Here is a 72,089-nt window from a genome sequence, read left to right as displayed (position 1 = left end):
TAAATAAAATATAAATATAAACTTACAAAAGCGGATCGTATATATTGATGATTAAATATATACGATTTTTCTGTATTATAATATATAAGAGTAGTGCTCGCCGTAAACTGCACAAATCGCGGCTTACGACGGCCGAAGCGCATAACAACTTTATATGATATATATGAAAATATATTTTCCGTAAACATTATTATAATTATTATTATTATTAATTTTTCCAATCGTTATTAAATATATAATATATGTGTATAATAATTGTTATTATTTACGCGTACGGTATAACGATAAAATGATGTCGATGATAATAATAATCAATAATGATAATGAAGAAGATGATGATGACGATGATGATGATGATGATGATAATATACCGAGGACCATCGATCGGCACCTATAACTACCCCGCACATATATGTTATTCATACAAGACGACGGCGAGAAGGCTTTACGACAAAACAGCAAATCGTGTGCGGACGACATCATCGCGGCAAGTGTACGAGAAGTTACCGCGGCAAGTATACGACAAGTCACCGCAGCGAGTACACGACAAGCCATCGCGGCAAGTAAAGGACGGACGAGCCATCAATCGACTCTTCTATCGCACTGTGATATAAATCGATAATTCTTTAGATTTGTTTTATTTTCTGTCTTAATTATCTCCCCCGGACAAGTATGACTTCGCAGCCATGTACACACACACACACACACACATAAACACTCACATATGCGTTCCAGGTATTGTTATAGCTATATATATAATATGTATTTCTGTTTTATTTATTAATACGCGAGCGCACACTGAGTGATGCTACTTGAATATACACCCGAAACCCGAACCGCGGTCAGAGTTGATGATTATTCCGAAACCTTAATGATATAACGTTTTTCTCGATTTTCCAAAAGTCTATCGCGCAATATCCTAGGCATCCTCCAACCGCGCGAGATACTATGGCCACGACGCCCCAACCGCACTGATTAATAACCGATCTCAACGCGTGTATACTTATAAAATTAATGATTAACGATAAACACGAAACTAAAATTTAAAAATAAAAACCTTTAAACTATATTTTGGTGCTGTTTCATAGATAAATTGGGTTTATTTCGTCGTTTTTTCTACGTTCCTCGCAGACTGCAGTGCAAAGTTTTCCAGCACAAAACACTTGTTCGTCGCGTATACTTCTATTATATTATAATATACACGTGAGCATAATAAATATACTTATATGGCATAGGGTCTCCCAAAGGTAGGTATGTAATGGGGTAGCTTGTGTACTTGTAAAATATTTTTTCGGTCCATCTGCAGCCGGCGCGTCTCGCACCACGACAATGTACCTGCACACCACACGCACATTATACGAAATATAAATAAAATATTATATTATAATATTATTATTATATACGTCTAGCTATACGATATATATACCTATAATAATATACAAAAACCGGTTCGTTTCGAACGATTCATAATTTTTGTCCATATTTTTTTTCTCCCGCGCGTCTTCTCGCTCTCTCGCTCACTTCTTTTTATTCGTGATTTATGTGACGGATGAAAAAAAAACCAAAAAAGGTAATAATAAAATTACCCCGAAAATATTGTAATAATATATATATACCTAACCCGACCGTCAGAGTATATAATATAATATATATATGTGTACATGAATACGTGTACATCATACCCGCCGACATATATTTCGTGTATATATGTGTGCAAGTGCGTATACGACGCTTTTTTCCTATACTTATTCTTCTTTTCTTGTTCATATTTTTACGATCACCCTCTAAATATATTATCGGTCCAAGTATATATATAAAGAGATTATAAAAATAGCATATTATCGGAATAAATCAACCAGCCGCCGCCACCATACCGTCTATCATACCTACCTTTATAAACAATAATAATAAATTTAAACTCTGAAAATAAATTTCTATTACATTACACATAATATATATAAAAAATAAAACGTGTGTGTATGTATATGTGCTGTAGCAAGGTATAATACAATAATGTATAATAGAGTGTTACAATAATAATTATAATATGATATTATACGTGTATACGCAGACACAAATTTGAGCGAAACGACCAAATATATTTGTATATGTTAGGTACACAGTGTTTCACCAATATGTATAATATAATGATACCTATTACAAACTATATATATATTATATTATACACTATATTTATACGGATGTGTTTCCGCCGCGCTTTTGTATTTTGTAACGAATTTATCGAAAAAATATTATTATTACTATTATTATAAGTATATATATACCTATATACGTACGCGCATAATGTAATAATGTATATTATTGTGTCGTAGGTGTGTGTATATGCTGTTTATCTCATTTTTTGATTATAATTTATTATTATTATTTTTTTTTTTGTTATTTTTAACGATTTATTTTTAGTTTTAATAATCGCATATTTCTAAAATATAATATATATATATATACATTATATATATATATTTATAATACACCCTAAAGTGTTTATATATTTCAAATTTGTTATACCTAGTAAAAAAACTTTTTTTCTTTTAAAAAACACTCAATTAGTCTTTAATTTGAACATAATATGATTGATTTATAATATATATTTATATATGTATTATATTAATATTATTATTATAATTATTTTTATTATTTATTTTTAAAAAGAAAAGCAAAGAAAAGACGGGAAAATAATATTCGTAATATAAAATACACGCATACATGTATACATTTAGCCGATAACAAAAAAAGTAAATTAAGGTACAAGATCTTTTTTGTAAATACGAAAATAGATGTGTAAATAAAACTGTGTAGTTAGATGAATATATTATCATTCACGAAATATATAGAGAAAATAATAAAATACACTTTTGGAACGTGTAATTTTTGTTTGTTCGTATATATAATATTATGTTTTTAATAAAAAATAAATTTAAAAAAAAAACAATTGTGGAATTAAGTCAAAAAAACATTATCTGTTGATGTTTTTTTTATTTATTAAATTTATATGTGTTGTATAAAAAAAAATGGGATATAAAAACGATTTGAAATAAAAATTTGAAAACAGAAAAACCAAAAGAATTTTTTATCAAAAGTTTTGCTTATATATTTTATATATTTATATGTGTATTGCATTCATACCTAAGACTATATAACATGTATATATAATAATACACTCATCGATGTCATTCGATCGAAGCACGTTCGTTCCCTTTATGGTCTTAAAAAAATAATTGTAGCTTATATTTATGGTTATTTGGTTAAATACGATACGTCACATATATATATATATATATACATCGGTACGTATTACGTACGAGTTGTGCATAGATACGCGAAGTAAGTACGATAATAATACAGTAAATTATATACATTGTAATACGATGTAAACGACTTGCTAGTAGCGCGGACCAACAATGACGATGCACGATCATTGTTGATCAATTGATCGTGATAATACTGTATTATTGGTCTCGAATTCGGTCGGAAGGTTTTGTCCAAACTATTGCAACTGAAGTAGAAGCAACAGCAGAAATGATGTTGATGTCCCATTGATGTACTTTAGGGTTGTCGCATACCTAAGCCCTCTTCCGCTTTTACCAATTGGTTTTTTTTTTTTATTTTAATACAATTATTATGTTATATTTTTATTTAAATTCACCGTTATCGTCCTATGTATATATTTAAAGTGAATATTATAAGATTCAACGGATATAAATGAGTTTTTTCCTTATAAAAATTCGTTCACACGATAATTTGTCTATTTTTGTTAATAATAAGGATTGAGCACTAAAGTAACAACACCATATTATTATACTTACTATACTTCTTTTAATACTTAATAATAATAAAACTATATGGTTTTATAAAACGGTTAACTATATATGTAATGATTCTACAATATAGTCTCTAGATGTTAACCTCCTCCTCCCGCCAATTTACAAGCTATTGCATATTAGTGTCATCCGCAATGACCGTTTGTAACTCCTACCATTTTTATCAAACAACCACATCCTTAGTCTGCTCATATATGCACTTTTATTATTTATTAGTATAATACTCTAACCTGAGTATCTGACCTATTATACGCGTATTGCAGGGGGATCGTAACGCATATTATGTATGTATAGTGTTATAAAGGTGGCGATTGTGTATATAAGACTTACAGATTGTGATGTATAACACGGATAACTCGATTTCGCGACCACCCAAACAAAACTATCATTGCGCCCATGCAAACAACACATATTTTTCAGGAGAGTATATAGAGAGAGAGATGACAATACAATATATTGGTTATTATTTTGACCTTGTAGACTATCGCGGCATAGGATAATCATATTACGAATATCTCGTCGACATTAAAGATGCAGAATATATGAATTTACGGATTTTACCAACGCCTATCGAGTACACGCATAATCATTCTCAATCGATGTATGCATTTTGTCATTTCGGTGACGCGTGTGATGCGGTTTGCGAGCAGCACCTATAACCGCAATGCCGTATTATTATTATAAAAGTCGTGCGGTATAGGCGCACTCGTGATAGATCCCCCTACACGCGATGCAGCTGTCGCTCCTACCGATTTATCACTGTGCACACACCAATCGATCGATCGATACACATATTATATTATAGGTAAACGTTTTAACGCCGAGATTTTGGTCCGTTTTAGAGTTTTTTTTTTTTTTTTTTTTTTGATCGATAGTCGTATGGCGGCGTTTATATTATAATAGGTACGATTTAGCCTCGCCCACACATCATTGTTATATATATATATATTATATCGCAGTGATCGCACGCACTCGTAAAACCATAATATATATATACGTACGTATTATATAGTGTGCCATTTACGATCGTCGTATGCAGCGCACGATGACACGTCTCGTCATTAAGGGTACGTTTTCGCCGCACGTCTCCATCACTGCTGTAACATAAATAAATATAACGATTGTGGTCTTGACGCGTAAGCCGAAGATTCCGATCGATCCCGTCGCCGTATTTTATGATAATATTATTATATATTGCTATACATCACGCGTGGGACGGACGCGTCGCACTTATACAGCTGATCTGTGTATAAAGGTACCTATCGCAACGACGGGCCGTTTTACAAAAGTGTATACCTATTATAATATATATATATATATATATATTCTATGTACCATGTGCGTCTGGGCCGCAAAGAAATGCTGCGCACGAAACCTATATAAACTGCATAGGATCTATGTTTAGGTATCCGACCCTTTTGCCGCTCGCGACGTGGGTCTGAAACCCGTCACCCGCTTAGTCCGACGACTCGACGTGATGATCGACTATGGCAGGGGCGGAATGGCTCTGTCATTCTTACCGGCCGAACGAGTAGAACGTTTCTGATTTTCAGGCCACTCATATACTTTTTCAACTTTACCGCCACCACATGTTAAATTATCATTGATGATTACAGATAATAGATAATTTCAAATGTTTGATTGAAATGATAAGTTTTGAAATATTGTACATTTCACAATCCCAATTCATAAATCTGCTATTATCTACTAAACGTACAGACCATCATACTATTTTATATACAAAGCTTACTGCTTATCGTATATATGCGCTGCAAATTAATAAAATAATATTATATTACTTGTTACTATATAATGTATTATGACGTTTGTTGTTTTAAACAAATTTATTTTTAAACGTTCGTATTGTGAATATTATTATTGAATAGCTTAAAAATTCCATCAACCTGCATATAGATCAGAATTTAAAAAAAAAATATCAAACAGATATATATATATATATATATTAAATAAATTATTTGCTGTTTTCCTAAATACAGAGTTATAGAATAAACATCATTAGTTAGCAGAACATCGAAAAAATGTATAACAAATAAAACTATTGAAATTTAAACAACAAAACAAATTACATTACTTTACTAGTACTCAGTTAAGTAATTTATGACAACATTATTATATCATATTATTCTTTATTAATACGGCCTTTGATATGAGCCATTGATTAGATTCAGAAGTATAATTTTTAATCATGAAAAAAAATTACAAATGCATAAGTGTATTAGTAATAAGCTCTTACAAAATAAGTATAATATTATTTTCGTATAAAAGTTCTAAATCCGAATGAAATCAACATTAGTTTTTAATATAATATCCGAACTAAAACTAAAATTTTGATATACGCTTTATGGAGGAGAAGGTATATTTTTGACTTTTTGTGTTGGCATCAATCAATATAGCCGGCGGCTTATTATACTATAGTTCATTAGACAAAGTTTTTAGTGCAATAATCAGCAACTTATTGTGCTTTCGAACGAATTAATTCGCGCGCCGGCAACTACTATTCTCGGTTTATACTATTCCATGTACATTGCATTATATTAAATTATTTATAGTTTCAAGTTTTCAACTAACTTATCGTCGTACGAAATAACAACGTTTCTGGAACCGCCGCACTCCACGCCATCAGATCGACGGCACACCGCGCAGGGTACCTCGATTGTTATCTATGGATTTATGCATTACAATATACTCACTGCAGCGACGCACTTCGGACGGACGTGTGTCGAGATCGACGTTTTTATTTTCTTTCCACGGCCCGTTAATGTATACCCATATAACCCGCGTTATTATTACTATTATTATTGTCGTGCGTCTCTCCGCCCGAGGATTTATTATTTTTCTTTCAAAAATGTGTCGGATTATATTATACACACACACACACACACACACACCATGACATGACCGAGGTCCTTCGGGCGAGGTATTATATAATACACATAAAGTATACCTTTATATTATATATATCGTGACCAAGGGTCGTCATCGCGTCGTTCCATGCAAGTATATACATATATTTAAGCGTTGGTGGAAATTGTAGGTCTTGTAATATATATATATATATACTTGACAGGTTACAATAAATACGGTCGATCGTTCTTATAACACAGAAACGGTCTTTTCACGGGCGAGTAAAGTGTACATATTGTAATAATGAATATTATATTCCTTTATCCTGTCCTCATAACCAGTGCTGTACACACACAAAAAGGATTTTCGACCACTGACGATATGCAGCTGACGCATTATTATACAGATTGTCGGCTATCTGTGTACCGTTATCGTGGAAAAATTTCACACGTCCGCTTAGGTACACCACAATAATGATATTATACACTATATATTATGATCATAATGCATTTATAATGGGTTCGCGTCTTTTGGAGTGCCGAATCGGACCTAAAATAACAAGTGTGTTGTCAACCTGGCAACAAGTAATATGTATAATATAGTCATGTCTACCAGTTCAGTAATTCCTTTATAGTGAGTTGACGTGATGGTGGACTACAATTACGACTTGAATTCAAATCAACTGGACGAATAATAATATATTATAATATTATGATGACATACCTATACGTATATATTACGATACACCGCGATATTGATTTGCATTTCAAAACATTGCGACACTCAATTTCGATCTACACCATCAATTCTCAACCGTTTCGTATCCCAAAACCATAAAGAAATTTGTTATTAATAATATAACTGGACAAGTGATTATCGCAAAAACGTTCATTTAGGTACTTAATGTTTTATAAATGTTTAATATAAATAATGGTTTTGCATTTTTAATTGTAGCCACATATCAAAATTGCGTGTCGCTGGTTTATTTACGCTATATATTCGATACATCATACGACGGATCAATGAATGGTTGTATGATTCATACTTCACATCGATATTGTATATCGTTTATGACCATCAAAATTAATATCAATTATGAACACACTTGAAAGTTTTAAATATTATGATTATTTTTATGATTGTCGTATAATGAATAAAATTTTTAAATACTCATCATAAATATGAATATAAAAAAAAAAAAAACATTCAAATTTCAAATAATTATCGCTGTAGTTTATATCTGCGTAGCAGTTATTGTTATAGAACTGATAGTTTTACACAACATTTATATTATATACATCTAACACGGAAATGATGACAAATACCTGCATAATACAGTATAATTAATAACATGCGTACAGTTGTGATCTACAGATATATAATCAAATTATCGTATTAGGACGATCATTTTCTATGCTCATGATTATACAGAGTGGACTACCGCGCGTTTACCCAACAAGTTCAATGCGACGTGTAATAGGTAAATACTTCGCGTACATATGTGCATGTGGGAATAGTGCACATTTCCTTGATCGTCCAAAATACATAAAATAATATATATATATATAATGTTTAATATTCATCAAGTCGACACAAGCTCGCTTGTAAAGTTATTGTATAAATATTTATACATCATAATTAAAATTTATTTTGTAGTGTGTATTATGTCATCAAACTAAAAATAAAATAATCGGTCTATCCGTCGTTGTCGTTATGTACAATTTATATTTATTAGGTACGTATGTGATGGTATGTTATAACCACGCGCAAAAGAGTTGTGATGGATTACAGTGAAAATGGATGTCACGACGATAGGCTTGTTAAAATGTGAACATCACCCAATGGTGGTGAGATCATAAGTCTGTTTTCGGCTGAGAGTGGACCCGACGAGGGACTGAATGAAAAAAAAAACCGTTCGTAAACAGTATATTATATATATTATTATTATTACAGTACGTGTGCAAGCGCGACACTCACTCATAGCGCCGGGACGAGAAAGCCGACTGAGCTGCAGCTGCAGCGATGTCCGCTCGACGATGATATATATCAGTCGAAAAAAACGATGTTTACTCTGCCGGGCGTTAAACGAAAACAATAATAATATAATGCTAGAAAAATACGGTGAAAAAAAATATACACGCGGACATATAATATCAGCTACGGTATTTTATACGGGTTTTTAATGGGCTAATAACATGGTGGTTATAACGTACACACACACTCGCGTGCGACGTGATCTATAATATAATAAGTAGGTATTAAAAAACATAACGGCGGAAAGAACACATAAACTAATTCGGTGTCTTGTTTTTCATTTCATTCGCTGTTCGACAGTAATCGCACTGGTATATTACGATTTACGACACGCATTATTATATTGTATTATATTATAAATTATAATACATATTATATACGTACTGAAGCTTAGTTCGTTAAGCGCACCGAAGATAACTAAATAACTTTTTAAAGTGGAAATAATCCGAATTTGTTTAGAAGTGTGATAAGATGACCAGAAACGACAAAATTTAAGAGCGGAAATATAATATAGTGGAGGCCAACTGGAAAGAAACCGAGAGGACGGCCAAAAAAATGGTATACGAATTGACGACCGATGACCGATGAATGGAAGACTATTGTAGCGTCGGCGGTGTTTAAGACTTCAAAAAAATTGTATTACCATGAAAAAAAATATTTAAAGTTCGTGGACCGAGTGCGTCGTCAATTCTTTGCGGTAGCGATTAAATATTTTAGTTTTACAAAAGGTTATACATATTATGCAAATAAGGTTCAGTGGCGCGTACTGAACTGATTAGAGTATAACTATATAAAAACTCTAATCGCATCCATTTACTTATTACCTATTAATTAGTTATTATGCACTGAATTGATGCAAATAAAACACCGTGCACACTATGCAGTAATAACTTTTTATTCTTAAATTAATGAGAGTAACTGGTGTATTATATCACATGTGAAGGATAATCTGTAATCATAATCATAAATTTACTCACAAATTTGATATATTATACGCGTGTTACAGTTGCATAGTAATAATATAATTTTACCTTTTCAATTGATGCCTCTATAATAACTATACAGTCACCACACGCCACTTACTTAGGTTATGGTCAATTTAGGTACCCATACGCACAGCGCTCTGATGCTACGTTAAAAAAATTATATTTAATTTTTTCATACTTATCTACATATATATATATATATATATAGTATATACAATATACACGCGGTCTCGAGCGGCGGGGCGATTACTATCTACAGTCGTCGTGGAGGTACCTGCATCTGTGTGTCTTGTGAGTGTCTGCACTGTGTCTGTGTGGGTACTACACCTGTCCCCCCGAGGACGTTTACGAGATAATAATAATTTTGAGACATGTGCACCGATATGTGCAGCATGTACTCGGGGAGTGCGCGAGATTCGATTTTTTCTACTCAAATGATTATAATATAAATAGTGAAAAGCCACGTGCAATATACGTATATTACACAACACCACGATTGTAGTAGAGTGCACTAATATGGAATATACAAATAATATACACATATGTGTAAATAATTGGTATAATATTATTGATGAGTCGTGTTTTTAGAAATATTAACTATGTGCATAATTAAAATGTACATCTCGTTGCATTACACGTATAATTACATTAATATAATTTAAAAACACAAAACGGTGTTTTGGACTTCCTCATCGCTAAACCTATAAATGTAACTTCGTCTTCTGCTTTGGCACCTGACCTAACCTAACCGATTCAGCAATGTGATGACTCGATATCGACTCATAATATATTTTAAGCGAATAATAATAAATAATAGATAGAAAAAAAATCGGGGACAAAATATACCGTTATCACTATAATATGGATATATCATTGATATAAAAAGAGATAGAAAGATACACTAAGAGTTTAGGGTGTAAGTACATCACATAATAGTAGTATTCATAGGTCTTGAAACTCACTATGCTTATAAACCGTTTCTCGCGTATCGAATTATTAATATTGTTTTTAATGTATTCCAAAAATGTTGTTTATTTATTCAGTCGTAAATAAATATATACATGTATAAATACACACGGCGGGCGCCAGTGTGAAGGTCGTTTGAATAAATCAACGGAATTACACATACGTCCAAATATTATTATTATTATTATTATTATTATTATTATAATTTTCATTACCATAATATATCGTTGACCTAATTAGTTGGAAAAAAAAATGGAAACAAATAATACGTACGATAATAGAAATAATAATAATTTAATATATGTATATTTATACGACGGGGAGAGCGCACAAGTCACCGCGAGACGACCGCCGCGGTAGCATATAAAATACAATATTACAATACCGCAGTACTGCAACCCCGCACGGAATCAATTGTTTAATACGCTTATTCACACATCATAGTATTATTAACATAAACACATACTCACGCGTGCGCATCGGACAAAGTATAATGCTCTAACGATTCCTGCCTAAACAACATATTAATATAATAAAGTGCGTTATTCAATATATATATATATATATCATGATTTTCAGGAAAGTTATAAAAAGACGCACTTAGAAACTTTTTAGTTATCAAAAGTATCTGTAAATACTAAAAAGCGTAAGTTTCTTCTATTATATATATAGATATCCAAATAAGAATAGTTATCGGAAAACATAATTTACCTGATTTGTGATTACCGAAGAGCTTGGGTCATTAGTTATTTTTGAAGCACCGGTATATATTATTCGGATATACTCCTCTAAGCATTGATGTATAATATTGAATGGCTTACATTGTGCAATGTTCAGTGAGTTAAATATTTTTGTTTGGTGACAAGGACCAGGGAAGAAAATAAAACCAAGTTTTGTTTTATGCTTGTATAAATGGAAACCTAAATTTTCACTAATTGCTTTAAAGTTCTCAAATATGGTGTGTTAGTAAAATAATAAGTTGTCGGATGAAAAGTTGTATAGGATATTTTTAGTGATGTGGTTTGGAAAATTTATAATTTTGCTTGTATACCTATATTTTAGTATTTTAATTAATGCGTTGGATACCTGAGCTTGAGCCCTTCCTCCATATCCTCATCCTGAAAACTCCTATGACCAACCTTATAAATTGGTTGTGGATGGAACCTAGAGTATGAGTATATTTAATCATTATATTATATATGTGGTACATGAATCGTTATTAAAAAAGTAACACCGCCTTGCATATACGATTATTAAAACAATTTTTTTTACCGACGGTAGAAACAGGTTAAACAATTTATGCAAACGTCCATTGTTTTATATCATAATTAACAAGTGCACAGAAATGGCACCGACACACTATTACACTAACACATACAAAAACACACGTACCACATACGTAGGTATGTATATACACTATATATTATATTATATTCATTCACGGTATACACACACACATATATATTACTATCAGTTGTATATATATATATAGTGCATTACCGTGGATACTATTGTTTGGTAAGCTATACCTACTTATACATACATATATAAAACTTTGGCAAATGTTGTGTATATATTATTATGTATAGGTATAGATAATAGATACAACCTATGAGGTTATAGATATTTCCTACAAATATTACACAGATAAATATGGCGTGAACTGCGACCTTAAAATCTAAAAATTGAAATTAAAACTCATTCTTTATAAGTTCAGTTGATTATACAAACATTTTTCTTTTTTTTTTCTGCAAAAAAAATGTTTGTTTCATCAGAACTAGTTTTAACTCATGAGCATAATTATTTGTTTTCCTGATTGCTACATATAGAATAAAAATAACAAAACGACAGTACAATATGGTAATATTTAATGATAAAATAATAATAACATTATAAAAACACAAACGATGATTGTAATTTTCATAGAATATGAAATATCATTATTATACAATAGATACTTTTTTAATTTTAATTTTTAGGAAAAAGTGTAGACTAATATTATGTTTTTATTGCAGATAATGGGTAAATTTAACTGTGCTTATTATTTATTATTAAATGCGTTTCTATGTCGAAGCTCTTTTAATCGTTTATAGGTCATATATAGAGCATTACTTTCTGGAAACCGAACAGATATTTTATAAGTTTTAGGTTTTCTTAAATATTTCTCTAAACATACAATTAAACAATATTATGTATATCATATGATATTTTACTATCAAATATAAGCACAGCATAATAATGCTGTAGTAAACTGTTGTAAATAAAAAGATTTCAGCTATATACACCTGGATCAGAATGATGTCCATTTAAAGAAAATCACCAATAAAAATACACGAGTCTTTATCGGAATTATTGTGTAACTCTTCGGCAGGTATATACATAATATTATTACAATTTATTATATTAATAATGTTACAATGATTTCATATCATGAAACAAATATTTTTGGTTATCTTAAGTTCAAAATATATTGCAAATCGCCGAACACAACAGACTTGTTGTTGAATTAATTTTCTTTCGGTGGCTTGTCTGCGAATTTGTATTGCAGAGCACTTCGGTGGACGTTTTAAGGTGACGGTGCGCTGTAAACTGTACAGTGTACAGCAGGTCATCAACGGGAATTGTAAAGCTCTAAAAAAAGATAAAAATCAAATTAATGTTAAACATTATTACAACCGTACAGTGATAATAATAATCAATATGTGCTGGTAGGGTAGGGCTTCGGGTACTAATATACATTCGTCCTTATACTGATCATATCGGTTAAAAACGCGTACACGTCTAGTGATCGAAAATATGACACCGGTCGCCGATAACGAATTCGGATCACTTTATTTTTCCTGTGCAGTACGTCCGCAGAGCACGCCCATACGGTTTAGTACAATAATAACCGACATCAGTTAAAACGGTGAGCCGAATTGTTTCCACAAAACGCTATTGTCGCTGTCGTCGACCCTCCGCCGCCCCCCCCCATCGACAACCGTTTTGCCCGCGGCTTTTGAGCTTACTGATTTCGACAACTGCAATATACGACGACAAAGCGATCGTTTGTTTGGTTTGTTACCTGCGTCGATAATTCGTTACTGCTGCACAATCGCAGGCGATGTTTATTATATTGTATAGGAGGCATCTACCGCGGCTATGGAGGTGAAAACGGTGTAATAACAGTATTAAAATAATATGTAGGTATATTATTGTGTGTATAGTTAGGTACGTGGCGCGCCAGAGCAGTTTTAGTAATAGTATATTATAATAATTGAATGTGAATTACCGCGGACGTATAAAATACATCACGCGAACCGTCCATTGAAAAAAAAATACATTACCTACATTTGTTTTCTCTTTCTTCCTCGATCATCATCGTTTTCGAAACGATCCACTCCCACGCGCCCACGGTTTTCGAGAGGATGTTATAATGCATTCGCTTCGGCAATGACGCGATTGCGATGACGACAACGACGACGATGATGACGCCATATGTACGGCCTAAACGTTTGGCGGGCATGCACGACCGAACAGTGTACTATAAAAAAATCGCATAAAACGGAAATATAATATATTTTAATCGTCTTTCCGCCAAACGAACGTATTTGAGATCGGAGATAAACGATGACGATAAACATATTATATTATATAGAATCGGTCAAAATCGCAAACTGGTTTGTCCCCGGCGTACGCGCGTGAGGCGTTCGAAAAATGTTTTTATTGTTCTGGAATGAAGTATGAGAGTACGATTTGTTAAAAAAAATAATTATGCGCGTTATTTCCGCCGCCCGACGTATACCTGTTGTACATAATACAATAATAAAATATCATAATACCTATGTGTAATAATATGTGCAATTTTTTTTTTTTTGTGTGAAATGCGTGTGGAGTAACCATACAACGCGCACATTGATGATTTTATTATTGTACACTATTAATTGCTGTAGGAAATTGTTAGAACTTATTTTTTCGATTGTCTTCCGTTGGAAATATGTACAATGTCAGCTCCTCAATAGCCATCATCACTGTGTGATTATTATCAAAGGATAGCTAGGAAATCATTTGTATTAAAATTCAAAATATAATATACAGTTTATTGTTAAAGTGTTTGCATCGATTCGATGACAAGGTCTTGACAGTTGTGTATACATCTATACATAGTATATTGTTAATCGGAAACCTGCAATAGTTGATACATTACATTATTATGATGTATACGAATTGGAATAATATATTATATAGTAGTCCGACGGACCACTGGCTGAGCATCACACGACATCGCGTATGCATTATTATTACGTGCGCGCACACATGCATATAATAATATAGGGTTCTCCGAAAACGAAAAATATAAAACATCAACCCCCGACACCGCGACGGGGGTACACGCGCGCGTGTGTTATAGACACGGCGGCCGGCGGGACGATCACAAATAAAACACTTTTATCCGTATAAAATATTATTACGCCGCCGGTAGGTACGCATTTCAGACGAGCGCGAGTATATAAAATAATAAATATAACTTTTTTTTTCTCTTCACACGCACACGCGCTCACACATGTACACTCACGCCACTGTACGCACGTCGTCCGATCGCGGAACCTCTCCCGGTCGGTCCGCGACGGCAGCTGATTTTTCGAATCATTGTGTCGGGTATAGTGCGTGTACATATATAATAATATTATATTATATATACGTACACGGACCACTGCCAAACGCTCGCGTATATATCCCATTGTTACGGTCATGTCTCGACCATAACTCGGTCCACCCGAAAAATAAACGGACAAAAAAAAAAAAAAAACTAAAATACCAAAATCAAACACACACACACACTCACGATTGCGTATATGTAGCCGGTAAACCCGTATTATAGAGGTAGGCACCTATATGTATATATATATATAGATACACACGTATATTATACATTATAACCGCGACACTCGAGCGTCGTGGGCTGCAAGGACTGCCGCGGCGGCACACACAGAATGTGGAATTCGTGGATACCTGTTGCGCGTCATCATATCATATATATATATATTATATATTATGTACATAATATGAACAATAGCGCGCACGCTCACGCACAGCACACACACACACACACACACACACAGATACACATACACTCGCGGGTACCCACTATATTATAATATACGTGTCGTGAATATTCGCCATAGGTATAATAAGTCGCATTATATGTATATATAAAGCGTGGTATACAATATGTGCGTATGGTACCTGCATCGCGGTATATGAAACGGAACACCGGTAGCCCAGGCCAACGCACGGCGAAGAGATGTTATAGAGGTCATCGCCGTAGTCGTTGTCGTCGCTCGGCCGCGGTAAAAAAAATGTCCAAGATCCAATTGAGATCGGTTTAGTGTCTTGCGCGTGTACGCATCATCGTTACGCGCGTATAATACGCATAATATAATATATGATATATATAATAAGGTATGGGAGGTCCGTCCGAACCTTGTAAAAACGCCGTTGAAAATTTACACCTACCTCCATATCATGTATATTATATACCTATATACATACATATTATCGCCGTACACACGTATATAACGCGTGAACACAATAACGCAAGTCTGCCAGGACGGGCGGGGCGGTCGCGCGGCTACGCTCGAGTGTGTGTTCGCGTACCTATGTATATTATGTATATAATAAACATGATGTGTACACTCACGGTCCGAAATGTGTGCTGTGTAAACGTCCCCTCAGCATGAAATTATATACATATATATATATATATATATATATATGTTTATGTATGTGTGTACCAAGTGTTGAGCTAGTGTGTGCAATACCTATGTGGCTATGTGTGTTAAAAGCCCTCCTCGTTCGCCGCTGTCCGTACACGCCGGTCGTATATTATAATATGTGCGTGCGTGTGCTCCGTGTGTGGTTCGCGTCCAGACCTGCTGCAGTAGTGTCGTGTGTGTGGGTCATTCGAAACGATAATAGTAATAAATACGCGAACCCGGAAAACTCGACGACGGGAATATATTTTATTATATGTATACATATGTACGTCATGGGTCATAAGGGCAACGTATCACGAACATCCGACACTACGTCGCAGTGCCAGGTCCACAAGCGATTCAAGGAATGGGGGGAGGAGATTTCGTGTCTTCGAAAATTTAAAACTATTTCGTAACTAAAATACGTCATCGATGTCTAAAAAAATTCCACTTACCCCATCATCCCCTCCCATCGTATCCACCTTTAACACTAACAAGACTATTCGAATAAACCTATACGCTACTATTATTTCATAATCTATTCTTCCCATGTTAAAATTATTGTTTTTGTGAAACTTCATAATAGCACAACACTTAAGCATGTAAGTTTACTGTATCACCTGTTTTTTACGATTTTCTTCTGTACATTTTCACCGATACGCATAAAGTAAAAGGGTTTTCGGTCGACTCATCTCCACATAATATTATGAAAATAATGAGAAAACAGTAAACACTACAGTGAAAAAATAAATTAATATTTATATTACTGATGACCTCTGTGGTTAATCTCTTTTTCAGGAGGAATATCCGTAAAATAAATATATATATAACAGCAGACTAACCCCATCACCCGTTGACTAGATAATAAGATACGTTGGTATCGGTGATCTTTTGGATTCACAAAATTTGTAAACGTCAAGGTTTCGAAAACGATTTGTGTCTCTAAGATCATCATAGTCATAATATATTTTTTTTTTATTATAAAACCATATTAAACATGATTCATTATAAAATATAAAAAGTTCTACTACCTTTAATCAAAGCTTATGGAAATGGTAAAGAGTTACACATAATATGTTAATTTAGATTTAAATTTGAAATAATGATAGGTAATACGAAATATAAGGATCCAGTTATAAATATTTAAGTATTTAGAATGCGCGTCCGACGTTTTCGATATTGAATTGTCTCCGTGTTTGAACCCGTATTTTTATTATAATATATATATACGAATAGGTTTTTAAACTCGTCGCATTCGCCAATTTCTCAAAGAATGGGAAATAGAAAAAAGTTTCGTTCAAAAGTTTACATTTTCCGCCACGACAATACAAACTGTAGAGACGAATAATAATGCAATAATGTGTGTGTGCCGCGTGTTAGCGAGTGTCCGACGAAATTATTCAAATGCGCGAGTGTACCTAAACATATTATACCTAATGCAGTAAAAAAACTTCCCGGTACCATCTCGTTAGCGGCGGCAAACGACTTTATCGACGGATTCGATCACGAATGCGTAGGCACACCGTGATAGAGGTTCGCGTGTGGATCGATAAACGGCGCAGATACAGATCAGCGTCACACCGTTATGTACAGGTAGGTACAGCATTATAATATTATGTTATTTTATATAAAACTAGTTGCGTTTTACCCTACTTCGCCAAAATCAATTTATCTCTGTTTCGTTTCACTTTGGTTGAAATATATAATATATATAAACATTAAAATTAGTAATTACAAAGAATAAATGTATGCTTTTTATATATCTCGATTCTGGAATTATTTTCGGTGTAAATACAAACAACTAGAGTCTAACTTACGAATGTTTAAAATTCGAAATAAATCCAATATCGTGAAGATTGGGATTGTTCGTTTGTATGCTTTTGCATCAAAAATATTTCCAAAATATTAAGAAAGAAAATATATACTTAGAACATAATCGACAATTACCTGTATAAATGTATTTATGGTATTTGTATTTATAATTTATTATTTGATTCGAAATTATTTTTTTTTTTAATATATTAGTAAAAAATGTTTATATAATATTATAATATTTCATATATTTTAATGATTATATAATAGTAATATAAAAATATAATCCGCAGTCGATGGCAACCATTTTTATCTGTATGCCATTCTATATAGAAACCTATATGGGTTTGAATAATAATCCTAGTTTCGAGGGGTTTATTGATATAACTTTTATTGAAAACGGTCAAGTCGTTCAGAAGTTATACGATCACAGCAGACGCATAGAAGAATAATATACATAACAACGGTATATACTTCTTATAATATATTATTGAATTATATACGGCGGAAGTAAACCATACTATATAGGATATATACCATCATATACGCCAAGTTATGTCTGTTTCGCTATTATACCTCATAATATGTATATGGACGCTGAAACGACGCGATTTCGTGTATAGAATGAACTTTCGAGTCAATACGATTACAGTCGGCGGGGTCATCCACCACATATTATAATAATATCATATTATATTATACTGTGGAGGGTGTCCCGCGGGCTCGCAAGGTTCATTGAGCCCGTACGCACACACACACGCATATACTTAGACACTCTGTCGGTTTCTTTTTATTTTTTTCGTATATGTAAATATATATATATATATATATATGTATACAATACGAGTGTATGTGTGTCCTACACATAGTCTTTGGCTACGGTGTGTGTGTGTTCGAGTGTGTATGTGTATGTTCATTATTGAATAGCCGAGGCGGCGGCCTGCTTTTTTTTTATATATATTTTTTAAACCCGTCGTCGTCGTCTTCGTCTCCGTCGTCGTCTTAGCCGTCGTTGTCGTCGTCGTGTAACCCACCGCGGCGGACACTATGTGCTCGTGTATATGTATGTGTATATATATTTATATATGGGTACTTCTACCTATATAATAATATATAGGTACGGACGTCGGATGATGCTGTGGCGGTGGTAGCGGCTGTGAGGCGAGGTACGGTCGACGACTACCGCGACGCGGCGAGGGGCAGAGAGACGCACGCACGCACGCAAACAAACGAGCGGTAGATTCTCCTCCGTCGCCCGTTCTTGACTGGATTCTTTTACCTTTAGTGTATATGACACGTATTTTTTTTATTTTTATTATTATTATTATTTTAAACGATGAGACGGTTTGCATCCGTCCGCGCGCGCGCGCTCGCCCGAGAGCCGTTCGACAAAAATGTTTGTATGCGCTAGAAAGTAGCCATTAAAAAAAAAAAAAAAAAAAAAAAAACGGGGAACGGCTTTCTTGGTCCATTGTGATCTTAAATGTATATGTATGTGTGTGTATGTGTGTATAATAAGTATAATATATATTATTGTATATGTATATACCGTATCACTGCCGCCTTCTCACAAAACCCGCGAGCTTGCGTAACGTCCGCCGCTTAGCCGCTGCACGGATTTTTTTTTTGTCACCGAAATGTTATAATATCATTACAAGTTATATATTATTATTGTATATTTGTTTTCGTTTCGTTCGGTGGTTCCGATTTTCGATTGTTTTCACCGGGGGTGCACAATGCGTATATCATAGACACGTATATACGAACGGTGGTGCGCGGTGGCGTCCGTGGCGAGGGAGATGAGGAGGGTCTGTCGTCCGAAACTGCGAACAATGGGGGCTTAACACACGCGCGCACACGTGAGTAAACGACGAAAAAAAAAAAAATAATAAAACGCAATAATAACCGATGGACGGACGGACGTGTGTATTGATAACAATAGTATAGCGCGAAATCGGATTTTTTTCCCTCCCCGATTCGAGACGGACGGATCGCTGCTCTAAATTCGAGACCATGGGGTGACGGGAAAAAACCGCGGGCCTTCCGAAAAACAGTATAACAAAAAAAAAAAAAAAAAAAATAGAAAATACTACAAAAAAGAAAAAGGGGTCGCTGAGGGCTGCTGCTACTTCTGCTACTGCGGCGGCGGCAGAGAGATCCGACAAACGAGTTATATGCGTTCGCGAGATAAATGCTCGGCGATAATTTTCGCGGTTGTAGCGACGTCCGGGCGTTGTAAAATCATTACGACAATAATAATTTTACTCCGTAGCGGCGGCTCCCTCTGCGAGGCACACGCAGCAGTCTACAGCAGCAGCAATCGAGCCGCCAAGCCCGTGTGTTGTACAATTCCCCAAAGTCTTTATAATAAAAAAAAAACCCCCACCACTATCACCATCACCTATATAATATATATATGTATGCAAACGCCTTTACAGCCGCCGCCCGTAAGAGGTGCACACGTTCGGTTTAATTTATTTGAGGGTATGAGGAAAAATGAAAAAAAAAAAGAAATGGAAAATTATGTATAAGGGGAGAACCAAATTGCTATACGGTTAAAAGAAAACAGTTTTGTCGGCCTTTTCGTTATTTTATATAATACATAATGTACGTAGAGAGAGGGTGATTGAGAGAGAGAGAGAGAGAGAGAGAGAGAGAGAGTGAATGAGCTGCAGGTGGGTATAGGTACCAACGCGGTGGCGGAGTGGGCTTCCTTTTCTTTTAAATTATACTCGGCGGCAGAGAAATATATCGTCCACTTTATTATCGGAGCGAAAGCAAGTAGTTTTCAACCTTCGAGTTTTTCCACTCTTCCTCGGCAACGCAATTCGCGGACGACCCGATACGGTATTATTCGTCGTCGTTCATACAATATTGCATATTGTATAATATCCGGTCCGGCCAGTGCAATGAGACAATATAGTAGTAATATTGCATAGGTATATGTTATGCGATTGAACCACGTTTTTTTCGAGGTCGATCATAAGGGGAAAACGATTTGAAAAAAATTAAACTAATGTCGATCAATTATTGTATTATGATGTGTGTAATCGCATTTAATTATTTATTATTGATTAATTTTTTGATTGTTAAACGTTAAATTATTATTGATTTTACAAAAAGGCGCACTCAATTAAATTAAAAATGCCTCACTTGGTGAAAAATTCGTAGAAAATGATTTCATATTATTATATACGCGGCGTCTTATTATTGCAAATAACCTTGTGTGATGCTCTTCGAAGCGGCGCACGCCAACTTACGCGACCTACTGAACTAGTTGTGCTTTCCAAAAAATCGTGGGACGTTCGTACGTGTACCCGCCCGATAGCTTTAATATAATAATATCGGAATATCGGAAACCAGTTCTCACTTCGTGCGCAATTGCGTTAACACAAACTCGCGTTACACGCGTATATATTGTAGTAAAGTGAATTTTTTTTTTTTAATGAAATATACGCGATTGGGTATTGATCGAGTTTTGAGTTTGTTAACAAAAAAAAGAAGAAAAAAAACAAAACAAAACAATATCGAAACGAACGTGAAACACTGTTATTTAAATGGAATCGATATACCTCTTTATGTAAATTATGTACCTATACACAACAGCGTAGGATTTTGGATGTAAATAATAATGAGCGGGCGCGCATACACATCGGACTTGATATTATACCAATAGTAATATAATTATATTCTAATAATATGACGGGTGCCTATATACGGATACAATAAACGATTTGATTCGTATTTGCATATATTATAATATTGTTGTTGTTGTGTATGTATTGTATAGATATCGCGGGAAATGTTCCAACATGTCGCTAGGTATAAGAGGTACTTAGTGCACCTTGTAAAAACGATAACATATTATCTCGTGTGTTTTCGCGTTTAGACGAAAAAGAAATATTCAATAGTTAGTTTCGAAATAGAAACCTATAACCCTACGCGCGTCATATAATTTATTGTCAATCGTTATAATGCTTTCGTACGACCACGGTGGGATTTTCGAGGGCGATTCTACAAACACGATCTGTGAGCAGTTGTAGATAAATGTAATGCACCGTAAATTAAGTATTTTATATACGTATTTAATTTCGTCGTGGGTTGACCATGTGCTGTAAAACTTCCGTATCGTTTAAACCGAATACAAAAAAAAGGTAAAAAAAAAAATTAGTAAACAGTCGAGTAGAGAATAGTAGCTATAATAATATACGGAGCTTAAAAAGACGATTCTCGATAAAACAATAATCGTGATTGGCTATATAACTGAAGTCACCATAAATTAATACGTATTAATAAAGATGTATTTTTATTATCTATGTATTATATATGCTATAAAATTATTGTTTATATATTATTAAATTGTAGCTTATAATTTAAAGAATGTTTAATTTAAATTTATGTGTAATAATTATCATGTCATATTTATGTAATGCTTGACCATAGGCACAACTTGATTTAAAGCCAGTGGTTGTTTATTGTTTAAATAGTTCAGTTTACCATTTTGTAAACTTTATTTTATTATAATATGTGTTGAGAAAATATATGCTTGTCTGATATGCTCATTATGCGTATTCTCGACTTTTAACTGGGAGTAGAGGTCTAAACAAATTTTGAACACTGTGTCAATCTTAAATTATTGACAATATAATGTTGTAATCTGCATAGTTTTAAAAAAACTTTTTTTTACCAAATTAAATTTTTGTCGATCTCAAGAGAGGCCTTGCTTAGGTGATGTTTGCAGAGTTTAAGAGTTAGTGCAGTTTCATAGACAGATTTCTGCTGAATAGTAGGTGTAGTACAGCTATACATAGACAATACACAGATTTTATGTATATATTTACACATATTATAAACGTTGCAATAAGAAGTTAGGTGCACCTCTCGCTTTAGTATTCAATAAATCCAGTAAGATATGAAAATAAAAAAATATAGCGTTTCTAAAGACCACCGCGGTCGATAGACATTGAAGTCAATCCATTGACGATTTTTCACGTGCTCAGACCAGTCGGGGCACCGGATATCCGCGTCCGAGGTCACCCGCTGCAGGCCCCCCTCCGCGCCAATACAGTGCAGGGAATTCCTATACGCACGACCACGCGCAGCGGATGTAAAACGGCGTAATGTGCGAGTGGGGTGGGGCAATCACACATAATTTCATTACTATTGTTTATTTTTTTTTTTTGTTTTTAAAATTCCCTATAGCATTCGCGCGTGCGTATATACGCGCGTTTGCTGTATACATTTTTTAGTACACTTGCCCGCCGGACGGGGATGACTCGAGTCGTCGATCCGAGGTTTCGGTTTGCGATCGACGCCATCGCAGTTTATTATGTTATACAATAACGGACTACGCGTACCCAACTGTATCTACCTATTGAAATCGTTTTTATATTTTTTATCATTATTTTTTTTTTTTTTTTGGCGGATGTGCCAGTGGTTACGTGGCTCCGTTGTCGTTGTCGTCGTCGTCCTAGTCGCAGCAGTCATCGGTCGACGGAAAACAATGGGCACACACACCACACGCACAACACACACATACACACACACATACACGTATGCTCGTACACGTAGACACGTCGTATACTTACGCAGAACGAGGGGGGACCCGTTTAGAATGCATCGCAACGCGCGACGGTCGTTCCGCCCACGAGCGCCTCCAAAACGGACGTGGTCTAAGCTCGCGAACACAATCGAATCTCCGTTTTGTATTTAACGGCGCTCGCGCGCGCACACACACACACACATATAATTTATTATTACGCGAGAATTTATAAATTTTTTTTCCTCTCCATTCATTGTATCGTCTTTTAATTACACCATTTATATGTACGCACGTTGATGTTATTATTATTATTATTATTATGTTTCGATCGACTCGGGTGTATAATAAAACGCCGTTTATTTCTATTTGTCTCCACACACGTCTGTCTACCCCCACACTATAACACAACAATCGATATTGTTATTAATAATATATTTATCATTGTATAGGACACCGGTTCGGCGGGACCATGATACGTAATGTTATGGCGGAAACCGATACTTATTAATATACAGCAGCATTAACAGTGAATATTTGATGGTACGATCATGTGTGTTTGGAATTTATGGCCCATCAGTTGGTATAGGTCACAAACAGTTTTTAATATTTTAGTCTATCGAGTAATTATTTTACGAAGATATAAGATTAAAATTCGGCATAATTTATGCATAATATTATACTGAAGTCTGAGAGGATATCAGCGTGTGATCTATTATCTTGTCGCTTGGCCACACTCTGCATATTATGAAAACTTATATTATGTATTATAAATATTTAGTACAAAACAAAACTGATTTTCACAGAATTTGTTTTCTTATAACCCAACTGAACGAGTGTTATAATTATAAGTATGAAGTATATTTAAACTATAGTCCATACAAAATTTACTGAAAAGTTGTTATAATATGTTTAGTGTATGTTGTAGTTAATATTGGTAGTGCAACATTAGTGAACTGGAGTTATTAAATTTTAAAATTTTAAAAAAATCTTTTTTTATATCAATTGATTATATCTTATTTAAGATTAAAATTAAAACTAAAAATCTATGTAATTGACAAATTAACAATTATCACGTCCATAAGTAAATTTTGTAACAGACCACATGCTTGTTCACTTTGAACAGTTAAGCTACAAAAATGAGAGTTCTGAAGATTGATAGTAACTATAACTCCAGTGAGTTATCATTATGTGTATTTTATTATATAATACATTCAACAATAATTAATGCCACGTGGTACCGTGGTTCTAGAATTTTTTTTATACATATAAAGTGATACCATAGCCCTTACGCCCTAACCGTATATAGGTAAGTAGCACTGATCCAAGTTGTATTAATAGTCTCAAATATACACGACGACCATGGTACTTATGATATATAAAGCAGTTATAAAGCAAGTTAATGATCGTTATAAAATGTGAGTATATAAAAATACATAGGTACTAAAATAACACGTTAGTATATATTAAAATCAGATGAAAAAATTGTTAAAGAAATTACTTTTTATACGCATCACTCAGTGATGGAGAAAAGAAAAAAATAATTTTATGTCTATACGAATAGTAAATAATACACAATATTATAATGTATCGTGTGTTATTACTAACTAACTATAAAACTATAATATATATGTATAGGGCATAGGTACACACCACGCATACACCCATATTAATTGTTCTAGACAAAAACGATTAAAACACGATTAAATTGAATGACCATTTTTGTTTTACAGATTTTATAAATAATTTAGTACGATGCTCGTCATTTAAACACAATATTCTAACACCTTCGAATTCATGAATTATAATATTTAATGTATAGCTAGCTATGATGTAGTGAATATTAATGTTTCCAAATCGTAAACAAAATTTACATTTTTCTTTCAAACTAATAAGCCAATATAATATTTTATGATAATCGAATTAATTGTCCTCGATATCAGATAGGTATATGTGATATAATGAACCCTGGTTTTTCAGAACGAAAAAATCATACCCTTAAAATTTTACATCGAATCTTAATAGAACTTCTAAATTTTTTTAAATATATTATGTTTTTAAAGTGACGGCATTAAAATTGTAATTTTTTACTTAAAATATAACAATAATTATATTGTATTTATTTATTTGTTATGATTACTAACCTAACTTAATTCGTTAAATTTCTTAACCCAACTAATATTAGGTATTTACAATTTTCAGTTCGTTTTGATTGAAAATCTCGCGTAACGTATAGCTTATCATTATTATACTGATGTAATATAATTTAATTTTAATTTAGCACAATGTTTACGTGTATTATTTAAGGAATTTTTATCCGTTTTCTGCCATTTAAATATGATCAATAATATTGTCAAAATAACACGCGTATATATATAGTAATGAGTACCTTTACAGTATACGCGTATCGAGTGTTGACATTACGTATTATGCAATCATTAAAAAGTGGTAATACGGAATAACACGACTGTAACAATGTTTTTTTTCCTCGTCACGTGTATGCACAAGTCTTGGCAATTTACAGGCAATTTACACCGTGTGTAATAATATTTAAAGATCGAGGCAATAATTATATTATTATTGTATACATACACGGTTTGTGTGAAGAGGTTTGTAAAAAAAAATAAATGATATATTCTTCGGAGTTAGATATCTATGTATAAAGATATAAGTAATACAATTGTATGAAATCGTTTCTTCATAAAAACTATCTACTGATATATATATATATATATATAAATAGTTTTGTACGCTTAACTTGATTGTGCGTATTTAATAACCACATTACATTGAGCTTAAAACGTATTATGTTATTTGAATGAAACTGTCATTTTTTTTCTTTACCCGATTTCACCCACTATATAGTTACTATGAACTTAACGCAAATATGACGTGACTTTTGACGTATTGCCGTACAATCATTATTATCGATTTATCGTATACCTATCTAATATCTATATCTATATTATAACAATATTATGACGATATCTGATCGCCTTAGGACGGTGCGGGCGTCCATAAGCTCCTATACGGTATTTTATACGGAAAAAGAGGTTATTTGCAAGTTCTATTTCTATGTAATCAATAAATTCAAATAATAATAATCATACATAGAAAAACATTCAAATTTAAAAAAAAATTGACTCGACCATGACTCAACCGTCAAATATATTGCTACATGTAATATTATTATGTATACCTACACTACAAGCGGTAAATGTAAATTATAGGTATCTATTTTTGGTCTGTAGTAACACAACTGTGATTTTTTTGCGCGTTATTTATTTTTCAGCATGCATTACAGCCAATTTTTATTACCAATAATTTGATATAAAATCAAAATTGCTATATTTAATATTTTCAATAATAATTACTACAATATGCTACAACCCTTTGGTGTACCAATCTATCTGACACAGCAGTTTGTTACATTATGTTTTTATAGTGAATATTTTAGTTGTCTAGGTATAATTACGTAACGTGGACACGTCATGACACTTAAAAAAGGCATTCTAGAAAAAAGTTGAAACAAACGTAAAAAAAGAGTGGTGTATACAAGTTTAGTAATAGCAAGTCTAGTTTAAAAATATTTCAAAACACAAAAAAAGCGGTGTCTATAACTATATACACTAATGATTCGTATATAATTTTTGACATTATATATTATATAGGTATTATTATATAGATATGTATAATAGCGGTATTATACTCGTACATATGGTGTATAATAATAATTCAAACATTGTATTCGTATATAATATTATATATATTATATATAATTGACATAAATTGCCGACGAACAGTTTACACTTTGTAGTTTTACAAATTTACTATAAACGCGAACACATATAACGAGTTTTTCTACAATTTATTTTTACGTGCCTTTTATAGAATATACAATATTATGTTTGTGTGATGAATTTAATAGTTTCAAGGTACCTAATTTAACCTACGTCTATACCGAACTATCCTGAATTTATTATGCGGATGATTCAATTTTTTCAATAACATATATAAATAAAGATACCTATATCGTATCAAAACACAGCAATTTTATATTTTAAGTTAATTCGTTAATGATGTTAGAATAGCGTACTCTAAAACAGAGTATAATTTTTAAATAATAAATGGTTGCCTAACTATTTAACGAAACTAATTTTAAACTATTAAGTATTCCTTTTAACTATCTATTATATTAAATAAATAAATTATCGTTGCCGAATAAAGCTTGTATAATTAAAAATCTTATAGGTCAAGTATATATAAATACGAGAGAATTTTAATTTGTGCAGAATATTACAAATTATAATATTATGTACCTACGTTCACTGTTTTCCGTTAATATGATTGCCACATCGATTTGACAGCTCAGAAAACGATAAGATTCTAGCAGAATGGGCATCGGTGATTATATAAGTGACGCGATAGATAATGATTGACTACCTAGTTAAATATAGTTAGGAATGCATTTAGCCGTCTGTGACTTTTGGTTCAGTACACGCTTAGGCCGATTTAGTTATTATATGAACGATTAAATAGGTATACAAAAATCGAACGATAAGATGCCATATTATATACTATAGATAACCGAGCTTACGTCATTATCAGAAGTAAGTAGCTGCGTTTTGTCGACTGCAATTTAAGTTACATCGATTAATTATTATAAGTACTCTAATACAGGTATAATACTATAATACAATGGGTACACAATTAAACATTTGTAGGTAGCCACGTTACTAATATATATATATTAAAAAGGGAAAACGATTATCTGCATTTTATACGTATCGATATACAGTTCAAATGTTTGGCTTTTGTTAACTGTTTTAAAATTATTATTTCGGTAGACAACCGCAACATGTTTTAAGCGGAACGATAATACATTATGCTGTACAGCTGATTGATATATTATTTTACTATAGAATCTCGTGTAATATAGTGCACGTAGCTTTTTTAATTAAATAAAGATACCAGTGGTCAGAGGATGATAGGGGATGTGCTAGATGCTGAGCGAGTTTCTTGCGATCTACAAGGTTAATATAATATTATATATTCCTCTCGATTAGGAATGCAGTCCTACGCTAATATTTAAGAAACTATATTATAATATAATATAATGCGTTTAAATTTAGCACCGTACGTGACAATACGAGTGATATTAAATACTATTAATAAAAGTATGATAGGATGTTGATGTAATGATTAATCTGACCGCATTTTAATATTGTCAATTGTATGTTTGAATTTTTCACATATGCCTACAACACTCATGCGCGAAGTTACAGTCATGAAAACTACAATTATTATAATATGACACAGTTAAATATTAAATGATTAGCTAGTTTTCGACTATTGGTCAGCCGACATGTATATTGTTATAATTTTTAATATTATTATACTGTCCTATCTAAAATAAACTTCAACTGCATAAATTATATACGATTTATAAAATATTTTATTTATTTTTTGGCTTGGGCCCCAGTGCTGCATTTAAAATGTTGGAATTTTGCATTTTTCGAGCTCCTCTTTGTACTTGCGACATCCTTTCAGTAGGCGTTTGATTGTTACAGTGTTATTCCCGCAGGTTTTTGATGTAGGTGGATCTTCTTTTGACATTAGAAAATCATGAATTATTCTGGTGTGTTTGATTCTTAGTCTATATTATAATTGTGTTTTATGCTCATACACTCCGCTATAATTAGTGTGCACAAAAATGCAAATTACGACCATATCTTAACTGCGACACTTCATAGCCAATCCGTTTCAATGATGTAGAATTAAGCGATGCACAACATAATATATATGCTCATTTAATATTATTTATTATCGTATACACAGCCCATTTATACCATATATACCTAGTTCTATAAAATTGTTCATTTAAGAAATCTTTAAAAAAAAAGTGGGCACACAGTATAAAACAATTATTATGTATAGCTATAGTTGTAGGCATAAACACCAAATAATACAATAGTAGGCATCTAAGAAAAAGTTGTTACACTAATAAAAATATTTAAAGTGAAGAGTTCACTCGATTTTAAGAACTGAAAATGTGTAAAATAAACATCAGTAAAATTATGTGCGTACGTAAATCTCATTTACTTTTACCCGTACAATTCGCAGGGTAAATAAACCGAATTCACATCCTCCAATCAATATTATTTATTTATAATAATATACTTAATAAAGTATAATAATACCGAATGCGTGTGCATATATAATTAATGAGATATAATCGTCGTGCGTTCGCCACTGCCGTAGTATTTTAAAATTATACGTATACCCAGTAACCTACCTAAAGGATATTATATACACGTAAACCATTCAAATCCTTGCCCCAATTTATGCCGAATATATTATAGCGTATGAAATATAAATACGAAAAATATTTTTAATTATAATATTTATATCTATAATATATATCTAAAATAACTTGTGTGTGTGTGTGTGTGTGTGTGTTTATATGTGTACGCTTGTTTACCCGAATGTGTGTGTAATTAACGTGTCTTGGGAAACATTCGACCAACTGTCTCACGAACTTTTTTTCTTACTAACTCTTCTATTAAATTCGACCCTGCGTCGTGGCAATGAACATTGAACATACTATTATGTATTATAACTGGAGAAAAATAGGTGTTTGGACAATGTTTGTGTTTTTTTTTTTGAGAGAATGTGTACGCTATACCTCTATGTAATAGTATAATACGCGTGTATAATACAAACCGGATAAATACATATTATATACATACCATTATAATAGGTACGCGTTAATTATAAGTTTATATTATTATTTATATATGTGTACGGGATTTCATAATATTGTTATTTTTTTTTCTGCTAAAAATGAATTAAACGTGTATAACGTATATATGTATAAACGCTGCACATTGGTTAAATATTTGAGAAGGTAAATAAATAATACAAAAATACGTATAATAACACAATCTGCTCGTAGAACACATATTATACTTACTCAACTATAATAAACTATAATGTGATACTGTAATGCATATTTGCGGGTTATTTTAATATCGCAAAAGTCAAAAATCTTAAGAAAAATTACTGGAGCCGACAGGAATGTAAAGCGATGACGAGGTGAATCAAATGCATTCACGTCGATACCTATACCATACGTGATACGTCTATATATCTATTTATTAATTATAACACTATTATATACCTAAGTAAAAATTACAACAAAAAAAGTTATTTTATTTATCTCGACAAAGTTGTGCATCAAATATTTTATACTTATTTATCTGCAATACCTAAATTAATATTTTACAATTAAAATGAAAAATAAAAATAATTTCGAAAATATTTAATATGCATGATGATATCCTATTATACTATTAAGCATAGACATATTGCATACGCATGTTTAAAGTTTAACAATTTTTTTTGGCGTAAGTTCACAGGCCCGCTCGTTGTTATCATGTGTGAGAAATTTATCTTCGTAAATAATTGCATTATGTTGATGAACATTATCGAACGCTAAAATATGAAGTAGGTTTAATAATGCGCGTTTTGTTGCAGTCGACAGTCGTATGCAATTACAAAAACACGTTATGAAACAGAAATTCTTTATTTTTAATCTTTTATCATATCTGATTTACCCTTTACTCATGAGGTATATGTAGTGTACCTACCGACAATAATCAATTACAATTTATGAAACATTTATACTTTATTATTAATCAAAGCCATAGGGTTTTATATATATACTATAACAGTAAGAACCTATATAAATTATTTTTTTCTATCATACTCATCACGCACAACACTAATAATATAATATTTTATCGTCAGCTATGCACGCGTGTTAACATCGATGATCGATGATCGTCATCGTATTATTATACGGAGCGAATTGGTCTACATAATATAATTATTAATTATACAATATAATATCGTAACGAGATCATAACCGGTCGGCGTAATTTGAAAAATGACATATCATAGTGTTTTCGAAAAACGCTTATTTTTTCACTGGTGGAATATCAATTTGGTAGTACAATTCCAAATCACGATCTGACCTAACCTTACTTAACTGCCTATATGATACCTATCTCTCTCTCTCTCTCTCTATATATATATATAATTAATATAATTTGTGATTTATTGTGTAGGGTTTATAAATTTGGTAATTATAAATACTGAACTATATAATAATTATAGTTGAATTGTGCATACATAGTCCTCGAGACTCAGGAAGTGTTCATACTTTCATAGCTTAATTTTTCAACCCAATAGGTTAACACCGTAGAGTGGCTTACGAAAACCGAATATTTTTTACTTTTTTATGAGGTTGGTATTAGTTACAAAAATGTATGTATACAAATATATAAATAAAAATATGTTTGTAGCTTTAATACTTAAAAACTACTCGACCGATTTTGATGAAAATTTCAAATTGTTCTTGGAGATATCGGGAAAGTTTAGAAAATATTTTGAACTATATACGTTAGAATAATAACTCAATATTGGACGTCCCTGCAAACACATATCGAGAAGCAACCATTATTGTTAAAAGTCGCATTTTCTAAATTGTATAATGATGTGAAATATCTAATAATTTCTTACAATTTCATGCGTACTTTTGTGCAACGTGTTATCCATTGGTTTTTGAGTTTAACTTTTTTTTGTACTGCAATAATTGTGCTCTTTTTTCAACACCATATTTTGGATAGTAAATATTTAGCGAATAACAATGTATTGCACAGTAAAAAAACCGACTATACAACAACAACAATAAAATATAACCATGAGGGTATACAGCAGACGACTAAACGACGGCGGGAAAGAATAAAAACCCTATATTTTTTTTAACAATATATAATATAATAGGTGCAGTTCGAGTGTCAAAATCGTCGATCGGGTTCGACCGGTGGCGACAGAAAAAAATCTCGATCACTGCACACACCACGTCACCGGTTTTTATCTACCTCTATAAATACATAGGTACACATATAGCATTATACTAAATGCACACTATATATAGCTGAGGCGGGGTGAATTTTTAATAACGGCGCGCGCGATAGATTTCAATTTGAATTACAAATCGGTGGAGACCCTCCCCGGGGTCTCGTCGCCTCACCTGATGATTGTTGACTGTGGAGTGTGCACCAATGTTTACACTCGTGTATTTCGTGCACAGGTGCAGAGTCACGGCCTTCCGTGTAATATATATAATATGCCGTATGTATAGGTTACCTATGTATCAATTGCAGTTAGAAAAAAAAAAAACAAAAATATTTTATACATACGTGTATAATTTTATATATACAGACGAAGGGGTAGGAATTTTTTATGCATCGATATATAATATGCAGTGGCTGTGATTATTAGTAGTGTGATTCATAATTCTATAAGTGCAAATAGAACATATACCTACCTATCTCTTTTATGACATATACCTTAATATAACTAGCACGCATAAATATGGAACCGCATATTATAATTATTAAAATTACGCATTCCTAATGATACATTGTATCATATGCATCGATCGTTTAATGCTGAAGGAAAGCCTATATATCAATAACAGCAAATATTTATTTTAGCAAATCGATTTGATATAAAATTAAAAAATCTATTCAAATACTAATAATACCTACTATACACTTCACTCGGGCTATAATCAATAATATTGCGTTGAGTTACATATACTACACATTTTCAGAAAAGATTCAAAACATATTTTTGTTTTTTTGAAAAACTGTAAATGTATTATTTAAACTAAAGTAACAGTTGAAAAAATTACTCCTACTATAATATATTATGATACCGAGTAAAATTATAATTGTGACAATAAAATAACACTATAGTAATAATTATTATTTTATATTATGTACCGTACTCGCTAGAAAAAAATACCAAATATACTTATGTATTAATAAGTATACCTACCAAATACTCATCCATATAACGATCTATAGATATTGTTCAGACTTGAATAGTATTTCGATTAATTTGAAATGTTGTATTAAGACAATTTTTAAAAGTATTTACCCTAATCTGTTTGGTCTTATTATAATATTCAGTAAAACCCAACATTCACTATTTGTACATCGCTATAGTATACTAACTTAGACACCTATACTCCGGCCCACGAGAGATCAGTACCGCATTTCGACCAAAACTCCTCCGATTCCGCGCATCCCCCACCCATTTACCCACTGACAGCGACGCTGCCGCCGCTATCGGCCATTTTACATGCGCGTGAAAGTACTGATCTCTCGTGGCCCGGAGTACAGTATAATATATCTTGATTTTGGGAAAAAAATCCAAGGAATAAGACGTATACTATTAGTGCCTATTTTAATGAGAATGTAAAAATATTAAGCGACTATTACGCATTTACGCGACAGCGGAAAGATTATCGTTTTTTGCGCTACGGTACAATGAACACACATAGGTACCGCGCGCGTGTATTATATAGATCGTAAATATAAAAAATAATAGTATATATACGTCGTAGTAGTTGCGTTTATCGGGGAGACGAGCGGGCGCGTTCATTAGTGCAAGAATTAAAAACAAAAAAAAAAAAAAGGTTATAACACACTACTCGCGCGAAGATTTACATTGCACACACGGAATAAATAATACACGAACCTACTGGTTTGTGTAGTGGTATATGAATTTTGATCCGCGCGAACTGCGTTGACCGTGAAATCAAGGCGTTTTTCGTACGCGATTTTGTTTTTGTTTTTAACGAGCCAGATATCCCTGAAGATACGCTCGCACGGTTTTCCTTTGAGTCGCTCATTAGACGAATTGCGCAAATCGCGATACGGGCGACGTATGCCTAGGAAATGTTATCATAACATTATTTAGTATATTATGTAAGTATATATCTGTATATCCTAAGATATAATAATGAGAAAACTGAAACACGAGCTGTCGACTGTAGTGTGTTACAACTTTACTAGTTATTACTTATTACACCTACACACGGCTATATGTATCTACATACGCTGCACATATTGTTTATTATATTATTAATATTAATGGGTACAATTAAATTATTATTTAGTATCTTACTATATACGGTAAATCATAATTGAAACAAATTTATTTGTACGTTTTTAACACCTTACTACTCTGATATAAGTGATTTCTAAAAAAAAAAAAAAAAATATGTCTAACGATGCATTAATTGTATTTTTATTGGCAATCTATAGATAAAATGTTCACCGGTATCAATAAGTTGCTACGTAATAATATATTATTATTCAGCGTAGTATATTTAAATATATAAAAAGTAATTTACCAAGCACGATCACTTCCATTTTTAATACCTATATATTGTGTATAGTATATACTATATAGATAACTTTAATTTTTGAATAATCATAGTCTCCAATCTTTCAATTCCATAAATAGTCAAATTTAAATAAATAAAATCTTCAAAATTTTCAAAAAATAATCGTTTGCTTAACAATATTTACAGATAAAAGGGCGACGTTTATTACAAAAAAATAAAAACTGGAATTGCTACTGAATATGGTTTAAATAATGGGTAAAATAAGACAATATTGAAAATATTTTAAAATACAATCCATATCATTATTATCAACTTAAACATTTCAAAAATAAGGTTTTTAATAAAAAAATTATTCAAGTATAAAGGGGGAAAGGGCGATGAACAATATTAGCGTACCCGTGGAACGTGGTATCCACCGCGTTTTAGGTATACAATATTATAAAATTATTACACCGGGCGTGGAGTTATTTATGAATATATATATATATATATTATTATACTACCGCTCCGTGATTAATGGATCACTTGGATATAACATATAATGAAGTATATACACACAACGCACCGTCCACATATCGCATGTATACATCGTTATTATTGCAGTGTATGTGTATGCGTACCCACATGGTTTTATGTCAAAATAATGTGTTGTATTGTTTTATTAAAACGTACCGAGGAATTATGACCACACCGCGAGTCGTCGGCGTTCAAATTATATACATATATACCTACTACACGACGTATAACCACAACCTACATCATAAACATTTCCACGCGCGCGCCTGTGTGTGTGTGTGTAAAATGTGTTGAACATTTTTAACTGTGAGAACATCCTCGTAATTGGATTTAAGGGTTTGGAAAAAAAAACCCGACAAAACGCATACGCCACGTGATTTTTTTTTTTTAAGTATCGCGTTTAAAAACGTGTTTTCGCCGTTTTATTACGTTTTATGTATATACGTTTTTCGGACCCATTGACCGAGTGGGGTAAATCATTATCACCGTACACCGACCGAGCCGCCGTCCGCGTTATATGGTCCGGCAATAAGAGTGTACAGTTATATTATATACCGCGTGTTTGCTATGGCGATTAGATAATAATATTAAAAAATCGTAAACTGTAATCGACCGCGTTGTTGCTTTTTTATATATTTTAGAAAAACACCGTTTTAGTCCCGACGAGTTATTCGACAAAAACTAAATAGAAAAGTGTAAAAAAAAAAATGGCCTCTCCTCAGAAGACTTAATAAAAGCCTTGTTTGGAGGTAGCCAGTCAACCGAGAAGACACATAATCTATTTATAAATACGCACCAAGTCTCCTACACACGCACACTAATACGCTATGTACGTCACAAACATGAGCACTGCGCCACTGCGTCGATAAAAGTCGCTCTCCCGTTACTGCGATTTATCATCGTTTCGATCTTTGTATATATGTGAACACGAACCGGAACACCGACGCGATATCGTTGTTATTATTGTTATCATTAGTGCAGTGCGTATATAGTTTAGGTATAATACATCCAGCATTCTAGCGAGAATGCGCCTATTTCGGAGAGTGCTTAATAGATTATTATTATTATCGTTATTATCTTCATTAGATACGCGTCGGAGAGAAGCTCGGGGGAAGTTTTAAAATAAATTTAACAGATGGCGGACTGATCGCGAAAGCGGTTCGTTTCGAATGCATCGATCATAAGATATTATAGGCAGCTATATATTATGTATAAAATACATAATAACGAGCATGAGAGAGTGCCTAATATCAATAAATACCTATATTATATTATATATTATAAAACGACTATCGACGAGGAAATGCGTTTAGGCCAACGACCTATATATATTATATATACATACAAACGTATATTATAAGAGATTGTACAGAAAAAGGGCTGTCTACAATGTGCAGTAAAAGCGATGATTTAGGGATGTGTACGTTTTATAATGATAACATTCTGCCGTCGATTGTATGATTACAACTTTCGAAGTTGGATAGAAGAAATATTTTAAAGAGCATTGGCTACAGACGGTGTGCTATAAATATCATACATTATAATAATATAAAAAATAAATATCGTGTATTTACAGACTGGACTTATATGAGGTGAGCTGCAAGGGTTGTTAGGGTGGACCAATCAGTTGTTGTTTTATATATGCTCAAAAAAGCGACCATAGTATAGTTGGATACAGACTATGTGTTCACAAGTTACTGTATATAAACGATGATCTGTTGCTAGTGATTTAGAGGATTTGAATGATTCATGTAACAACTAAAAAAAAAAAATATATTTAATTATAAAAATCAACGCTTTTTGCATTTTAAGTCACAAATATTATAGCTATAATATCATATACAAAGCTCCGTCAACTCTTGCATTGCTTACAACGGTCACTGCTTACACTATACAATATACATGTAATATATTTATAACAACTGCGCAGTATGATGCGTATTATATAAATCTATATATACATGTATACCTATATATCGGATAAAAGAGGGCCCTGCAACCGGTTGTGATCAACAGTATACGGTGGCCTAACAAAAACAACCCTTACGCTAGACGGGTGTATAGATATACCAACGTACAAACCACAACCGTTGCAGCTGCATCTCTGTTTGTGGTATATACCAAAATCACGGTATAAAAAATAAGCTATTGTATGTTCTACGGTGGATGGTAGTATACTTAAAGGTGTCTTAAAGTCTTGGAACCTAAGTAAAAAAAAAAAAAAAAAAATAGCAAATGTCGCGTAGTAAGTTATCCGACCGGAATGTCACGTGTTCAGTTATATACGTGGACCTTTAGTTTACGCACATATATATATACATAAATATATTACAAAAAGGAAGAGGGAGCGATGTTGTAACAACTTTTGGAGAACGTGACAACGTTATCGGGTTTAATTTCGATTATAAAGTTTCGACGAGCTCGTCCATTCGTTTTTTCAATATGAGCTGCGCGACACATTTATGCGTATATGACATCGTCGATGTATATAATAATATAGGTAGTATTCGTATCTTGCCGTAATATTGCATCGATCAATCGATACGATGCATACAAATATATAAATAAATACGCAGCTATAATAATATGTGTCTGCAGATAACCGCACGCATACTAATAATATTAACCGGGCGCATTCGCGGGCCGGATATAAAAATACCGAAAACGTACAATATAATATTAAATACATATGCGCACTCGAAACACCGGATCCGCACCCCTGGAGACCGGAAGTTCGGTGGCGCGGTGGCGGAGTTATGTTATGAGCGATTCGATATAATCACACGCGGTGGACTCTGCGCACCGTTTATATGTACCCACCCACCCGCCGGTCGACAATACAACGTCACATTATATTATTAAACATAAGTAGGAGGCGCTAAGTTTTATACATCATTATGAGCCGAGCGCGATTGTCGGTCGGTCGGTCAGGGGTGGTTTCCGCGTCAACTATGTATAGGTTGGTACATTTGTATAAGGTGGTATTCACCATACAACAACAGTAACAATATTAATAATACGTCGTAATTCGGTAGGGCCACAGGTAACCGCAGCAACCCAAACACAATATATAATATGTGCGCGTATAATAATCTAGTGCACATGTGTGGGAAAGAGGAAGGAAGTTCGGTAGTGCATTATTAACGATTGTTATTACGACTGCGGCAATAATATTATTATATTATAATATTAAATCATATTTAAAACGTGACCGCACCACACGCGCGACAATTTTTTTTTTCGTCAATCGCCACCGCGCCGTCTAAACGAATTACCGACTTAACAATAAAACATATAAACTACGTATATAATAATATGTACCTATACACTAGTTCCGACGCCCAAAACGTCACGTGTGTTCTTCGGGGTCCCGCAACATTTGCATAATTCGTTCGTATTGTCGTTACGTTATTACCCACATATACCCACATACCTATACATATTATTATTATTATATTGTTATAATATCGCAATACGATTGCAGTGCGCGTGTGTGTGTGTGCACCTGGAATATACGTGCCACTGATTTCCGCAAAATGCCTAGGCCTTTCAATATCTGTGAATAGCACAAAGCGGTCGATCCGCAAAGTCGTGTAGTGTAGTCGCGGTAGGTGTCGGAAGCCATATTTTGTATAGAGAGTGGGCAGAAGAGTTTAACAAAATCGCGGTTAACATATCAAACGGACGCGTAGACCGCGAGATCTTATACACCGCGAACAGCTTACCACCTCTGCACATGTGTGTAAAACGCGTCTCGTCAGACATTGAAAATCTTCAAATCCTTTGAAATATAACATAAGTCTTCATAGCACCCCTTGTAAGAATAGTATCAGGGTCGATCAAAATTACAGGTAATAGCATTTACCGACTTCGCTCTAATTCATCTCTCCGTATTCCTAAAACATATTATACCTACAGTATTAATTTTCTATTAGAAAATATAACGGGCAATAAATCTATTGCAAGTCATCCGAATAAATAAATAACAATGTATTTCGTATATACATAACATGGTGGTATGCATAAACAGTCATTAAATATTTTTGATGATTCAATAGTGAGCTAATGGTTTCTTAAACATGATTTATAGTGGCCCACGATTGGTTCGTTATATGCCGCCGGTGAACCATTAAATTGATCAATTGTTTATACAACTCACTAAAAAACAGACTTTACTCTCGGTGAACTCAAAACCGACGTTTTAACAATTATTTTAATACCAGCTAACAAGACGACCATACAAGTGTAATACATATTATGTTCTCTATTTACCGATATTTAAAAACAAAAAGCTAAAATCAATTACATAATGTTTACGTCCTCGTCTTGACCATGCGATGCAGTACCACACTGCATTAGTCGAGTATACCTTCTATTTCTGTCGACCTTTGCAAATCGTACCGTCCTTGTGCACGACTATAAAATATAAAACAATATAATATGTTTATATATATATGGATAAACCGTGTTACACATTCCGAAACGTTCCTCGTAGCGCGAGTAAAGTTATAGTACATATACATAGAGTTTCCTCCGAGGTATAAATCACCTCGATAATTATCGCCCTGCTGGCAGATGGATTCGACTAGAGATTCTTTCCGGACACAAATTCTATGTGCCTACTATATAATAAAACGTATTATTGTAATGAAACCGCTGCAATTATACACACACGGGATGCCGCAGCGTTCGCGATTTTAGCTACCTCTTGTGTATACATATTATTATGCAACCATCGCCGTTCTCACGACCTGATTACTGCGAATACCGCATTTGTGGGACTGGGTATATACCTGTATAAAATATAATGCCTGTATAATACCTGCAAGACGCCGTAATAATATTTCGCGAGACGAAGTGCAAACCGAGATGTTCCTACCACAGGCGGGTCGTCATGCAATAAAAGAATTTCATATCGTCGTACAAAATGTTTGAATCCTCTATTATACGAGTATATAAAATATATGTGCATTATCCACAATATATAGCGAGGACGTATTTCCATATATTTAGGATCGTTCGATTGACGTTTTTCTTTTCGATTTTCCACACGAAACGTATACTGTATTATACTATATTATAAGTTCTTATTATTATTAGTTATTACTGCTCCGATAAAATAGCTTACTAAAAAAAATAAAACGACAAGAACCAAATAAATATCGTTCTAAAGTATAACAGGTACTTTGGGCGAAGAATGCGTTGTTCAGCAGGAGATCGGAGTCTCTACGGATAACATTTGGACTCTATTTTTAATCATAATATTATTATAATAATAATATCAAAAACATCGTATCGGGCGATAAAATTAAAAATCGAATTTCGATTTAGCAATAGCGTAGCCAGGATTCTTTTCGGGATGGGCTAATCAATTTTTGTAAAGCAAAATTTTTATATCTTTGTAGCGATTTTCATAGACCATTAAAAAGTAATATAATTTTTAAAGCTCTCGATATTAGCCCTCTTCCTGGCTACGCCACTGCGATTTAGTATCCGGCAAAAAAATGTTTGACCAATCGTTCTCGTCGTGTGCAATAATCTATGGATATCTGCAACTTTTGAAGTTATGCGTCCCTAAACAATGTACGCCATCGAATTGCCGTTGGTACAGGTAAACCACACTGACATACGCACTTCCCAGTCACTCCACACGACGGTCGAGGCAATTTGTAACGCGACGGTGACGTGATCGAGACTGCAGGGCACGCGCGTCTTCCGTCGTCTCTCTGTGCTGCAGCCATATAATAATAATATTATCATAACGTCGTCATGTCGTGTGCATAAATATAGGCGCCGCCGACACGCGGTCGAGACTCGAGTTTCGATTTCATTTGATATTACATATATATTATACGCCCGCTGCAAACGCAACGTACGCGCTATTATAATAATACAGATATTATTATTATTATTATATACGTTATTATTATCGTCGTCATCTTCGGTTTTTTTTGTGTTTATATATGTGTGTGTGTGTGTTATTCTTCATCGTCTTCGACATCATTATTATTAGCGGTGCACGCGCCGGATCGTCTCCACGCCCCGGCCATTCTTCTCCGCCGCCGCCTTACCTACCTATATACGCGCGCGCATCATGTCCATAATATAACATTATTATAACACATACGAATACGTATATTATGCGCGTGTGCGTGCGTGCGTGCGTATAGGCACTCACTCCGCCCCGCTAATGACAGAGTTTATACCTCTGTGCATGTCACTGTATACACATATAGGTGTACGGGCGTAAAGAGATTTATTATGATACAGATCGTCTATATACGTATGTAGGTGGTATTAGACTAGAAATAAAAAATACGGTTAAGCCGAGAGACGCGATTTCGGCGTGTCCGCGGGGAATTCGATGACGGTCGTTCGCTTAGTAATTCGTTGTTTCCGCGGACAAAGTCTCGTGTCTCCCGTGTATACGACTAATTCTGACGAGGGTGGTCGTTGTTACTTACTTGTGACAAAAGTGCGGTGGACATTCACACTATATATTATTTCCTCCCCTCCACACTTATAATAAATATACTCTGTTGGTCTCGAAATTCGCCACTCTAACCACTGCTATTCCAGCCCCCGTGTACTCCGACCGAGTATACGTGGAAAATACTCGGCATGATGGACGCACCAATAACGTCCTGGCGTCCCGTGCGTATATAACACAAGATAACAACACAATGAGGATGGGTGAGTTACCTGTGCGTGTCTGACGCGTATAATACGATAATATTATTATTAATATCATGTGTGTGTGTGCGACCGGCACGTGGGCAGAAACGACCGTTCATTGTTCCAATTCCGCCGCCGCCGCCGCCGCCGCACAGGTGTATAATATTATTATAATAATAACCTCCGATTTTGGACCCGGCCCGGACTCTAGCGCACGCACACATGTATTACTCGCATGTAGTTATTTGTAACGAGCGAGTTAAATTCAAAATAATTCTATACCTAAGAGGTATCGCGTGGCGATGTTACCTATTATTATAGAAACTCAAAATGTCGCGCAGTGTAGCGATTGTCGTGGGCGAACATATACGCGTGATCGGATTGTTTTTTTCCGGACAATAGTAGGAGAATGAGGGCTATCCTTATCCAAAGTGTATAATACGTAGTAATGACTTTAACGTGCGTAAAATGTATTTAGAATAAGGCGTAAAAAATTGAAAATCACGTCAATACACTTTCATAAATATCGGATATTAAACAAATATATTTTGATTAATAATCATTTAAACTTTCAGACGAACGGAATAAGGTTTTAACAATACGACTTTTGCAAAATACCCCCTGAAATTTTATTCCACTTAATTCAATATTGAATGCTTAAAAAAAATCTATTTCTTTAATAATATATTTATACATTCAAGCTTTTAATTTAGTAGGGGTATGTCACGATGGGCTAATGACTATTGTATAAAATATTAAAAACTTTCTTACCTGCTTCATATTACATTGTTCTCAAATCATGTTTAGAAGTTTTTTTGTAATGATAGGTATAGAAAATCAATCTCAACTTTTCAAAGTATCAAGGCAGAAATTCCCCGTGGTAGCGAGCCTTTCACCTTTTCTCCGTATGATTTTCCTAAAACAAGAAATACTACTATAGGTAAGCCGGTAACATAGAAATATTATAGCCGATATATAGTATAGAGTTTAATAATGTTATCTCAATATTGTAGTTCAACAAATCACCACCTCAACTTGGTTTACTGTTGGACTAAGATATGGACAAATGCTACTAATGGGTTATTTTCAGTTTTCTCGTGTTTTCATACATATTGAATTTAAATTTGCAATTAATTCCCACTGAAAGAAATCGTGTAAAGGCCGAGGAGATCTTATATATATTTGTATCTGTTCATAATTCATATAATTTACCTATTATTGTAGTATTAATAGTACATATTTGTAAATATTATTTTAAATAATAAAATAAAAATATTCGTACATTGAAAAACTCGATCAATTTAAAATGTAAAATATACTGGATTGAAATTTAAATATTTTATATATTCACGTAGTTACTGTCTATAATATTAAAGAAAAATAAATACCTATTAGCGATTAGTATTTGCGCTTTCGTAAGATAAATATTATATAATACGAATGGCTAAAACTATGTATAATTACTGTGTTACGACAAAGTTTACATAGCTTATAATTATATAGACCACGGACGTTGTAATGCTAAAATCATAATTATAATAATAAAATCGTTTATTAATATAATGCATTAATACAAATATCTACCTATCTATATACCTATTACCACACATATAGTTTAATCATATCATATATACACGATAATTATTATTTTCAAAAATAAATAAAATACCACCAGCTAATATATGAATATAATATTAATAATCTATTAAAGTTCTATGTGATTGTATCCGTGTTATACACAATTGCTGGCCTCAAATTATTTTAATGAAATTGTCTTACCTTGAAGTTAGGCCGATGGATGAAAACGTATTTTTACAACTGAAACGAGACTTGTTGATATTTCGGAGCACGCAAAGGGCGCAAAGGCATACCTGCAGACGATGAATGACGCTAAATGTGTTCTCGTCTTCACAAAAACTATACGAAGTTGTGTAGAAACGTTTTACTTAGGCCGTCAAAACAGTTAAGACGTAGTTACGTGTAATGAATTTTGTTGAATTTTTTTTTACATCAACGTTTCATGAAAATATTCTGCATCTTATTGTAAAGATTGTAAGATTGGAAACAATATGCCATATATTAAATTTAAAAAATACCATTATGATAAAAAAGTAAACACACAAATCGATATTTAAATTTAATCCTTACTCATCTGTGCACAGAATAATCTTCGGTGTTTTCTTAAAGTAAAAATATCAATATAATTTAAAATTTAATTCATTGGTAGGTATCTAATTTGAACTTGTATAAAGAAAGCTATGTTTTACAATAAGTTAAAAAGAATACATTTTCCTACAAACTCATACATCATCAATATGTATTTCACTCTAACAAGTTTTCAGTGTTCTTTAAACCGATAAATTTGGTAATGCGTGTGGTTTCACATCGGTAGCGTATACCGAATACGCCGAATACGAAGGATCAAAGCGGTTTGAAAAAGATGAGAGTTATTATGAAAAAAAAAAAATTCTAATCGTTCTATATAATAGGTACGAAATAGAGTACCCATAACTATAGATTATAATAACGAATAAATCGTATGTTGCGGATTTTCTTTTGTTTTTATCGTGTAAAAAATGTACGTGACACACCGCTGAAACGTTTGAAAATTATATTACAGTCAATAATGCATGTTTGATCGTGAAATCGCGCACTTCGTTGGATACGTATTATAATATTATTGAGAAATAAAAAAAAAAAAACTTTTGTAAAATGCGTCACAATGTTTTATCGCCACACACAATCTGTCTATTAAGCCTGTAAACGCAGCTCACCTACGCCGTGCGTATCACATGTTATTAATAATATTATTATTTATAATATCTTCACGCGTACCCGCTGTACCTCTGAAACAGATACCACGCGTGGCTCGTCTAGTCGCTGTCTTTATCTCCGCGCGCGTATCGTAATTTATACTCCACGTGCAAAATGTGTCGTGCGTTCAGTAATAACCGTTATAAGTCCTACGTTTAGAATCGGTATACAGACATAGGCGTATAATATTGCATTTGATTGGCGACGACGAATACACTAAGATTTTTAATTTTGCTGCAGCGTGTATTGTAATGGACGTCGTAAGTACTGCTGAAATACGGAAAAAGAATAATATCGTTGGTGACATTATCAAGGCAATAATATAATAATAATGCTAATACTTACAATGTTATTATAATGATACTTCGATCGGCTGACGATCAATTGTCGATAAATCCTTTTTTTTGAGTTCTATCAGTTTATCATAGGTGTATTTTATAATAAAAATGTACTACAGTTTAATGACTCGTTGCCTTTAATAATCTTTGAAACATAACTTCTTTATAAATTATAATTGGGATAGTGAATTCTTTAAAAACATTTCATGTGTTGACATGGTCATTTATTTTGCAACGTTTTCTAGTTATATAACTAAGACGTCAAAATAGGTGATTTCATTCAATAATTATACTTACGTAGACTAATAGAGACATAAATACATAGCTGATAATTTGATTTTATATACGAATATGAGATTATTTAAATTTATTACATAATACTATATATTTAATGATATACCAATATTATACATTAAATAGATTTAATTAAATAAAAAATAAGCGTGTTGACATTTCATTTATTTTTCAACATATTCTATGTAATTTTTAAGCATCAAATCAGTAGGAACCTTAATTATTTAATTATAATCCCGTATACCAATAACGACGTATAATATAGAATATAGATAATTATGTTTTATATTAGATTTCTTGTTTATAATATACGATATTTTATGTTACACCATATCGTATGTTTAATCGATCTTAAAATTATCGTAAGTTATATAATATAATTAATTAAATAATATTATACAAAATGAATTGTAGTTATCCTTATTATACTAATAAAAAATATTTTCCTATTTTTTTAATTTTTTTCTAATGCATATACAATTTGCATAAGTTACGTGATATATTATACTGACGAGTATTTAAAAAAAAAAAAAAACAGGTAACCACTTAAAAACAATCTATAGAATATTGCATGCTGCTACAGTAGGTATATTAGCTATGTCGATGTATTATAGACATACTGTTTATGTCTAATGAACGTGAAGACGATAGGAAAAAGTGAAAGTAATTGCATTTGTTTCATATTAGAAAAAGTATTAATTAATAATTTTATGACGTACGCCCACATATATAATATAGTAGACGCGTATTTCAAAAATATCGCATGAACCGGGAATTAGGATTTCGCATTTCTTTGAAATGTTTTACTGAAACGTTTTTATTATTCGAATACCCATAATATAACAGATAATAATATGTTCATGATCATATATTGGATTAGATATTAATGATATTATAATAATATGTAGTACATACTACATAGATATAAAAATGTAATAAAAAAAAAAATCTCGTATTACAATACATGACAAGTCATAATAATATTAATAAGAATAGATAATATGTAAAAAAATAATTATAAAAGTGGAAATATCAAAAAAAAATTAAAAAAATAGATTAAGGAGAAATAGTGTCATTAGTGTAATTTGGTATAGATGAAAATCAGTGGACTGATAATTAATTTTGATTTAAAATAAGTTGTGATAAAAATAAGAAATATATTCTGAATGTGAATTTTGATTTTTTTTTAGTTGTGCAAATGATTTTTTTTTTTTTTTTGATAGGGCATAAGAATATGTAATCTTACGATAATAATATCGATGTTGGAAAACGGTTCGTGCATTAGTCTGTTTGTAGGTAGTGAGTACTTATACAATATCAGCATTAACACGACGATAACGTGCACCATGCACATGCACCATTGTAGAACTATATATTATTATAAATTGTAATGAATAATGAAAAAAATAAATTGCAGATCAGTCGAGTTATCATTAGTCACCGTAAACAACCATTTAATAGGTATACAAGCAGTACTCGTAATAATATAGAAAATATTTCTGTATTTAAAGAGAACTATACTTTAAGCTAACTTATGCTCCTCGTCCAAGACCTCTGCAAATGTATAGTCTTAATTTAGGGCTATGAAAAAAAAAATAGAGCGTAATATAATTCAATCAATACAATAAAATTTATTTATATTATTTATAACTGCATATTATTTTTTTACTGTGTTATACTTGTTGAAAATAAAGTTACATAGATTGTAAGACAACTTTATTTTTTCAAATATCAACCATACGAGAATTAGGTTAATTGATCAAGTAAAAATGTGCATAAAACCGAAGTTGTGTTACTATATCGACAATAATATATAAAAATTTGCTGACAATTACATTTTTCTGACCATCCAGAGTCGTGGTATATATTAAAATTGTATTTAGATATATCATAATACTAAACGATAAACTTCTTCTAATTGTCAAGATGGTGAACGGAAGGTAGGTTACGAAAAGACGCGAGGGGGTGAATAATACACAATTATTTTTCTCCCGTAAGATTAACCGTCATATATGTGTAGATATGTGTACTTACAATACACATATAATATATTATTATATTATAATCGTTATGTACTCACGTGAATTGTACATAAATAGTATAATCATATAGTTCTCGCGTATATATTGTATTGTTATAAATAAGGTTTTACAAGACGGTTGAACGTTTGCATACATTAATCAATCATATAAATTGTGTTTTAGCGTTATTATATTGCGTGCGTACAAAACCACCGCATTGTGTCCGGGACACATTTTTTTCCGTCTGTTCATTACTCAAAATATCACTATTAAGTATTATTCTAAAAGGTCACGAGACTCCTTCGAGGGGGGGAGGGTTAGGTGGAATAAAAATACGAACCACAACAACACGTCGATGCGAATCAATACAATATAATATAAAATGTATGTATTACATATTATTATAATACACCCATCGGTGGTACGGCAATATTATATTATTATATTATAATACCTAACGAACGATTTATACTAAAAAAAAAAATCGTATCTGACACGCGTAAAGGTCGGCAGCAGTGTACCTACATATATACGCTTTTGTGTGCTTATATTATCATTGTGTGTATATATAATATAGGTACTCAATGCTATTATGTTCGAACGAGAGCCAAGCTATTTGCGGACGATTATTTTATTATATTTCTTAAAGATAATAATCCGTTCGGTTTCTCGTGTAACTGATAATGACGTACCTACCTATACCCGTACACAAAAGCGCATTGTGATGCGAAAAGAAATTACGAGTGTCGGAATCGAGTTAGGGTGATAAGGAAAACAGTGTCAGCGAGGTCACTTCTTGATAAACTTTTTACAACGTGTTTAAATGTATTATATATAGGTAGTATATTATTATACTGTGACATCTTGTCAGCTCTGACCTACAAGTGGGAAAGAGAGATGTGCGCTGGACGAGAGTACACCGAATAGCCCAGATAGATGATATCGAAAAACACAGTGTGAGACGTGGTTAAAATTATTGTACAAATCGTGATAAATATAGTAAGTACCTATTAAGTTAAGGTATATAGCTTATATTTTGTATAATATATATTAGTTTTTAATAAATAAATCAGTGATATAATTATATAAATGGGTAAAGGTATCCTATAGTTCAAAAAATTGCATATTAAGTAACCCATTAAATAATAAATAAACAGTGTATTACTAAACGAGGCTGATTCACTAGGCCCTTAATTAAATAAATGACTAACGATTCAAACAATAATGCAAAGAAGTTAAAAAAGGAGATGTTATAGTAATAATTTTATTTTATTTCGGTACATCGTATAAAATATTATCAAACAATATTTTAGTATACGGTAGTCAGACACAATATTATTGGTATTTACTAAGATTTAGGTTACAAATTTATAATTTCTTTTTTCGTACAACGGTTACTGACTTCTTAGTGGGTCTTGAGTCAAAAATTTCGAATTTGGGACGATGAACTAACGGATCTCTTGCGTGTTATACCTATATAATATATTAATTATGCTTAATATACCAGAAAAAAAATCATCGAGCGAACATCTTAATCGCATATAATGTTTTTTATAACTATTTGTTTTCTTTTGCAAATTTAATAATGCGTTGTAATCATGCACAACGTCGTCGCCTCGATATGTATATTAATTAATATTAGTACACGTATATACGTACCCAATTACAACTTCTAAGAAGGTAGGTATTTTGGTTAAAAACAAAACACTAAAATTTTTAATAACAACAATATTGCGACATTTAATGCCACGTTTTATTTATATTATAATATAATAGAATTGAAAAATCAATCAATATTGCGTGGTACAAGTACATAATTTATTATTTTTTGGGAGTATGAATTTAGTTTACAAAATAAGACTTTTGACTGATTACAATCAATCTTTTAAAATACCTAAAAAGTCGACATTGTTAAAAGATAAATATTAAAGTGTTATTAAAAAAAAAAAAAACAAAAAAACAATTAGTTTTAATATTTAAAAGTAAAATATGAACTGAATGTATTTATATGGTGTTTACAAACTATAAAAATAATAAGCTTGCGTGTAATGCACAAAGTATTTTATGAAATACATTTTAAGTGATAGAAACTGTTTAAAATACCTAAAATGTAATAAAAATGAAAAACTATATAAACATGAAGTAAAATAAATAAATAAAATCAAAAATGACAAAATTTGCAATAAAAATGCAATAAAAATGCAGAATAAAAGTTTAAAAACGGATAAAATGTAACATAATTCAAACCATGTGCAGCTAATATATAGTGGCTTAAAAATATAAACTAAGGACTTTTTTGTCCTGTACCTATATAGTTGGTACCTGTATATAGCGAAAACTTGCATAAAAACTATAAAAAAACAAAGTGCCATCGATTCATTTAGGGGTATATTATAGAAACATTCAAAATAAGTGCTTGCGTCGAAATGATTTCGAAAAACAAACGGAGTACCTACTTGCATATAATCGAGAACCAAATTTGGTATTTTTACCGAAATTACCACACGGTATGAACACACTAGCATACACACACAAACGTGATTTATATATTTTTAGCGCGGTTGAATCGATATAATAATTTGACCACTCAGATGGTGGAATTACGAGTTGTAGCGGTGGCGGTGCTGGCGCTTTCCACGCTGTGAAAAGCCACCCGAAATATTATTATTATCGCGCATGATTGCGAAACAAACAGAAAAAAAATTAAATTCAAAAATACACACACACACACAAACACATAATACGTACATAAAATCCAGGCTGCTCGCGCGATGTGTATATACATATACCTAACACATATAATATTATAATATCCGCCGTTGGCAACGTCACCCGGTCACCTGTGCCAACGATTAGGCAAACCGTCATTATCACACCTTTTTTTTTTTTTAAACATTTTTTTTTCAACCATAAAAATACAGACGGGCGTGTGTGTCGGAGTTAGCGGCGAGTGAGTGTATGTGCGCACCGCGGAGAGCCTTGGGATCAGCGTGCGCGGCTACAAATCACCGGGTCGTTTTGACATCCGAGAAACTCATATCTCCCCGCGGAATAATTATATATTTATACGGCGATTATCCAAGCAAGCGCCTTCGAGCGCGCTCGCTTACATGGTTACATATAGATACGAGTACAGCACACACATATATCTGTAAATATGTATATATATATTAAAGTTATATATGGTATATATATATATATATATACATATATTCAAGTTATATATGGTATGTATAAGTTATAAGTCTATAACGTTTACGCGGCTATGTATACGACCGCGGCCGCTCGCGTAAATATACGCCCGCACGTAGGTAGGCAGGCATTATACTGCAGGTAGGTAGTTGTGTATTATATTAATAATATATAAGTATTATATACATAAACATTCATATAATATGTTTATACACATATGGTATAAGCATAATAGTAATAATATTATTATTTTCGATTACTTTGATTACAATGAACACAATGCGTGTAAATATGAGTGCTCGTATATGTACATGTATATATATAATTACTATAGGTACTATGATTGTATTTAATTATTTATATATTAAAAAAAATATATGCGTTACCTATTATTCTTCTGTAGATTCACTTTTCCAGATTTACTTTACTATATAGTTTCTGCAGCCAGAATCTGGGCAGATAGGAAAAACCAATTATCCCGACTTTTTATCGCTGTATTGATAATTTGGCATGCATAAACGAGTTGAGAACTATTGCAAGCTATACAGACTGCAGTAATAAACTGATATTACCTCTGAAATTATACGCGAGATATTATTGTGATTGGCCACTGCATTTAACATGGTTTGATTGAATGCATTATTATGGGCATACTTATATCACTTTATTGTAGATTTGTAGATAATGATTCTATAACAGTTTCAACTATGAACTATAATATATTACGCTACGTGATAACATAATATACACGTTAGAATAGCAGTACGTAATATAATAATTAGTGCTATAGAATTATAATAGGAATCTGTTGATTGTAGATCCACATATATTTGTGAATGCAACCAAACATTGTTATGGATTTATTCTTTTTGATTTTTCAATTAAAATATTTGAAAAGGTTTAGTATTTAAAAAAAAAGTTGTGTTACAAATTATTGTCTTTTTTTGCATAAATAATGTTTCAACACGTTTTTTGAAGAATTTTATATTTAGGACTTACGATTTTGAGATATAAAGTCCACGGGTCATAAAAAGACGGTTTTCACTTGACTTTTTTTTTTTTATGATTTTGTTAGTTATCTAGATTTTTAGATGGTAGAGGGAGGGTAGTTTGAGGAATACGAAAAATATTAATTTTTATTTATTCCTATTATATTATAGACTATAGAAGATCAGTGTTTATAAACATCATCGGCTTATCTTTTTCGCGAATATAATAAAAGAAGCACCTGTTTATAATTAAAGTTATTTAATTTTTGAACAATCTTTTGTTTGCTATCCTTAAAAAACTGTTTTATTTTATTTTTCAAAAAAGAATACAGGGCCACGACGCCGATAATCTCTCGAAAATCTACGAGGTTAGATATCTACATATAACACGAATCTGCCGTAAAAGATAATTATATCGGAACGCGATACTCGCACATGCCTACTGTACTGCTGACGGTGTTGAAAGTGATGGTATAGGGTATGCTACATGCGACATCGATTTGGGAATTCGATTCGCTGCAGGTCGTATATATATTGCATCATCTTGAATTGAAAATCCGCGTGATTCAGAGCACAAAAATCTTAACCGTACACGACGGTCAGCAGGTCTTATACACATATATGTACACGAGAGATACTCCTCTATACATGAACGCACTGCACGACTCTGTGGTTTTGGAGAAAAACGCAGGTGCAGTCGGCGGTACGCGAGCACAATGGATGGGATGACGCGCGCAGATGTCACCGGGCCGGCGATCGACGACTGTGCAGCCTGTGGGGTGTGGGAGGGTTATCGGTTTCGATAGGAAATTACACGGTCTTATAATATACTAGTTGGTTCGTCGGTTATATACATTATATGAAGATTATAATACGCTGATGGGGCGTATTAGGGGTTTTTTTTCAAAAGAAGGGGAAATGGTGAATTTAATCGCCGCCGGAGAAACCCACGCGGGGGGTAGAATCGTCATTCGCATCCTATATATACCCAGCTATAATTTTGAATTTATAGTTAAAGAAAGATGCATGCAATCTGCCATGTTCGAAGTCAATAACAAAATCGTAAAACAAAATCATATAAACATGGTATGTACCTAACCTAACCTAACTGACTAACATTTAATATAGATATACCTATGAAATAGATAATTGTATATAACTGTGTATAAGTATAGTTTGATAGGTGCAAGTAAAAAGATAAATACATTTTATTTTATAGATATAGGATATAGATAATCTCAAGTTTATATAGACAATTTTTTTATTAAAATTAGAAATTGTTTTTCAAAATTTCAAAATCTAAAGTTTAATTATCACCTAAATATTATAATATTACTATCAGTATAGTATAATGATATGAATGTGATTTTTAAGGTTGTTTTGAAATTACGAAGAAATAAAATAACTTAAAATGAACTTAAAATAGATAAGATAATAGCTGATGAGTCATTTCTTATCCAGATAAATCTCAAATATAAGGAATTGTCATTTTCCTGCCAAAAATGTTAAAATTTGTGACTGTAAGTAATATATACAATATATAATGATTGAAGTAATGATGGAAGTATAGAAGTCTTAAGCGTGAGCAGATCAGACGTCTTGGTTATATTATACACGTTATCGGGCATTTGGACGCCGAGCCCTGCTTTATATTTACATACCCATAATAACATTGTATACAACCAACTTAAATATTTTATGTAGACGAAACGGGTTCCAGTCGTGATGGTGTTATAAAGTTATAATAGACACATTGCAATCCATTTTTTACTAAAAATAATATATTAGTCGGATCTTAAAGCACGTGGTTCATCGAAAGTTTTTCCACGCGGACCGGACTAATTATAATTATTACTAATATTATAACACTTTATACAAGATTATATAATATAATATATATTCTACTATAATTCTCGTCACTATTAAACAGGTGAAATAATCATTTCGTCGTCATAATTTATGCAGTGAATAGCATATATGTTTTGTGACAATCACTATCATTACGATGGAGCAGTTTTAAAAAGTTTACATATTATTTAGTTATTATACAAAAACAACGTTTAACTTAAATCCCGTCAACTTCGTGTATCAGATTTTTCAAATATTTATTCGAAAATCTATAACTCAAAACTATATTAATGCTCACTATAAGTGATAACGATAAATTAGTTTTGTTTTAATCAGCGACTACTCACAGTTGAATATTAAAATCGGTAAATGCCGTATCACTATATGTATCAAGTTGTAAAACTCGAGCTAGATATTATTGATCTTGGCGAAAACGATAGGCGGTGTCAAGGGTGCCCCTCGCAGAATACCCATCACTCATCAGTTGTAAAATTATATTATTTCTCTCACAGTGTAAACTGTATTAAAATTATGAATAATGACGAATGTCATAAATCGTATTATAGTCGTATAATAATATTTTCACACGTTTTGATATTCCTACTCGTGATAGCAATACATCAGCCATAACAAAAATCAATACAAGCAAAATAAATAATCAGTACATATTTTCAAAAAGCTAAAAATAAAAATGTCTTGCGGTCTAGAAATCTTTATTGAGACGGTTAAAAAAAATACAGGTGCGCAAATCTATATATATATATATGCTCGGATGGCCATAAGGACGGTTGGATCCTACCGAGTTGCATTAACACTCGAGACGTACAGCATCGTGCTTACCTACCTATGTACGCGATCGCCCGTAGGCATATAATACAATGCTATAAGGTAAGCGCTGCCGTTATAATAATATATAATATGTAAATATCTTTATACATTATTAAATCCGCGTGTGTATATCTATATGCAATATAATATGGCGTATAATTGACAATATTAAATTAAGCATAATTTATTCTGCGTTTCGAATAAAACCGCGATACTAATATATATATGTATATTATAAATCATATTAAAATATAATCTTTCGGCAACGATGCCCGCAGTCGTAATATATACGAGATACCTATTCGCGTATAATTACGTTTTAATTATGTTCGATATTATAATTATCTACGCGAGTTTATTTAGATCGTGTCGAAAAAATAAGCCGCTCAGGATTAGGAACTACAAAGTTAAATTATATAAACACTGTAAAATACATATACATATATATATAGCTGTAAATCACGGTCCGTCGTAGCGATTTTCGCGTTACTAGATTGTTTTTGTGTGTGTGCGTTCGTATGTTCGGTATCGCGGTTCAATTTCTCAGTGATCTTGGCCCCCTTATTATTTACTCGGATCGGGTTAAAAATTGGAAATAACAACATTTCCACGCGTCTAGTCGGCCTTGAGTGATCACAACAGTGAACGTTTATATACAATATATACATATTACACACATACACACGAACACGTGCAGAACGGATTTTATTGATATAGGTAATATGTGTTATATGATTGCGCGAGGCATAATATAGGTAGTTGGACGAGCGGTTTAAACGTTGCAGTGGCAGCGCAAACTTAACCTCCTTAGTACATAATATTATATATCGTGTCATTATATTATACGAGTATACGTAAACGTCAAATCACGAGGTTTAAAGGTCGCCTCCGTGTACGACATAATATAATAATAATTTAGATCATATTATATTATACTTCGACACGGAGCGCCATGCTATTAATACTTTTTAATACAATTTGTAGACTCGATTACCTACATATTATCATTATTATTATAGTAAAGGAATAATAATTATATTATAATAGTAAAAAAAAAAAAGATTATTCATACAGCATATTGTTAAACCTGATATGGTATTATGTGATACGCGATTATTATAAAATATAAACGTAGTCGCCAGTTATAAATAGAACGATAGTAGTATTATGAGGTACAGATAGATGCATAATATTATTGTCATGTCGTTTTAAACGCATTTTATTATTTACACAAATAACACTAATAATAAACTTGTATACTTGCAATTTAATTTTTAAATACCTCAAGTGCAAAGTCGCCTTTTAGTGACAAATTATTTTTTAATGTCGGTTTTCTTGAAATTATGGTTATTAAAATCATGTGCATTAAAATAACAAACACAATATTTCATTAAACTAAAACCGAAGAAATATTATTTACCTGACAAAATAATGTAAAAAATAATTTATTTTAGTGTATTACATTGTTACAAACTATATTTTAATGTATAGGTATAATTTAATTATAAAACTGAATATTTATTAAAACGTTTTTAGAAAAAAATACTTCTCACCGTTTTGTTTATCTGCTCCGATTGCAAAACGTCCAACCATTGGCTATAAAATATAAATATTATTTATAAACAATCATGTAAAATATTATTTTGAAAATATTCGATGTCATTTTTTTCAATTAACTTATTTTGTTTTAATATGATTGAATTGAAAATATTATTATTAAAATGTTTTTATTTATTTATTAAAATGATTGACAGTCTATACAGATAATAGAATAATAAATAAATAATTGTATTATTAATATTGGTCGGTAAATTACAGAAGGTTAGCATTAATGGACAGGCACTTAGCGCCTTGCAGTGCCACCCAACCTGGTAGTACTTTTTAATAACTTTATTATTGTGTTGTTTTTTTAAAAAAAATTTTTTTATCTTAGATGATCTCTAGGCTACTGTCTTTGAAGTCTCTGATGAACATTTTTGGAAAATGAGATGAAGGATAATTAAAAATATAAAATAAGAAAAAAAGTATTTTAAAATAAGTGATTAAAGTTTTTTTTCCCTAGAAAATGTATTTTAAAATACTACTTCCAAATACGTTTTTGAAAAAATTTAAATACACGTCTCGTATTCGAGTATCCAATTAGTATTTGTTTATACAACTATACGTCAAGATATTGTTTATATTATCAATATATATCCCTCCTGTACATAGACTCCAGTTCTGTATAAATAAGACACGATTCGGATCGCCAGATGCGCTAAAATGATTGACGAAAATCGGTGCGAAGGTATATGTATATACATACACACACACACACACACACACTATGTTATATAATAAGTAATATAAATTATCACACGATTAATGGGTGCCATTTGTAATGTACTTGCACGGACGATTGATAAAATACATCGGTCCGGTGCTCCGCGCACTGTAGGTAGGTACACGATAATGATAAAACGGTACTGGTGTACGGCGATCGCCCGCGGAAGGATTAGACAAATCTCCGTTTAATGCAAAACCGTCTATAGGTATATGCGGAGACCGAGTGAGTAATACGGTGGCGGTCGATTTGCCGCGCGCGTCTGCCCAAACTCCGCAGCAGCAGTATATAATGATAATAGCAGCGCAGTAGGTTTATGATTATAGGTAGGTATGCATATAATATATTATTATATATTGTGTTGTACGTTTTAAGAACGAAACGGTCGCCGCGCGCAATCATCGGTCATGAATGAATCTTCTCGTCTCGCATATACCATGCCTGTATACACACACACACACACACACATATATACACTCTATTATGGTGTGCGTCGGGTGTAATTATTTGTTGTTCCATCGCTGGGAGGATCGATTGATCAATCGTGACTGCTGCAGAAGTTATCGTTGCGTTAGGTATAGCAGAGCGTCGTAGAGATAATGATAATATATTAATATTATATATACCTATATATATATGTATAACATTATTTATCAATGCGCCCGACCGACTGAGATAAAGCGACCACGTCGCTCACGTAATGTAAGCTTTAATCGAAAATCTCGAAATCTCTGTCGATCTTCACGCATTACTAATAAATAATAATCAAAAAAAAAAAAAACACACACAAGTTTCAGTCCAGTGCCAACATGCCTATAATTATGTGACGATATGATATTATATATATTATTAAGATGTACATTAAATAACTTATCAAAACTGTTACAATAGTTATATTAAATAGAACTTTAATTAATTTTTCTACTTTACACATAACAGTGTAGTACCTAATCACTGATTTTATTTATATTATACAATAAAGCGCATAAAAACGATGAAGGATTTCCAAAATCTGAAGTTTGTTTTTTCCAGAATTTTTAATGTAAGAAAGTTTTCAATCAATACATTTTATAATTATATCGTCATTGTAATATTATAGTTTTATATAAAAAGAAACCATTTTTTTAATCAAATGTAATAAATATTTTGCACGTATGTTGTATACATTGTTTTGAACTACAACAAACCGAATTACAACTTTATCGATTATATTCTATTACCTAATAAGTGGTTACAGGCGCGAACGAAGAGGGGTGGGTGTTTAAATCCCCTCCAAAATATGAGGAACAAAAAATAAATTACCTGACTTGCAAATAAATAGTATGATATTTATGTGTATTTTTGCAACCCCCCCCCCCTACAAAAATTTATTCCTGCGTTTACGACTGAGTGGTTGTAATCGACCAATGGTTGGACAATGGCTTATATACTGTATAATAATAAATATAATCAGAATTAAATAAATAAAAAAGAAAGTTGAAAATATATAAATAGCAAAAAAAAATAAAAATCGCATTGTTAAAACTAGGTATTTGAAATGACATTAAGATGAAACTCGGGGGTGTTTAAAGTTAGGTTGGATATACTTTAACACTCCTTAGCACTACCGTAATTAGATCGGATCTCGTGGCCCTCGGCGATGAGTGGTAAAGATAAATGACGCATAGACATCGTAAATAGAAAATTTTTAAGTCCGTTTTAGATCAGAGTGTATAATATATAAATATTGTTTGCGTATATAATATTGAAGCTATGAGCAATTCTGGTCTGTGCAGAGACGATCTATTAAATTTGTGCACGTGAAGCGATTATGTAAATGTTGCGAATTTTTATTATAATTAATAGTTGATCAATAACGGTGAATGCACATTAATTCTTCGCCGTCTTAGTACATGTATATGTATTAAGGTTTTGTAGTATATTAGTGTGCTTATATATACTATTAAATACAGTAATAGAAATAATAGTACACATTATTATAACTAGTGGCACATAGGTTCAGGTGCATCGAGTGGTGTATTAAAAATCCGGTTATATGGGTTTTGGTATATCATGGTTTTTGGTGGAGGAACTGCATGGGCCGTATCATTCGAGATGTGGGATCCGGGATGCGATCGAACGGGTGGCGGGAGAGGAAGAGTGAAGGGCGTTAAAAAAGCGGCATCAGAGAGACGTCGTATTTCGACTCGTTCGCGGGTGTATCGAAGAGGTGAGAGGGTGGGCAGGGAAGTCGAAATAAAAATTGGAAAGGACATAATAGAAGGAAAAAACACTGCAGCACGCGCGTGCCGACTGAAGAAATGGCGCCGAGCCAAAGTACAAACGCGTAGACCTCGCGTGTGTGCGCGTGTATGTGTTCACCCGCGAGTCGAACGGGGCTGTACACCTACCTATAATGCATGTACACGATATGATATGAGTCTATATGTACGTGGTACGTGTACGTATATACAGAGAGTTTGCCGCGTCCGAGCAACGTGTCTTGGCAACGTCGAGGCCCCGGGACCTGCAGCACGCCGACGACGACGACGACGACCTCGAACTGTTTGGCGTGTGTGATGATTTTTTAAAAAAATATATATATATATATATTATATATTTGTTTTTCGTGTTTTCTCCACGAGCTAGCCGGGCCTCTTGCGAAACGCGCACGCGTCGCGTCCGGTCACCGTGATATACGAGTATTATAGACGCGCGCGATGCAACAGAGATTCCGTTGGCGGAAAACACGCGCGCGACGCATACCCAACTAGCTGTAGATACCTATACTTATACCTATATACGTAACCGAGTTTATCTGTACACTATTACTATATACTGACTTACCTACGTAATATCACTCGTGTCTATACGGCTGGCCGACCGAAATCGTCCACAGGAAACGACCGAGTCGATTTAAATACAAAAAAAAAAAGTTTATAACATATATATTATACTTGGGCGTACCTACGAATATCTCATATAAAAATCTTACGATGTTATAGTGATATGAGAAACGCGTGTAACTTTTGTGATAAATACAGGGTCGTTAGAATGTTGAGTTACAAAATGTGGACGACCCCGTGCAGCATTTATACGGCGAGTAAAATGTACTATTTTATATTATAGAACATATAGAGTCGAGAGATGAAATTATTACGAGAATACAATTAATAATAGTTGTACTAACTCTAAGAAACAAATCGTTTCTTGATAAACTAATATTAGTAGTAATAATATTAGCTCGAAAAATATTTAACATCAGAACTATAATATTGTATATCGACAGATGGTAAACAATTAACGTATTAATTATATAGCAACAAATAAGATACTATAGATATTTATTCTGTAATTTCCAGATCGAAAGAACCGCGTGGATATCTGCCGATGAATGTTTTTGATGACTATCCAAATATGAAAACCTTAACTCGTTGAGAAAACTGTTTGGAACACGAAAATATCTAACAAGTCCACTACGTATTTAAAAGATGTACAACAAGCAAATAAACATTTTACTTTAATTTTTTTAAAATTTTTTTATACAATAATTAATCGATATAATCCATAGTTATTTTGATTAAATTTAAAATTCTAACCAAGATTGAAAAAAAATTAATTGGTATGAATAAAATATAATTACAATTTTACATATATCTACGTAGTCACACTACGTGTATATAACAGGCTTGGTCAAATTGAAGTAATATTCGTTATCACTCATCGTCCTGATTTAACCTAAAACATAATCTAAAATGTAGCAGTGACAATTATACGTTAAAATCGTATTTCGAGTACGGTGTAAGTATAGTTACATAACATATTTTTTTAACAATTGTAGGTATTATTTGACAAGATTAAAAATTGAATGCACTAAAATACCATAAAATATATGGTATTCATCAAAAAATAGGGGAAATACCTATAAGATAATATTTTATATTATATATCACAAGTTCCAAAATATTTGAAAATATGAAAAATAAAATTAATCAAATAAATACACGAATATGGCTTAAAATATACCAATAGCAATAAACATAAAATATAAAAAATAATATTGTTTATAATATTTAAAATTGATAATCTTTTTACACTACAAATATTATATTACATTAGTATAAACTATAAAATCTATAATGTTATGCTTAAATAGGCAATAAAAAAAAATTATATCTATTATGGCTTTATAATAAACAAAAATAATAATTGAAGTATAATATTAACATAATATAATATTGTATGTTAAAATAGTAATTTGTTGTATTAATATTATTATGTATCACTTATTTAGAACTCGGACTAACATTGAAAGCGTTATACAATACCATTGGATTTACAGCAGCCCTAACTGGTTATAATATTGTTAATTTGTATCAAAAAACGGATGCCTATACATTTTATAATCAACAGTAGACGGTAGTTTATAATGGGGTACCAATAAATTATTGTATATATATATATAATATAGCGTCGTATCGTATTCGCGGGACGACCGTTTTTGATATTATTTCGGAGGGTAAACCATGTACCTATATATTATGCATACTGATGGATTATATACCGCGTAAAAGGGTTCTTATTATATAGAATGACGTGTCGTGGAGTGTTATAATATAATATATGATTCGCAGGCATAGGTAATATAATGGTGATGCATGGTTGTGATGATCTGAGGAATCCGCGCGATCCGATCGACTCGAGGCGAATCTGTCACTGCAGCCAGCGAACATTACAAATATACAATTTAATTACTTTAGCGTTCGAACGTCTATCCACGGAAAATTTAATGGCCATAAATTATCCGAATAATAAAATAATAAACATACATTTTATGACCTTGTACAGTTTAAAACTAAAACGTATATGTATATTATTAAACGTTTATATTATATAAATATTCGCGTAAAATATATAAAATAATACACACGCATTATTATAATATGCATTAGGTATTTACATGACACGTTAATAATACTTGTCACATTTAACCTATTATAAGTACTTAGTATGAAGTTTTTTATCCAAACGAATTGTACATTTAATAAAAAATACACGCCAATATCATTGAACATAGTTGTACTGATAAATAGTTACTATATAATATATGATACTTACTCTTCGTAATCCCTTAAACGGCTTTTACCATTATATCATTATATTACATTTTAAGAATTCGAATATTTTTACCTATTGTCACTTATTGTAATTATACTATTGAATTGTACATAACTCGAACAAACACGTCAGGCTAGATAAAATAATTGTTACCACCCCTCAAAATTCGACTGCAAGCTGTGCCTATGTGTCCAACGCCAGTGAGACCGTATACTTAAATCGTAATTTTATCATTTACACAGGCCTATCATTATATTATTTATTATATATCCGAGATCGACTATATCGTATTTCGTTCGAGTTATTTGTTTCCACTCTTCCGAATTTATTTTTGATCGCTATAAAATATTAGTAATATGCCGTTTCAGTCGTAGGTACCCCGCAAGGCATGCATGTACATTGTATATATACAGCATTTCAAGCTTTAAAGACAATTTATATTTATGTTATTATTATTATTATTATCTTATAGATTTTTTTTTTTTTTTTTTAATCGTTGCGATTCAAAAGTGTCGTCGGCTATACAGGGCGGGCGGCGACGAGACGATATCCTTGAAACGCGACCATATATCTAATTTACACCGCGAAATATACCCATAATAATATTGGTATGATAATGATGTTATATAGGACGCCATAAAAGCGTAAACGGAGCGGCAATTAATCGCGGTAGTCGTAGCGTGATTATTTTTATTTTGATAACCTACATTTAAATCGTTTAGCCGACTATGGACGGGAGTCGTTTTTAATTAAAAAAAAAAAAAAATAGTAGACCAAAAAAATAACCGGAGAAAATATAAAATATAATAATAATATATATTGGTAATAAAATAATAATAGATAAGAAGTTGTTACCTGTACATATTATAACATACATTTCGCGTTAAGTCTAAAATTTCGCGTACGCCTATTATGCACACGAGCGCGCTTATCTATTTTATGACACGTGGTAGATAATTAAAAAACGAAAATAATAATAATGTTTAATTATTACAATTTTATATGAAGTAAAATTTAACTGGCGGGTTGAACGCGATGCGGTTTGAAAACAGGAAAATATCTCTGTCAGAACTGGTTTCGATAAGTGTGTATTATTATTACTATTATGGATATAAATATTATTATATCTTTCATGTGTGCACGAAGATAAGCTCAAAACCGCGCCTGGCCCAGATTTTATGTGTGCAATGTATGTGTGTGTGTGCGTGTATGTGTGTGTGTGTGACTGTAGCTATAATAATATAATAATATTATATAATAAATTATTATGGTATTATAATATATAGCTCTGGATATGTCGCGATGGGTTTGTGCAGGTTGATGATTTCTCGATCCGTCGCACTCTAAGCTAAACGATATTTTCCTCCAAACTACCGTTTTTAACCTGTCTAGATTTCGTTGTAAGCTCTACAACATTATATATAAATTATGTGTCTGTAAGGACACAACATACATTTATGAAATGTTTTCATTCAATGTGTTCATCATTCTATATTATTACTTGATGATCAAAAAGCCAATCCGGTTTAATAATATAACGGTCTATATAAGCAGCGTATAGGACATGGCGATAATACATTTGGTAAGTTTTCGAATTTACGTACAATATATTAAACATATACCACATACCTAGGTCAAACTACGTCTCGCTCTAAATATTGTAAACTATCTACCGTTGAAGACTGTCTTCTAATCCGTTCGGGTGATCATCGGTAACGATGAGCATAACATCCAAAACGTCCGCAACACCGCGGCTGTAACGACTACCTCCATAAATACGATGATGGTCACTCAAAAGAATAAAATGCATAGTTTTATATCTTTGGACAGTGCCTTAGAATTTTAAGCTTCGAAAAGTATAGTTCGAATAGAGTTCGTACTAAACAGTAAATATTACGATGAAATTTATAGCGTCTTAAAAAAATCGAAAATATTTTTCGAAACACGTTTGTTTATATCGACACATTTAAAATTATACGCTATACCATTATGATATACATAATACATTTACCGATTTTAGCGAACTATAACCTATAATCCTAATTTGCATATTGGTTTCCCAATTCGAAAATGTCATAACGATTTCAATAATTGAATACGCGCGTGGAGTGTTGTATATAGCGCACGAGGTAAACATAAGGTAGTACGTGTTTTAGACGACGAAAAAGTAAAAGTTATAATCGCTTATTTTAATTTTTGCGGTACCTATACCTATAGATTTAAATGTGATACGCATAAAAAATAACAAACATGAATTTTATTAGCTTGCACACGGAAAATAAATTCATATAAATAATAACATTATCTCCAGGATTAAAAGCGGTAATTGCGCGACAAAAAAAAAAAAATTATAATAATACGTATTTGCCTACTCTGGCCACGCATGTTAATATACTTATAATAATATTATATTACAAGCTGTATAATAGAATACTGTAGACATGTATAATAGGTAGAGACTACAATCAGTAAAATAATAGTTTTAAGAAAATATTTGTTTACGACAGATAGCAAAATAATTGACCACTACGGAGTTAGGGCATAAGGCATATTCGGAAATACAAATATGCAGCAACAATAAGATTTTGACGATATAAAACCTAATAAATTAAAAATATTTATATATTGCATAATGAACGAGACGGTTAAAACATTTTGACATTTTGAGGTATTAAAAAAAAAATAAGAACCAATAAGTCTTCTCAAATGCCCACATTGTTTTTGAAACTGTATTGTTATTCCTATTTGAATATCATACATTACTGTAATTAGTATAGTAATCGTCGAGAGATTCAAATATATAATATTATTACGAAAACTGAAAAACCTCCATAAATAGAATTTACGAAACACTGCTGATTTATCGTAAAAATATTGAATCATTTTTTTTTTAAATTTATAGTACAATTAGTAGTTAGTACGTATCGATTTCAGGTTAATAAAACCTAAGAAAATCAAAAAATAGTCCCTTCAATAATAGATTTATGTCCAAATTTCTATTGGAAATCTGGATCACTTCTTCCAGTTGAAAAAATTATTAAAAACTTGACTATGTTTGAAAACAATTGTATGTAAAAAAAAATAATTGTAAGCATTTTCGAATCACTCAAAATCGATATTATTAATACCTAGCTAGTCAAAATTCTTTTTAAATCATTATTTTCTTTTAAAATTTACTCTTTATCTCCATGATTGGGTTGTAGTTAGATCATATAGATTATAGATATATCGAGTTCTGTATGGCAAATTAATCATTGTAAGTATATTAATTATTATACTATGCTGCGCACTTTACATTAGCTCAAACGACGGAAAACGATTTTTCTTCCGCAGTGGCGCCATCGATATGATAATATTATAATATGTAATATATAGGTACTATATATATATATACAGGGTGTCCCGTGAGGATTTACCCATTACAATATCTCCCGAAATAATAGAAATATCACGATTTTTATTTTTTAATAAGTTTTACATGGACATGATCTACAAATATTTCACATTTTAATTTATTTTAATGTTTTGATAAAAAAATTAAAAAACATATTTTTTTATTTAATTATTTTCAAATATTGTAGAATTAATTTTTCTGAAAATATTGACTTTTCAACATTATAAATTGATTTTTAATATTTTTTCTAGTTTTGAGAAAATTGTGAATTACACTGAAAACGTTCGGCGACCGTACGAGCACGCGAGCTACATGTTTGATTCATTGATACCACTATATCGTATAAATAATTCGTAGTTTATTTCGAAATTAGAAAAAATATAAAAATCAGGAGACTAATGAAATTAAAATGTTGAAAAGTCAATATTTTCAAAAAAATAAACTCTACAAAATGGCTATCTTCAATTTTTTTTGAAAATAATTAAATAAAAAAATATATTTTTTAACTTTTTTACCAAAACATTAAAATAAATTAAAACATGAAATATTTTTAGTTCTTTTTTCTGTGAAACTTATTAAAAAATCAAAGTCATGATATCTCCATTATTTCAGAAGATATCGCAATGGGTAAATCTTCACAGGACACCCTGTATTTGTATAAACATAAACGTATATAAATATGTGTTTTAAGGGCTCATTAATAATGTATATAATAAATCTAATAGCCCTCGGGTCAAGTCGCGGCGCGTCGTCTTCTGTCCTATATAATATTATATATTATATTTATGTATACTACATTATACATATATAATATATTATTATAAATTATATTCTATTACTGTATTTAGAAAATATCAAATTGTTTTTCTTGTCTTTTTATTGATAAAATAATTATTTATATATATTGGTACTAACTACAGATGACTGCTATAGTCCGTGGACGCTGCAACCAGTTAGGTCGGCCATTAACTTACTCGTATACATATTACCTATATACATTAAACATCCATATAGATACAACACGTACATAATCTGCGGTCCAACCAATGTATATATATATATAAGTTTTCGTCCGCTAATTGGATACGTTTTATATTTTCACACATAATTTATGTATAGATAAATTTAAAAAAAATATGTCAACCGTAATAATAAGTTAATGCCAGGTCGTATCATACGCGCATATATGTGTGTACAGATATAATAAAGGTGTATACAGAGCGCATCTCTGCACAGAAGCATATACATGTAGAATATTGTACAGTTTTCCGAGGGGAAATTATCCCCTCCGTTGCGATTGATATAATGTATCCGTCAGTGATCTATACATTTATTTATACCGTCACGCTTGCGATAGGAATAAAAAACATGATATAGTTTGAGTGAAAAAACTAAGGTAAGAGGATTGAAAGTGGTGATTTTCTGTGTCTGTCTGATATATAGGTACATGCTAAGACGTATTCTATTTCCAACGTGAATTTCAATTGATCTAAAGTGTAACGAAAAAAATTCTGAAAACATATTTACATTTTACGTAATCTATTTGAGATTGACTTTTCGACATTTTTGATTTTTTGTACACAGATCATAATATTATGTAATACAATAAATATAAATCTCCATTTCAACTATAACTGACTTTCTTGAACGTTAAGTTTTGACTTTTTGCGAAAGACGCCCTGTATAATGAACTCTATGGCTAATATCACTCGAATGTGACAGGTACTTTGACTTTGCAGCATGTCTGAAAATTTCTAATGTATAAGAAGTAAGTACATAATATAATACCTTTTATAAGGTAAATGAGCAAAAATAAGAAAAAAATGTAAATTTACGCGCCGGTCGTGTTAACGTATATTGTACGTCTTATACATGTAACACGTGCTCCATAGATCCTGGCTCAAGAGCAGCGGATAATAATGTATAAAATATATTTTATGTGATATATGGCAGCGTTTGGCCGCCATCGAAACCGCGCGTTTCACGGTTGTCGGACGAACGCATGCCGATAGCTGTTTTTCACCTATTAGGCCCGCTGAACATAATATAGGTACCTACACCCGTTAAAGCCATTTTACGGTTTTCATTAGTCACAAACGATATAATAATAATATATGCATAAACACTAGTGATTTTTTATCGAAGAACATTATTTCAAAAACTATATAGGTCCATTTTTGAAAATATATATTTTTTACATCAATCATTATAAAAACACATTTCTAAAAATATATTTAATTTTTTATGATTTATGACTTGTCGTAATAATTTTTTGTTTTTCTACTTATTAAATTATATTGTATATTTTCAATTTCATATTCTGAAGCGACTTCCGAGACAGAATATTTTTTGGAGTAGATGTGTATAAAAACCGAATTTCAAACTAAATTAAGTTCTTCATTATAGTTAGGTATAACTTATAACTAAATAATAAACTTATAAGTTATATAAATATATTTAAAGTTTTTATGATCTGAGAAGAGTGTTACAGGAGTATTCCGCAAAATGTTGGCTCACTTCTTCACGCGCTCATTTAAACTTAAATACTTATAAGTTATAACCAAGTCGTTTCAGAGTGTAATTACAGAACGGGTAACCCACACAATAACCAACCCTCAATGTTTGGTTGCTGTTATAGATGTCGCGACTGACTACCTTATTATTTCAGAGCTATGAATTAAAATAGCAAGAAATAAAATGCGTAGAAAAATGGTAGAAAAATCTTTCGACGCCACGTCTCACTAAATAAATAAAAAGAGATGGTGTACTATGCCTAAAATAACTGACATAGTATAATATAATATATATTACATATTTTTTTTTTTTTTTTTAATACATAGAATTAACCAACTTTTACTTTCTGGCCATACTACACACTATTTAAGTGAGAAATATGATGGAGTTCTTGTTTGTTTGTTTTTATAAACAACCTAGCCTAATTTCACGTGAATTTTACGAAATCTCAAATTGTCAATGCACGCGTGTATTATATATGTATGCACTATTGATCGGGCGGGAATTTATCTGATTTAAATTTTCGAGGACACTCCGCGTGAATGAAGCTAACGATGATGATGTGTGACACGTGTCCAAAGCGTATACGGTTTAGATATACACATAATATTATTATAATAATTATCGTTGAAATATATATAGCTTTTAGGCGCCTATATATCACATGGCATTATAAACATAATAATTCGCGATGTACGCCGGTTAATTACGTGTATATTATATATATATATATATATATATGTGTAAGTGTGTACATATGAAGGCGCGCGACTCAGAGTTTTATATTATCATATGTGTTAAACGCTCGTCGAGTCGGATCAGAATACAATTACAAGGTTTTATGTAAATTCGGTGGGTACATTAAAATATTATATACATACATGATACACCCATTATGTGTGTATGTGTGAGTGTAAACACGGTTTAAAATATACGAAATCAAATTATTTTTATTGCATTTTAAGTAGGACGTCGTACAAAGTGTACAGATAGATATGCACGCATACACATGTAATAGGTGTATATTATATACAAGTAAACCGTATAAAAACTGTGCGCGCTTCATGTGAAAGTTTCGGGTGAGCAGTAAATGCACATAATGACGAATTACAGACTGTATATTTCGCGCGTAGCAAAGGACGTCAGTAATTTTTTTATACGGATAATCATATTGATTTGGGCATTGATGCAAACGAAAAATAACCTTCCGATTGGTCGTCGAATGCTATAAACGCCATGCGTGAACTACCGCAGAGCACAAACTGTTCAAGTCACATAAATGGCTTTGTGTTGTTACAAAGACGCACTATCTTTGAATAATTAGAACTTATGATATTTATAACTGATGTGTAAAAGAAACACCGCAGTGCTGTTCTATAAATTATTCCGCGACACGAATCAGTAATTTTTTTTTCGGAGTTTTTAAGTGAACACATTGAAACGTATAAATCATTCGTCGCTAAATCGTCCGGTGGAGTTTTACCGGACTTCGCCGGATAACATACGACTTTTGCAAGTAATACCTGTATGAAAAACAATGACTGTATTATAATATTAACAACGTCCGTCCGGAGTGATATTGTCGTGGATATGACGTACCCATAAACACATAGGTAATTGAGAATTGAACGCGATTTCGCGGCCAAACGTATAGCAACGTATACTTCATCGCCGTCGGTACACCCAATAACCATCGTATAGTTGTGTCTATATTATATAATACTGTAATATATACGCGCACGCAATCACGATCTATACCGGTGGTGTGTCTTACAGCTGTGTGATGCCTACGTAGAGGTATACGTGTTGCGGCGAGTCACGCCCACCGCTACAACAATAATAATGTATTATAACAATATGTACGTACAAATCGCCTCGGTATGACGACAACGACCGCGTCTAACTGTCGCGTATACAATATGCGTATACATCTACTTATTATTATAATACTCTGCACAGTACGCTCTGTATTAGATGACTTATGTACACGCGCCGTAATATCATATCGCGTATTTTATAACATATTATTATGTTGTGTATGCACCGCGTACGGTCCGTTGTTGTCGTGAACGATATCGCGTTGTCCGCCATTCGTTCAATTAGCCGCAGCAGCTCGTCGTGCTCGTCGCACCCGTCCCGCTCTTTTACCACGGTTGTCGTTTTTACCCGATAATGGTGTCTGATGGTATTTTTTCACTCCCGTTTGACGCTTTGGCGTGTCGCAGCCACCGGTGATGGGGTCCGCCAACCGAATCGGGTCCATTAGCGCGGATCGACATCTGACACACAACGCGGTGGTGTTCCTGCAGCAACGATGGTGGTAGTGGAGGCTGCGCGCGTAAGACCGCGTCAAATAATATATAATATATATATATAGAGCAAAGATTTCGACGACGAGGTTATCGAGACACGGTTGATCCGTCGCCCGCAGTAATAAGGAGTGGGCGAGCGAGGGTTAGGAGACAAAGTAGAGGGGTGAGACGGCGAGGCGAAAAGGGATTCGTGATTGCGGACGTGGAAGGAGCGCAGGGTACACCGTACCCCCTCCTTCGATACACGTATATACATATATATATATATAGGATGTATGTATAGGATTAAGAAGGAGAAAGTGCAAAGTACGAGCAGCGAGAACCGGAGGGCTGACGGGGCACGTGACGAGGATACAAAAATATACCTTCAGCGCGTGGATGCTGGGTGACTGAGTGGGCGGGGTAGGGCCGGGGAATACGAGGATACCTACTTTCCGACCGTATACACATACACAGATATACTTATATATATATATATGTAAGTCCTGGCGGGAAAGCCGAAATCGTGCTCGGCGCACCCGTAAAAACTGCGTCGGCAGACGTGACGTGAGCTCGTCGACCGTACAAAAATATATACACACGTATACACGTATACACGCACACGTTTATGTATAGAAACACTCAGACGCGCGAAAAACGGCGGCAATAATATAAAAACGGAAGCGGCTTTGGAAAAGTACCCTCCGACGACGGAGGAGATGACGTGATGTCGGTGAGGCTGCAGCTGCGGAGGGCTGTGCTACTATTGTGCCGCGATACCATCAGCCAACTCACAGTATTATTATATAATATTATTATTACGCTGTGGGTATATTATATCGTGCGATGTGTACCACAACCACGGTCGTGTTTGTTGTCACAAATTATTATTATTTAATATTATGTAGTATATTATGGAGTTTACTGATTTTAGTATATATTATAAGTATAGTATTATGTTTGGACTAGTTCGGTGTTGGAAAAATTATGCCGCCGTCGTTGTCTAAACATACTCTGATCATAATATAATATTATAGTGATTATACGGAATGCGACTAGAACGTCACATACTCACAACTATCGATAGTTACAATTTATTATTATAAATTATTTACTCCGATAACGACGCACCATAGGTCAATCGGAAACGTTACGCGCGTGTACGATAAAAAAAAAAAATTAATAATTTATATTATAATAACGCGTAATCCGCTATTACGAGTGCAACGAGTGCGGGATTACGCGGGGGACGTAGGTATACACAACGACGTGTATACGCGTAGATCCGAATAATTTATCGGAGAATACGGGAAAAGTCGACCGAAACGGCGGCGTTAATCTTGATAATTAATTTAGTCGACGAGACAAGGCGTGCTCGACAATAATAATTCGACGGTGGCGATGACGTACACTGTGCAATGTGCATATGATTATGATCACTTCTCCGGCAATGCACACAGACGTATGATTGTCGTTAAGCGTGAAAATATAGTCTAATGGGGGTGGCTAACACGAATGTGTTCGCAGGCCACACGAATAAATACAATGATACCAAGTGTTAAAATGTCTATGAAAGTATGAATACGTTTTATATAATTTGATATTTTTTTTTTTTTCATAAATGTATGGAAAAAAAAATCAGTAAGGTTCTGACAATGACGAGATCATCGCGAACCACAAATTAACCACCCTTGATCTATAACCATATAGGTAGATATTTAGTCAATTGTTATGGTGATGGCTTAAATTTTAGATTCTAAATAGAACAATGATTTTTCTCAAAATAATTATTAAGTTATTATCCATAGACATTTCTCGGTATACTTATTAAAACGGCTTTGGATTGTTTTTCGTACTTCTAGTTATTATATCTTTGATTCAAACGATGTACAATAGACAATTTTTACATCTAC

The 72,089-nt window shown here is 32.6% G+C and overlaps 2 protein-coding genes across 3 annotated transcripts in view; one reads left to right on the top strand and one right to left on the bottom strand.

Moving 5' to 3' along the window:
* Window positions 1-1,439, top strand: part of LOC113552093 (POU domain protein CF1A) — a 3,632-nt gene extending 2,193 nt beyond the window's left edge. Inside the window, exon 1 of the mRNA XM_026954777.1 lies at window positions 1-1,439. This exon is cut by the window's left edge and continues 2,193 nt beyond it. The gene's annotated coding sequence lies outside the window, so the exon portion shown is untranslated.
* Window positions 1,440-12,729: 11,290 nt separating this feature from the next.
* LOC113554603 lies at window positions 12,730-43,046 on the bottom strand. 2 transcript variants are annotated; one of them, XM_026958519.1, is made up of 2 exons: window positions 43,005-43,046; window positions 12,730-13,321 (listed from the first exon to the last, which is right to left on the bottom strand). In XM_026958519.1, exons 1-2 carry the CDS (start codon window positions 43,011-43,013, stop codon window positions 13,151-13,153), a joined length of 180 nt encoding a protein of 59 aa, XP_026814320.1. In that variant the 5' UTR covers window positions 43,014-43,046; the 3' UTR covers window positions 12,730-13,150. The 2 variants fall into 2 exon arrangements, with proteins under 2 accessions (XP_026814320.1, XP_026814319.1); XM_026958518.1 differs by lacking the exon at window positions 43,005-43,046 and adding an exon at window positions 14,017-14,382.
* Between the last annotated feature and the right edge of the window lie 29,043 nt (window positions 43,047-72,089).

The sequence above is a fragment of the Rhopalosiphum maidis genome, chromosome 2 (genome assembly GCF_003676215.2).
Source record: "Rhopalosiphum maidis isolate BTI-1 chromosome 2, ASM367621v3, whole genome shotgun sequence".
Taxonomy (NCBI): Eukaryota; Metazoa; Arthropoda; class Insecta; order Hemiptera; family Aphididae; genus Rhopalosiphum; species Rhopalosiphum maidis.
This window is presented reverse-complemented; position numbering and strand designations above follow the sequence as displayed.

Coding starts and splice junctions, on each gene's coding strand:
- LOC113554603 (XM_026958518.1), bottom strand. CDS start 14,195: ATGCCCGCCAAACGTTTAGGCCGTACATATGGCGTCATCATCGTCGTC. Junction 13,322..14,016: donor GAAAGAGAAAACAAATGTAG/GTAATGTATTTT, acceptor ATCTTTTTTTAG/AGCTTTACAATTCCCGTTGA.